This window comes from Petromyzon marinus, chromosome 16 (assembly GCF_048934315.1).
Source record: "Petromyzon marinus isolate PM22_M1 ecotype Great Lakes invasive population chromosome 16, UKy_Petmar_22M1.pri1.0, whole genome shotgun sequence".
In the NCBI taxonomy this organism is placed as follows: Eukaryota; Metazoa; Chordata; class Hyperoartia; order Petromyzontiformes; family Petromyzontidae; genus Petromyzon; species Petromyzon marinus.
The window spans coordinates 10,724,755-10,796,843 of NC_133682.1; the positions used below are offsets into that span (position 1 = coordinate 10,724,755).

At 45.0% G+C, this 72,089-nt stretch overlaps 2 protein-coding genes and 2 non-coding genes across 6 annotated transcripts in view; 1 reads left to right on the forward strand and 3 right to left on the reverse strand.

The window, feature by feature from the left end:
- Window positions 1-6,250, reverse strand: part of RPL21 (ribosomal protein L21) — a 17,952-nt gene extending 11,702 nt beyond the window's left edge. The window contains exons 1-3 of one of the 2 annotated variants that reach the window (XM_032955182.2): window positions 6,098-6,250; window positions 3,619-3,690; window positions 2,744-2,805 (exon numbers count right to left, since the gene is read on the reverse strand). In XM_032955182.2, coding sequence (XP_032811073.1) covers window positions 2,744-2,805; window positions 3,619-3,685 — 129 coding nt within the window. In that variant the 5' untranslated portion in view covers window positions 3,686-3,690; window positions 6,098-6,250. Of the gene's footprint in view, window positions 1-2,743; window positions 2,806-3,618; window positions 3,691-5,875; window positions 6,005-6,097 lie in introns of those variants that run through there. The other variant, XM_076067504.1, reaches the window with a different exon arrangement.
- Window positions 2,917-3,054, reverse strand: LOC116943061 (small nucleolar RNA SNORA26). The gene has a single exon (XR_004402876.1). It is a non-coding gene; the product is annotated as a small nucleolar RNA SNORA26 (small nucleolar RNA).
- Window positions 4,075-4,197, reverse strand: LOC116943062 (small nucleolar RNA SNORA26). Its single transcript, XR_004402877.1, has one exon. It is a non-coding gene; the product is annotated as a small nucleolar RNA SNORA26 (small nucleolar RNA).
- A 10,213-nt stretch (window positions 6,251-16,463) lies between the features above and the next one.
- Window positions 16,464-45,547, forward strand: LOC116942832 (ubiquitin carboxyl-terminal hydrolase 46). Of its 2 annotated transcripts, none has more exons than XM_032955180.2 (9): window positions 16,464-16,571; window positions 18,959-19,039; window positions 31,345-31,558; window positions 36,827-37,071; window positions 37,710-37,786; window positions 38,681-38,764; window positions 41,018-41,215; window positions 42,735-42,813; window positions 45,106-45,547. In XM_032955180.2, the coding sequence occupies exons 1-9, from the start codon at window positions 16,536-16,538 to the stop codon at window positions 45,205-45,207; spliced, it is 1,116 nt and encodes a 371-aa protein (XP_032811071.1). In that variant the 5' UTR covers window positions 16,464-16,535; the 3' UTR covers window positions 45,208-45,547. The 2 variants fall into 2 exon arrangements, with proteins under 2 accessions (XP_032811071.1, XP_075923620.1); XM_076067505.1 differs by lacking the exon at window positions 16,464-16,571 and adding an exon at window positions 16,588-16,839.
- The last annotated feature ends 26,542 nt before the right edge of the window (window positions 45,548-72,089 follow it).

Here is a 72,089-nt window from a genome sequence, read left to right on the forward strand (position 1 = left end):
GCATCATGTCGGAAACTGTTTAGACCACACTACCAAACTGGTCAGCGCAGGTTGGCAAAGGGTGGGCAGGACGGTTCAGATACCACTCGCCACTGACGTTAGCTGTGGCTGGGAATCGAATTCGAGTTTGCCGGATCCATAATGCACTCCGCTAACCACTGCGCCACCACTCAATTCCCAGTAGACTGTATCAGGGCAAATTTTATTTTTATAATTTTTTTATTCACTTTATTTTTAATTCCTGCAGTCACGAAAGTTTTAAGTCAAACTTGAATGCGAGGGAGTTTAGCGGATTGATGCGTCTGTGCTGTTTGTTTTCCAGTCACTATTTTAATGCCACTACCACGGCCAATGTTCCCACGAAGGTCAAGACCTTTACACGCCACCACCAATGTCAAGGAACCGCCGGTCAAAATTAACTGTTTTTGCTCACCCACACTGTGTTCAACTACCTGTTGTAGGACATCGACCCTACTTCCCTCACACTGGACTACTCTGGAACTACCTCCGATTGTTCTTTCACAAGTTAATATGACCATGCTCAATTCAAGAAACGTTGCGGGTCGTCTTCTTTACAACCAATTTGTACTCTCAGTTACTGGCCACTTGACATTCACGCTGTAGCGCCTCCTTTATGGAACTTCAACGAAATGGTACTTGGGAGGAATGGAGGACTGAGATGACTAACAATAAGTTTTCTGCTGGCAAGCCAAGTATATTAACCGAGGCACTTTTAACCCAATGTTAGCCATAAAGGACACGACCTGGGCTTGGCTGTTTTCACTCCAACGCTGTCCTCATGACAGCACGGTCCCTTCACCTGATGAAGGCCACTTGTGTTGTGGCAGAAACGTCGTGATTTTTGTTATTTAATTTTTTTACCTACATGACTTTACCGAAAAAAATCAAAGTGTATGGATCCTTGCAGTCACGAAAGCTTCAAATCTAGAATCCATGTAGACTTCTTTCCCCACCGTGAATGTCAGGCAACGGCAAAGTTAATTTCGCTCTATACTCGTGCACCATTGCCAATGCAGACTCATAACTTCATTTGTTATGTCTTCGTACGTTGGCCAAACCATGGGCACCTGGGTGGCGAGATGTTAACTACCTCACCTGGTTTACAGGTCATGAGTTCGATCCCAACCTTGACGCCTACTGTATATTTGGAATGCGCGTGTTCTCTACCCGTGGTTGCGTGGATTTTTGTCCGGGTCTTCCGGGTTTTCCCTCCACATTTAAAACACAAGTTTAGAGTACTTGGCTGCTATAAATTTCCACATAACCCACTACACGTTCAGCTATAGTTTGCGGCCAGGTCGATTTTGAAAAAAAGAGCTATATAGCTCAGCGGGGGCCTTACCTGGTAAAATAAAAGCAAACCAAATGCAACGTCAAACAAATGCATGTTGCACAGACGAACGGGAAAACCTCAATACCCTCACGGGAGCACTCAAACGTCCAGATCAGCCTCACTTTGCCACCACTCTTTATAATAACCTTTAAATAAAACCTTAATTTTGTAATAATAAAAAGATATCCCCTAAACATGTCCTCAGAACCAGCAGGAAAATACTCTTGAAAGCAATGTTGCGTGGCCGTTTGTGTATAAATGTTGGCAGACACTACTTTTAATTGGCTGAGTAATCCAGGACTAATTGATGTTTCCATATTAATCAGCGTTTCCTGGAAATTGTCCACAGTGCGATGCCTTTAATTGGCAAGTAAAATAAATTTCATCCAATAAAATGGAAAAAAATAGATTTCATCCAAGGCAATGGAACAAGAATTATAATAATCATACACCTGTGTCTCCTTGTAATGCTGACACAAAACTGAGTATTCCTTTGCTCTGGGTTATTATCTTACCCTTCTCTCTGGCTCTCAGCCTTTAAAGGGAATTAATCAGCTCACCAAACTAATTTTTTTTTGAGCGAACAAGCTGATTACCATTAAAAATTCACAGCCACTAGGCTATGCGGGAAAAACAATATTGGGTCCTGCCTGTCCGGCAAAATAACTAAACGCAAAGGATGTGTCGAGGAGCCACGGGCATTAGGGGATTATAGGCTGGCGAGTCAAGCTTCACATCCACTCTTTGTTGTCAAGCAAAATTACACCGCGTCATACAAGTCCAATGCCACAGTTGCTATAAAAGCCAACTGACGTGACACTAAATAAACGGTTTAAGAAATGTGCACCGATTTAAAAACTAAGCTTAAGGAATAATTTTTATTTGGGAAATCTGAAAACTCGAGCTTAGTCATCACCGGTTGTTCAATTGATGATTGTGGTACGTTACCATATATTATATACACAAGCAAGCAACATCTCCATAACATAGGATTTTTTTGGTTAGATCACGTACATATAAATGTGTCGTTAAACCCACCACCACCCGACACAGCCAATTCGTAAAATTTGTCACGTAAACAAAACGTGCCAAGTCGTTACTAGTCCAGCACACCGGTGTGTTGGAGAACAAATCCACAACATTTACAATCGGAGTACGACGTTTCGCCAGGAAATAACGAGCATCATCAGGTGACCAACCAGATTTGTGGAGAAATCCTCCTGTTTCGTTCCTTAAATAGCGGGATAGATGTGATGACGTCATCTCCTTTAAAATCCACATCAGCATATGCACTTAATATACATGCATCACCTCCATTACCACCAAACATCACAAAATAACAATGTTATGGTTTACACACTCCACAGCCAACGATGGGAGAAGCCTCACCTTGATGTCAACTATGTCCCCCTTCTTGTAGATTTTCATGTACGTTGAAAGTGGGATGGGGCCTGAAATTGTCAAAAAAGCACAACGTAAATTTACAAGCACAGCAAACATAACGGCCACCCCATACAGTGGTAGCAGACGAATAACCATCAAACATAGGGTTCACACACACAAGTTGTTTCCTCAGACAGGATCCAAAGGGAAGTTGAAAATCCTCTCCCACTCTGGGTTTTTAAAAGGACTTTGGCTGTTCCCTCCTTTGAAGCCACTCAGACACTTACAGACCGATAGGCAAGTTAATAAAGGAGGGACTGACCGTCATTAACCACAATGCACCAACACCACTGTAGTATATACAAATTTAACTTTCAATCGGCATCGTCAGACACACATGATAGATTACAACAATCTATATACAAATAGTGCATTACAATAACCAATTCCTTCCACACTCGTTTTTAACGGCACAGTAACATTTCAACGACATTTTATAATTGTGGTCGTAATAGCATAAAACTGCATGCAGCTGCTCAGCTGTCTAAACAAACATTAAATGTAAGTGGAGTTAACTGGTGTATTGTTTCATTAACCAGACCTGAATGCTTCACGACTCACATATAGAATGTGTCCGTCTACATTAGGGACCAACATTTCCCAGCAGCATTTGATAAGTGTAACTCTCAACAGGTTTATAAACATTGCTTTAGAGGGCCCATATGCTGATGGGACTAAAAACATTGATTTGTCATTAAAAAATACAACTGTCCATTTCATTATCTACAATCCTGCAGGACAACGCAGGATACATTAAGTACAAGTTTCCTGTATTGTGTGTAGGTGGGAAAAACTGCTAAACATTGGTTAAGGATGCGTACCATGCTTGCGGAAGGACCTGGCAAACATGTACCGGGTCCCCCGGCGCTTGCCATGTGTCTTGCCCATGTTTCCTGCAGAGAGAACACAAGCTTAGAATAATAAAACGACTGTAATTCACTGACACTCATTGAAGTGCAGGTGATAGTCTATGGCCTGCATGGGTGGAAGAGTTGTTATCACCTGAGCCTCAGCCAGATTCCCGACTTATGCACACTTTTCCTGCCTGGCGATTTTTGTATGTTCTCCCCCTGTTTAGCATGGGTTCCCTCTGGATTCTCCGGCTTCCTCCAACAACAACAATGTGACGATTGTCCAAATATACCAATTTGTTCATACGTGGAAAGTCGCACAGGGCCTGAAACAGTCAAATGTAAATCTGGCTTTAGGATCACAGCAAATAAAGCCCCATCCCTGCACTGGTGAGCAGAATGATTCAAACCCAGGGCTCGCACACAAGTTGTTTCCTCAGACAGGATCCAAAGGGAAGTTGTAAATCCTCTCCCACTCTGGGTTTTTAAAAGGACTTTGCTCTGCCCCATCCTTTGTAGCCACACAGACACTTAAAGACCGATAGGCAATTTAATAAAGGAGGGACTGATCGTCATTACCAACTCAGCAATGACCCCGCTTAAGTACAGTACAAAGTTACACTTTAATAAGATGAAATATCTGCAAATTACTCGATTGGGATTATGCATAACCACCCCTCCTGTGAAAATGTGCCAATACCCTCCTGAAAAAGTTGGCTAGGTTAAGCTTTCCTGGGTAATAAAGTATCATAATAGGGTCAAAACATAATAAGACACAGCACTACATAATTTCGGCGTAAAGTGTCTAAACGTCCATACAGTTTTTTTTGTTAGATCAAATGTCGTTAAAACCCGCCACGGCCAATTAGTAATGTGCGTTACGTAAATAAAACATGCCAATTAGTTACTAGTACAGCAGTGTAAATCCACACTTACACTTGAGTACTCGAATTGTAAATGTTATGGGTTTACTCTCTCAACACACCAGTGTGCTGACCTAGTAACTAATTGGCATGTTTTGTTAACGTGACAACCCTTACTAATTGGCCGTGTCGGGTGGTGGCGGGTTTAACGACACATTTTGTATTTACGCGATCCAACCCCAAAAAACGATATTATGGATATTGATCGCGAAAGCCTACGTGTTAAACTCTCCAAATGTGTACTAGCATTCATGTACTAGGCAGTCTGCAACCCAAAGAAAATGGTAGATGCTATCTCCTACCATTAGACGGAGCAGTGCGCAGACTTGCCGCATTAAACGATCTCGAACCGCTGAAGCCCAGGCCTATAACACTTTGTCATGGTCGTAATTAAATATATTGCTTTAAAAGTCTCCCCTCAAGCAAATGAGCGCTACGTGGCGCTCATTTCGGGCAGTGGACTCAAAGCCGGTGCTGCAAACTCCACATTCCTATGGCGGAGACCAAAAACTTTACAGGATGGCAAACGCCAATGAAACATTAAACGTGATCTATTCACATGTTAAAATAGTGCACGTAACTGCAGGTAATGCATTACAGACGTATTAAAATGTGGCTCGATGGTTAGAGAAACTAAAACCACGTGTAAGAACCATTGGAGTAAACTGCACATTCATAGTCGGGCCTAATAAAGGATAACGATCAGGAATACAAAAAAACCATGTATACTGCTAAGTCAACGTAACACGTTAATAAAATACACTCCGCATACGCATGTATTAATATAGTAAAATTTATATATATGATTAGGCCCATGTGTAAAATCCACTATGGCGGGAACCAGCCATATCTCCACAGAACTACCCAACGCTTGTTTTGTGATCAGTTTTAATTATACAACCAATATTGAGCAATGTAATCATTGGTAAAAAAATAGTAGCAATGTGAAGTATAAAATGGATGCTTTACCGAACTGATAACAGTTAAATTACCACGTTACAGAGCATTTCTATTTTATTAACGTGAGACTACAAACATGAGACTACAAATACACGTATAATTAAAACACCCGTTACGAATGATATTCAAGATTTATCAAGTTCACTTTCGCAATACTATACAGTGCCGACTATTCACTGCAACCACGTGAAAGCCCATTGACAACAGCAAGATGTACAAATACAGCTTTACAACGACTTTCACAACGAATTTTGCACCAATCACGGCCCAAAATTATGCGCATTAAATAAGCAGACAGAATTCGCCAGCAGATTGAATTAAGCCAATTAAACAATACACTTTACCGGACACCACACGGTGGCCACATGGCGCTAGGCTAGAACAGGCCGCGGTGTCTCCAACGGGCCCCAGACAAATCCCATTAAAACATTTACACCAAACAGCAAGCGCCTAGCCGCGTCAGCCCTCCATCGCGGGACTCCACGGAGCACAGACGTTCATTCCGAGAGGGAGCGGCAAAGGTTAACGCGAGTAAGGCGGCCGAAACGCGCGATTCAGACACGGACCTGCGTCGCCTCTCGCTCAGCCGCAAGATGGAGGCGAGGGGGAAGAGGGAGGGGGAAGGGCGCGCGATTGCATTCCCCACTGCGCACGAGCACCGCGCGCCCTGCGGATTGGTCAGAACCGCGCGCGTCACGGTGCCCGATACGGGCAGCTCATTGGTTTGGCGAGCTCGGGCTACTTATCCGTGTTGGGAATTATAATGCGTACGTCAGGGTGCTCACCCCTCCCCCACCACCACCTACCCACCCCTTCCGCTCCACGCCCCTCCCACGTGGCTCGAGTTCGACTAATCGTTGCGGAGCGAGCAAGACGAGTGACGCCACGTGAAGCCATCTCAAGCAAGAGGGGTAATCACGTGGAGGGAGAGACAGACAGAATTCAGTCTTAACTTTTTTTTTCGATGTGTACCGGAGGAATCCCGAAGAGCGATTAAAGAGCCCAGGTGTCTCCAGTAGGGTGCGGGTCAGAACGTTACAGCAGCAAATAATACAGAAACACAATCAGAATCTTCATTTCAGAATCTGTATTTAGTCTGGAGGAATCCGATGCGCTATAAAGCGCTTCATCACACATGACCAGTAGTGGCGTGTGAGAAAATTACAACGATCAAAATACAAAAAAGCACGATAGGAGTACATAGTATAGGAAAGGCAAGCGAATCACTGTACATATTAACAACGTTTTACTTTGAAATAAACAATTTTAGAAGACTGCACGTGTATCGACTTAACTCGCCCCTAATCAGTGCTGTCCATCCCTACGTAATATGGCTGCAGAGGGTTCAGTCTGCCCATGCAACCAAAGTATTGTTCGGTACATTTATTAGCCTAAAACAAACCGCAACGCATTCGTTAGTGTAAAAATATATTAATTCGACAACGTTTCGGGTAATGGCCCGTCTTCATAGCACATCCACGTAAAATAAGCACAGAAAACTGTGCACATGAAGGAGGTCCATTGCCTAAAACGTCGCCCCGTTTTTACTTTTTTATTTAAAGGCAGTTGTTTTGCCAAATGTACATTTTATAGTGCTTGTGTACTATTGCCAACGAAGCATCGCCATATACAGCAGTGCAGTACTTTAATTCAGTTAAAGTCAAATTCCAACCAGAGGAAGACTTATCCGTCTGGTGTTGATTGAAAAATAAATGCGTGCCGACTCTTGAGAAGTTAATAATGGTTGTCCTATGGATTAACTCGCCCAGTCATAGGAATGTGGAATTTCCATTACAAGCTCAGTGTTGAAACACGCTGCCCTACACTAATCTGAGCCAAAAACAAAACGTGCATTTTGCGGCACAACATTATTGAGTAATTATGAAGTCAGTGGTAAACATGTACGTTTCTAATTTCATGCACATGCTCCACACACGGAACAACAAGCGTGTATGCATTACATGAAACACAATTGTCAAACGTAGTTTTGATAATATACAATTGCTTAAGTGGAAAATGATTTTAAAAAATTTAGAACCTTGTTTAAATGCCTATACTTTTGATCTTCATCCACTGACGAAACTGAGGGCGTTAAATATGTCTATCGGTTTCCTTTATTAACGGAAATGTGTTATTAATGGAAGTTTTTAAAATACGTCATATATAATTAAAATATGTACGTGCCATTGTAACGTGCATATTATTAGAACAAGCTTGGGATTAAGAGTTGGTGAATCACAGATTGTTTCAAACTGAAATCCACTGGGCCGCAACATCGAGATACGGCGATAGAAGAGATCAATTATTTAATCGATCTATGCGGAGCTCTTGAGCGTTACCCTCATTGTGTAATATTGGGAGCTAACCAGGTAATCCAGTATCCTCCCACTAGCAACACTTTTTAACAAGATGATTTGGCTATTTCTACCAATGCAGGCTACAGCTTAGGGGCCGTCCATGAATGACGTCACGAGATTTTTGACCCCCCCCCCATCGTCACACGGCGTCACAAAGTCAGACCCGCCCCCCCTCAAATATGACGTCACAAAGCTCTGCCCCCCCAAATAAAACATGCTTCAAATCGCTTTAAACTATTGTCATTGTAGTGCGTATTTAATGTGCCGCTGCACTCTGATGTTGTAGGAGAAATCATTTATTCAAAAGTCTATTTAATTAAGTAGAACGTGTTTGTCTATAGTTATTTAAAGTTGCGCATTTTGATGTGACGTCACATTTCTCAAACCCCCCCTCCCCCCTCGTTACATATCGTCACAAATGTCTGAACCCCCCCCCCCCCCTCTAGGTGCGTGACGTCATTTATGGACGGCCACTTAAAAATTGCTTTTGAGAACCAATGAGGCCTTTCTGGATAAGCGTAAAACCACGTGTGTGTATTTCTCTGCTATGTTGAGAGTACCTGTATTCGATTTGTTCTCTCTATGAGAGGGCAGTTGTGATGCATTACAACACCTAACAAGTCCGCCCATAGCGGGAATTGGCAGTTATACGATTAATCTTTTATGGACATTCTTCACACTTACGCTATGGGTTTCTGAGTTACGCGCTTTAAATTGTAAAAATTTCAATGTTTTAAATCGAAAATTATTTTCAGTTTTTAAAATTCAAAGTTACAAAAATATATTTCGCAGGCTAACCAACTAAAATCTCAACCTGATGGCCGTGACTATGTCATGTCAGCGCACATTGTCACGGGCTGGGCGTAGCCACCTCGAATCTTAAGTAGAAGCAGCCCATGGAAGCGTTCAAGAATTCCTGTAGTTAATCCTTATTAAGTAATCTTTATAAATAACAATCATTTTCATCTTAATGATTATTTGTTATTAAACATTTTTTTACGTATTTTTGTAATGTTATTATTACTAAGCATTACATCTATACGTACGTATTTTGTACATCTGGGGCTAAAATAATGAAATGATACTAATTATTTTCTTCGGTAACACACCACCTCGTGACATCACACAGTGCGATTCGACTTACGCGCTGTATTTCAGGAAGCGCATGTCCTGCGAGAGGGACACCTGTGGTGAGCCCGCTGCCACCTGGTGACTTCTGAGTTGGATCTCCGGCCCAAGCTAACATCAGTGGTGAGCGAACCGGTCCTGGGCGCCCACCTTCCCTTCACCAGCCCGTAAAGACCAGCGTGGTGAAATACGGTCGCAAATAACTTTTATTCATATTCTTTAGGCTCGATATAACCCGAGGTTCCATTTGAATAAAAGGTCACTCAGTCTCAGCGGGGCTTTTACCTGGTTTTCTTTCTCGTTGGCCGTGTCATTATAGACGAAGTAAACATTTGAATCTCTCACAGAGCAGTAACTGCCTACGGAAGTGGATATCAATGGGCTACCTGAGAGCGCCTTTCATTTCACCTCTGGTCCACAGAGTAGGGGGAAGCACTTTCCAAATTTCTTTGCATATGAGTGATATTCGTTGCATGATAGTCAATCTAATATTTGTTATTCTTCTGTGATGGAGTTAAGCATAAATTAAGTGTAAATGTCATTATGTAGATTTTTTATGCAGTGATTTGTGACATGGCGAAGACAATGAATTACTATAGTGAAGAACCTAGTTAAATCCTCGATTCAAACCAATGGTCTGAGTGATGTTGTTTAAAAAGTGAATGTTTAATAGCTCTTGATTTGATGTGTCCTCTACTGTCAAACATAAATTACTTTTTATTGCCAATGCTAAAACCTGATTTATAAATTACTTTAATTAGTTAAACGAACGCAATATTCTTACCTTTAAGAAGATGATTCAATCTTGATTTGAAGTTTTCGTGACTGCAGGGATCCATACTCTTTGGTTCTTTCGGTAAAGTCACGTGGTAGGTATAAAATAAAATACATTAAATCACGACGTTTCGATTGCAACACAAGCAATCATCATCAGGTGGGAAAACCACGGCAATAATTTTTTTCTCTCCCACTTCAACATGATTCAGTATGTGTTGGATCATTGTGGATATATTACAGAAGCATTCGTGTCCACCCAACGTTTTAGCCCGTATTCTTGTACAGGGAAATTGAGTGCTCAGGTCCATACGGCGTAAAGCCGTTTCAACATTTGTCTATTTGTTGGTGTTTCTCCCTTGTGATGGGACTTTGTAGGATGATGAACGTTGAGATTTATAAGGGGCACGGGGTGACCAATAAGGTCTGAATTGGTCTGTGATAAGGTCGGGCACTGATCAGGGATAATCGACATTTTGTTGATAATTCAGGAAATGTATCAACAAGTTGAAGACATATCTTGTCCAACATCAAACGTATATATTTAAAATAATTATAAAGCACTAAGCGCAGTAATATCCCGATTTACGCCTTGACACGTTTATTGTTCCGTAGACGAAGCGGAATTAACGAATACACAAAGATGACACAAGGCGGCGGTAACGAGTATGGGTGACTTAACACGCTTCATTTGAAATTACAGATTACTATATTTACGCGATTAGTATGGAAATTATGTTTATTTTTGGCCCGGGTAAAACCAGTTGGGCAACAGATGTAAATTTTTAAGATGGGAACAACCGTCTCTTAATTTCCGTTGAAGAGCAACGGGTTCTGTACTGGTCCACATAAAACACCAAAAGGGCCGTCCATGAATGACGTCACGCGTTTTTTGACGATTTTTGACCCCCCCCCTCGTCACTCGACGTCACAAAAAGTCAGACCCCCCCCCTCCCCTCAAATATGACGTCACAAAAAGTCAGACCCCCCCCCTCAAATATGACGTCACAAAGCTCTGCCCCCCTCCCCCCCTCCAAAACCATATTTCCATTTTGGAAATAAAACATGCTTCAAATCGCTTTAAACTATTGTCATTGTAGTGCGTATTTAATGTGGCACTGCACTTTGATGTTGTAGGAGTGTTATTTAAAGTTGCGCATTTTGATGTGACGTCACATTTATCACCCCCCCCCCCCGTCACAAATGTCTGACCCTCCCCTCCTAGTTGCGTGACGTCATTTATGGACGGCCCCAAAGTATTATTCTACTCCAGATAGTAAAACCACTCTGGTCTGCGCTTCTTCAATGGAGGAGTAATAGCACAAAGTCTCTCTCTCTCCTGAAGCCCTCTCATTGGCAAGCAGACCTCGACATTGGCATTTAGCTACCACAAATTTCGCTGCTGGCATGTATTTATGTTGAACTTTTTTCGCATCGTATGTAGACAAGCGTGCTATTCGGAGGAGTGGGGAAAGGACATCATAGGCAAGAGCACAACAGTTCATCTGCTCAGTGCTACTGCCGAACCAAAGTGTTAATAAACGACTGCCGGTTTATATTATTGGTTCTTTCGGTAAAGTCACGTAAAAGGGAAACAATAAAATAATTTAAAAAATATATAAAACAATAAAATTCTCACAACGTTTCGACTGCAACACAAGCAATCATCATCAGGTGTGAAAACCACAACAAGAAAATTGTATTGTTTTTATATATTTTCTTATTATTATTTATTGTTTCCCTTCTACGTGACTTTACCGAAAGAACCAAGAATATGAATCCCTGCAGTCACGAAAGCTTTAAATCAAAATTTGACTGCCGGTTTATTAACCGGGATTTTAGTGCGGCTTGTCAGACTGTTGATGAGACTTGAACTTTGAACAATTTACATTCATTGCAGGCAGGGCTTTCTACCTTTGTAAAAAAATATAATGCTGCTGAAAAGCATTGAACAGAGTAACACAAAGTAACAATTGGCGTCGTTGTGGAGAATATAGGTAACAAAATATATAAGCAGACGATACGTATACTCCAGTAGTTCTCAAACTGGGGGTACGTGAGGTGATGTATACGCGTGTGAAATTATACCTTAAACGAGAGTCATTGTTGAGTATGAATCTGCCAATATAACATAACTACGATAAAATGTTAATCCATATGGTAGCCTAGAACGATATAAAAGACATATTCTTGGTTCTTTCAGTAAAGTCACGTAGAAGGGAAACAATGAAATATTAAAAATATAAAACAATAAAATTATCACGACGTTTCGACTGCAACACAAGCAGAATTTTATTGTTTTATATATTTTTTATATTATTTTATTGTTTCCCTTCTACGTGACTTTACCGAAAGAACCAAGAATATGAATCCCTGCAGTCACGAAAGCTTTAAATCAAACATAAAATACCTTTATAAACTCATTGATGGTAAACAATGTGGCTTACAAGTGCAGCCAGCGAGCGAACACATTACGTCCTGCATGTAGAGGCCTCCGTTGATTTTAGTTTTATTCGCCACTTGCAGTTACTAGCTTAGGTCATACTTCACAAAATGAACAATCGTTTAAAATATTGACGTTCATGAATGAATGACATTTATTCCTAAAAGGTTGAAACAAACTTCAACAAGAGGGTTATCAGTAGCCAAAAAGTGTTGACAACCACTGGTCTACTCCTTCACATACCTATATCTCCACAAAAGAAATACAATTAATTAAAAGTACGATTATATTCTTAGCTCTTTCGGTAAATTCACGTTGAAGGGAAACAATAAAATATATATAAAACAATAAAAATTCTCACGACGTTTCGACCATAACACAAACGGTCATCATCAGGTGTGAAAAACCAACACCTGATGATGACCGTTTGTGTTATGGTCGAAACGTCGTGAGAATTTTTATTGTTTTACATATATTTTATTATTTTATTGTTTCCCTTCAACGTGACTTTACTGAAAGAGCTAAGAATATGAATTACTGCAGTCACGAAAGCTTTAAATCAAAATTTAAAAGTACTATTCTTTGGTTCTTTCAGTAAAATCACGTAGATCGAAAAAAAATAAAGTGGATACAAATAACACGACGTTTCGATCGCAACACAAGCGGTCGTCATCAGGCAAAGGAGTCAGCCTCAAAAGGCAAACTTTATAAAAGTCTGGGGATGGGCGTAGCCCAAGTGTGTCAGCAACACCAGGAGCATGGGCGGGGCAGCAATGCCAATGCAGCAGCAATGCCAATGCAGCAGCAATGCCAATGCAGCAGCAATGGCAATGCAGCAGCAATGCCAATGCAGCAGCAATGCCAATGCAGCAGCAATGCCAATGCAGCAGCGATGCCAATGCAGCAGCGATGCCAATGCAGCAGCGATGGCAATGCAGCAGCGATGCCAATGCAGCAGCGATGCCAATGCAGCAGCGATGCCAATGCAGCAGCGATGCCAATGCAGCAGCAATGCCAATGCAGCAGCAATAACAATGTAGCAACAATGCAGCAGCAATGCCAATGCAGCAGCAATGCCAATGCAGCAGCAATGCCAATGCAGCAACTATGCCAATTCAGCAACAATTCCAATTCAGCAACAATAACAATGCAGCAGCAATGCCAATGCAGCAGCAATGCCAATACAGCAGCAATGCCATTGCAGCAGCAATGGCATTGCAGCAGCAATGGCATTGCAGCAACAATGCCAATGCAGCAACTATGCCAATGTAACAACAATGCCAATGTAGCAGCAATAACAATGCAGCAACTATGCCAATGTAGCAGCAATGCCAATGTAGCAACAATGCCAATGTAGCAGCAATGCCAATGCAGCAGCAATGCCAATGTAACAACAATGCCAATGTAGCAGCAATAACAATGCAGCAACTATGCCAATGTAGCAGCAATGCCAATGCAGCAGCAATGCCAATGTAACAACAATGCCAATGCAGCAGCAATGCCAATGTAGCAACAATGCCAATCCAGCAACAATGCCAATGTAGCAGCAATGCCAATGCAGCAGCAATGCCAATGTAGCAACAATGCCAATGTAGCAACAATGCCAATGCAGCAGCAATACCAATGTAGCAACAATGCAGCAACAATGCCAATGCAGCTGCAATGCAGCAGCAATGCCAATGTAGCAGCAATGCCAATGTAGCAACAACGCCAATGCAGCAACTATGCCAATGCAGCAGCAATGCCAATGCAGCAGCAATGTCAATGCAGCATCAATGCCAATGTAGCAACAATGCCAATGTAGCAACAATGCCAATGTTACAACAATGCCAATGCAGCAACAATACCAATGTAGTAACAATGCCAATGCAGCAACAATGCCAATGTAGCAACAATGCCAATGTAGCAACAATGCCAATGTAGTAACAATGCCAATGCAGCAGCAATGCCAATCCAGCAGCAATGCCAATGCAGCAACAATGTCAATGTAGTAACAATGCCAATGCAGCAGCAATGCCAATGTAGCAACAATGCCAATGCAGCAGCAATGCCAATGCAGCAACTATGCCAATGCAGCAACAATGCCAATGCAGAAACTATGCAAATGCAGCAGAAATGCCAATGCAGCAACTATGGCAATGCAGCAGCAATGCCAATGCAGCAGCAGCAATGCCAATGCAGCAAAGGGCTGCCAGGAAATCCCTGCACTCAGCTCCACACACCACACTGCTGACGGTGGAGGTTGATTGACAAGAAAACAAAGTCAAGTCATGACCCAAAGTGGTTGATGACATCTTTGCAATGATTGCTGAGTCTATAACCTTCCTCTCGGTTGAAATTGTCTCTGTGTCTGTATATATGGATGGCTTCATGAACGAATCTTTGTTGATAGCCAGTAGGCTTGCAAAGTACCATCGTCTTAGAGAAATCAACTTCGTGTGAGCCAGCCGCATTAAAATAATGATCAGCCACGGCAGAAGTATTGGTCCTACCGTGTTTAAATCTGGTTTATGTTCACGAACACGGTCCGAGACATGTCGCTTAGTTTCCCCAATGTAACTGCAGATACAGCTTAGTTTGTAGACGCCGGGATATTGCATGTCAGGAATCTTGTCCTTCACAGATGGGATCAGATCACGATTTTTACGTAGTGTTTAATCGGACCTGGATCTTGTGTTTATTCATGATTTTGGAAATAGTTTTGATTAACCCAGCTATGCATGGCAGGGTGATGGTTTCGATTGGATCTTCAGATGGCTCCTTCCTCACGGTTGGGGTGATGGCTTTGCGGATTGTGTAGTCAGAATATCCATTTGCCTTGAGAGCTTGGTGTACGTGTTTGGGTTCACTGGTCAGGTGTTCATGGTCGGAGATACATTGAGCTCTACAGTGTAGCGTTGTGATGAGGGAATTCTTCTGGGATGGATGGTGGTGGGAATCAGGTTTTCGGTAGGCGTCAGTATGGGTTACTATGCAGTGTACTTTAATTTCTTATGCTGTACTTTTATTTGGAGAGAAAGTAATTTTTTAACGTACTATGAAGAAGGGTTATTGCCCGAAACGTCGACTATTATATATAATTTAAAGTCCACGGTGTTAATGACGCCTGCGTTCAATTGGCTTGTCACGTTGTTACCAGTTTGTATCGCCTGCACTTAACCCAAACCCGTCAACCCCTTATCAGTGCCCTACCTTATTACAAACCAATTCAGACCTTATTGGTCACCCCGTGCCCTTATAAATCTCAAAGTTCATCCTACAAAGTCCCATCACAAAGGGAGAAACACAAACATATATTTTTTTGCCCGTATTATAACGGCTGTACGGCGTATGGACCTGAAAACTCAATTTCCCCTCTAGAATAATACGGAATAAACCGTATGGGTTGACAGGTATGGTATCGTGTAGTGTATAGTGTAGGGTATTGTAGTGTATAGTGGTGTGCATAATAGTTATATTGTAGTGTAGTGTATAATAGGGTATAGGGGTGTATAGTATTGTTTTGGTGTTTATAGTGCAAACCTGTCAACCCCTATTGAGTGCCCTACCTTATTACAGACCAATTCAGACCTTATTGGTCACAACGTGCCCCTTATAAATCTCAAAGTTCATCCTACAAAGTCCCATCACAAGGGGAGAAACACCAACATTATAGACAAACAAAATGTTAATTCTAGATTTGTTAGCTTTCGTGACTGCAAGGATTCATACTCTTTGGTTTTATTCGGTTAAAGTCACGTAGATAAAATAAAACAAAATAAAACAATTAAATCACGACGTTTCGGAGGCAAAAAAAACAAGCTTCCGTCTTCAGGTGGAAAAGTCAACGCAGAATATCTGTGTCAGGAGCGAAATGTTGTTGCCCGTATCGAAACGGCTGTACGCCGCATGTACCTGATAACTCAATTTACCTGTACAAGAATAAGGGGCTTAATAAAACTGTAAGGGTTGGCAGCTATGTGAAACCCAACCACTGGGTTAGATCGTGGAAACATAAATGTGTCGGTTGGCGGGTTTAAAGACACATTTGTATTTACGCGATCTAATCCGCGCCCCGCCTCGCCCCCCCCCCCCCCCAAAAAAAAATACCGATATAATGAATATTGGTCGAGAAAGCCTACGTGTTAAGCCAATACGTAACCCAAGTCTATGGCTCGAAAGTTGTCTTTTGAGCAGGCACCACCGTTGTGGAGCGCCGCGGCCACCTCGCGCCAGTTGGGGAGTGGGGGGCGTGGGCCCGGGCTGGGGTCCTTCGAAGTGGTGTTTTCGTCAAAGATGGCGGACGCGAACCCCGGGTGCTAAATGACCGTCAGGAACCTCGCCTCCATCTGTACAATGGTGAGCGCCGCTCCCTCCTCCGCACCTCAAAGCCCTCGTTCAACTCATCGCGAGTGCTCCGATGCTGCGGGCTCGCCGCTTGTTTGTACAGCGGGGTCTTTGCAAAGGAGACTGGAGTGGTGGGGGTGGACGGTGTCGCGATTAGGCCTCTGCGATGCCTGTCGTTTTTCCTGAATGTCGTGCCCGGGAGAGATGCCCGAGCCTGGCCTTGGTGGCCCCGGTCGCCGCCCTCTCTTGGAAGGAAGGCCGGGGAGGCGGCAGAATTATTGTGCGTGCGCATGTGTGAATGAGTGTGTTGCGTGCGCGTGATGCCGGTCCTGCAGCTACGCGTTTGGGTTTGGTGAAGGGGTCGCTGACTAGGATGTGGGAGTTGGGTGGTTACTTTCTGCGGAAGAAGCACTTTCTATGAATGTGGTGCCGGGCACCAGTTGAGTTTGCGTGTCTGTGCGTGATTGCGTGAGTGCGTCTGTATGTACGCGTGCGTGTTTTTTTTGTGTGCTTTTTGTGTGCACGTTTGTTTGTGCCCTGAGTTTGGGCGTGTGGTGCGCGGGTGCGCCTGTGCTGATGTCTATGTACGCGCATGATTTGTATGTCGTGCCTGTGGTTGTGTTTTTTTTACCGTGTACGTGTCTGTAATGCATTTCTCTCCTTATCTATGCCCGTTGCAACGTCTTTTTAATTGTGTGTTTACCGCATATGTATTTTGAGTTTGTGTGCGTGTGCGTTTGTGTCTATGCGTCCATCATCTCAGTCAACCAGTTATTATAGCACCTGGGTCTGTACCGTGACCTGCCAGCGAGCATTCGATACTTCACGTGTCTTTAAAGTGCACCTAGCCTGGCACAAGCGACGTGGTGACGTGACTGCCACTTCGTGGCGAATGGCGGCTGTTGTGTCTTTGTGCGTATGTGTTTTACCCTTCACGTGTGTCTTTTGTATCGCTGTGTGTATTATGTGTTTACGTGCGTTGATGTCTGGGTGTTTAAATGCGTGTTTCTGTGTGTGTGTGTCCCCGTCGCTGCGTGTACGAGCGTCTGTGCACATGAGAGTGTATGTCAATTAGTGTTGCTTCGTTACACCCTAGTAACCTCGCTTGTGTGATTGGACGCCCGAAGACCACCACACCGCCATGCAAATAGAGCAACGTGAGGTTAACAAGTCGGAGAGGATAGTAATCGTAACGCGACGTATCTATAGATAGGAATGACAAAAAAAGAGATGTCGGATAAACATTGAAGAGGTAAATACAGTAGAGGGGTAAAACCAGCGGCACCTACACCGACCATTATCTGTTACGTTATGGCTGTCACGTTAAAACGCCATTAAGTCCCAACGGGTCAAACATCCCAATGCAGGAATCCCATGAAAAGAGAGGGGCTTTGAGACTTGGCGAGGTTTCCCCGATAACAAGACAGAAAGTATTGACAGTAATTACATTTTTTTTTTAATTCCAGTCGCTTTATTTATACCGTTAACCCACACTTTTGTTAGCCGGAAGGACGCCGAACGTGGTTTACAGGGCACTGAAATCGAATTCGTGGTGAGATACTGTTCAGAAACCAATCGTGTAACATTTTACATTGCTTTGTAATTGGATGGGTAAGGGGGGGGGTCTGTGACACACACGAGCCACGTGTATCACTTTTGTTAGTCATGCGTTGTGAATAGCTGTAGAGTCCCGTCTAATACTGTAGTTAGGGCAGTGAAGCAAGGGTGTCAGTTTCGCTGCTCACTAATGAGCCCCGGCAATGCCCATTACCTTAAAGAAAAAGTATTGGAAGTGACATGTTCAGTCTCTTATTCATTCGACCCCCTCTTGACCCCTATAACAAGTGGAGCAGTTCACCGTGTTGTGTTCAGTTTATGTACCCAGAGGGATCATTGGCCGAGTTGACCGTGATTTCAACGTGACCCCTTATTCCTTCATTGAGTCCAAGTGTCATCCAGTCCACTGCTGACTGAAAAATCCCATTTGTGTACGTGTAAAGGTGTTCGTTCACACGTACTACGTATGTTACCCTGAAGTGTGTTGTAGTCTGTATATGTGTAACACGTGTTGACAAGTGTCTCTGTAAGTGTACTGTTTGTGTTTAAATTTAAAATACGTTTGCTCTGTCAAGTCAAAGTGTCTCCCAGATCCTATGAAGTGGGTGCTAATCTTCGTCATGAACCGTGGGACCACTCATAGGACGAACACTATTGGGCTCTCATAAAGTTTAACTCTTTTTTATTAAAGTGAATTGTAAAAAAAAATAACTAATTCAATAACGTGATAAGTGGGCATTGTGAATTATCGGTGTGAGAAGATGCAATGTAAAATGTGTGTATTGACCATGACCTGATGAAGCATGCAAATGCACTTTGAAATGTCTCCTCCTTTTCCTCAGGGCGCTAATGCCTCTGCTTTGGAGAAAGAGATTGGTCCTGAGCAGTTTCCTATCAATGAGCACTACTTCGGCCTGGTAAACGTGAGTACCATGTCCTCCTTTGGTGGGCGCGCGGAAAAAAAATGTTGTTGCTCTTGTATCGTGCTCTAACCCAAAAACGTTTATTATGAATAATATTGGTCGCGAAAGCCTACGTGTTAAACTTATCGTGCTACCTTTTCCGTTTTTCAAGTCGTGGTGCCTTTTCCTCTTTTGAGATGAGTGCTGTCAGCACCTATGTTTAGGAGTCCAATAGCTCCATAGCAAGGGGAGGAATGTAGCATCATTGATTTGTAAGCACTAAAAGCATTTTGTAGAGGTTATTATTGTGATAAAATAAGGACAACTAAATTAGTAAGGCCACTCAGGGTAGTTTTACGGCGTGTATTGACCATTATATTTGGGCATGGATTCAAAACTTGGAAAATGTATTTGTTGTGTAATGGCCCAACTGATTATGGTTGTGTATAGATTTCTGGAGAGCCCTGAAGTGCTTTGGAAAATAAGGAAAAGTTGGGCAGCATGGCATGGTGCCAGATTTGAGTAATTACAGATGCTGGAAGTCTTTGCTTTGTTTGCTTAACAAAACCGCATTCTCCTTTAAACAAAAGACAATGGCAGCATTATTCTTTGCACTGATGAAAAAATTCTACGCCTCCCTATTACATGGAGTTTTTTTGTTGGTAAGTAGTTTGCACGGTTTTTGCCAAATTTTGCAATACAGTGCACCCGCGAAACAACTTGGCCATATATACTGTCCTCCATATAATAGTTTTTTGGAGGATCCCTAAACATTTACAAAACTGGATTTTCCAAGCTCAAAAATTGAACAGCATACAAAGCAATGCTGACTTGTAACTGCCTTTTCAAGCTGCACAGAAACTTAATGTGCCAGGCAGGCCTAATTTAGCACCGTACAATTACTGCTGCATTGAATTATGTATTTCTAAATTGGCATGTGATTTTTGGTGGTTACAAAGGTGTATTCTTACCTGTTTTTATGGGTTTATTTATATTTTCATATATAGATAACATTGTAAGTATAATATGGACTAAATGGTGTTTACGAAAATATCAGGGTTTTGTTAAGATATTTTTCAGAGAAATTCCACCCTTGATTCAGCAAGGTAATTGGGGACGCATTTATCTGTTCAAATGAGCATGGGGCATTGCTTATCGCCAATGGCAGATTTGAGCCAATTGAGTAAATTCCACCTTCCTATGGCAGAGATCAGATTTTGCACAAGACATCCAACATCGCATTCCCATCAATTAATCACCACAAGGGGTAAGTCAACATCCGATTGGGATTCGAACAAACGCTTGTAACTTGAGTATTATGTCATGAGCACAATGTGACTTCAGTTTGTATACTATAATACTGAAATGAAGAGCGACGTTGAGACATTCGTAAGTGAATGTTTGGCAGCATCGTTGCCAAAAAATAATTTGCACATGTATGCCTGTGCGTAGTTGGGCTCTGGTAGAAGTAGACTCCAGAGCATGCGCGCACAACAAGTCTTGCCAAGCAATCTTTGTGATTAAAAATGAAACTCCCGTATGAAGATGAAATGCACACTGACTTTTTTTGAGAAACGTCACGTCAAGTCTTGCAGGCTTACTGCCCGGCATTTCGGCCTGCTGTGAGAAGCACTGACGCAGACATTTCTGCGGTCCATGGGCACCTTAGAGCCATGGTGCAGGAGCAGCCTGTAGGGCACTCGTCCATCAAGTTTGTTTCAAGCCACAGCTTCTGTGTTGCATGAAAAAGCAGTAGCTTTTTAACAACTTTCCTGGCGTGGCATTCGTGACCCCCCCAAATGCAAAAACAGGCTAAATAAAAACAGGGCAGGACTGCGATCCATTATGAAGGCTCTATAGACCTTACTCACTCGTGTAATACACATGCTGACATACTGTATGTGCAAAATGTTTTTTTTATAAAAATGCATTTGCATACCATTTTTATGTTATATTCTTTGGGTCTTTCGGTAAAGTGACATAGATAGGTTCAAAGAAAATAACAAAAAATAACAAACAAAAAACTACGACGTTTCGATCTCAACACAAGCATTCGTCATCAGGAAGAGGGGGTTAGCGTCTAAAGGTAAACTGTTTATAAAGGTTTGAAATGGGCGTAGCCAAAATGTCAGCAGCCAATGTTAATGTAAGTGGTGGGCAGCGATGGTGGTGGGTTTTCCCACCAATCAAAGGGCTGCCCAGTAAATAAATTAGCATGATAATGTAAGATCGTTGAGGCCTTCACGGCGGGGGCCCTGAGGTGGCTATGTTAATGTGAGATTATTATTTTCTTTGAACCTATCTACGTGACTTTACCGAAAGACCCAACGAATATGAATTCCTGCAGTCACGAAAGCTTTAAGTCAACATTTTTATGTTATTCGACTGGTTTCTTTTAACCAGATATAGCATTTTTATTTTTAACATCCTTGTGTTAGACTGTCATAGAAAAAAAAACTGCTCTTGCGACAGCTGTTTATTTCTCATAGAAACGTAATTGCAGCCTGTGTAAACTGTTCATGATTGGTCTTTTGTGTGGCTTGTGCATAATTTGCAGGGCACGTTGAACATAAACTGGATGCACAACTGCATATTAATGCACACAACTAAATGCTACAAAAAAAAATTACTGTGCATTTTGGTCCACTTAGTATCACGCTGCTACTCCTGTTGTTGATCACATCGGTGCATTATTTTAAATAAGCTTGCCGTTGATGTGAATGTAATCAAGGTGGTTACACACCAAAGAGGCATCTGCTGCTGCACAATGTAATTAGGTGTCGATATGAACTTAAGTGATGCGAGCATTTTTCAGGCGCATGTGTGCATATCACCGCTGAGTCCTCTACGGGATTGGCCCTATCATTCTGCTTACTTATTTTCCGTCGTGGATGATATGAAGACATTTCCATCTTTAACTCGGTGTGGAGTTCAAATTCACCTCGACTTGTTAGCATCACAGACGCACTTTAGAATTCACATCAGTAATCTCATATCCACACCCTTACCTATCCTGCAAATAATTATCATCACACGGCAATTAAAACAATACACCGTTTAGCTTTCAGAATCTTAACTTGCTAGATTGAGTGAATACCTCGATGTAATATTACAATGGCTTTTTTTTGGTGTTGTCATGGGCTGAGACATCAACTCCTCGACACGTGACAACCTGTGTTTCTGTGGTGGCTGGATTTGGACTCAGGATCTCAGTGGTGTCAGTTCAGTTTCATGACAAACCACAGGTCCTAAGCTGCTGCTGCTGCTGCTGCATAGTCCTTGTGGTGGCTGTAGCCAGATGTGGTGGATCTTCCTCATTTTGTTATTTTTCCAGTGGCCTTGGGAAGGGCAAATATTAGTTGTGCACCTTGCTAAAAATACAACAGCATCCTGTGGTGCGCTGTGTCCTCAATGCAGCAACAAGGGACACCTGTTGGTTGGTGGGCGGTTGAACAATCTAGTGGTCAGTGCGTTTGTTACTGAGCAAGCAAGCAAGCATCGAGTTGGCGGTTCGATTCCAGCGGCTACCTCGTAATATACCTAGTTTTCCACTTACAAAAGAGTCCTGTGAACTCTGAAGTGGACATTGATGACCCCTGTGACATTGATTGGCAAGAGTAGACTGTTGTGTGATAATGTAATAACCCAAATTCTTAAACTACCAGCAAAACAGAAATTGTAAAGTTGGAATTATGTATGGATTTTGTGGCCAGAGTCTTACAGACAGACTTCCATAAAAAAAAAACAGGAGGATTTCTCCACGAAATTCGGCTGCCACCCGATGTTGCTGGTTGCAATTACTGGCGAAACGTCGTACTCGAATTGTAAATGTTGTGGGTTTACTCTCCAACACACCGGTGTGTTTTACCAGTAGCGAATTGGTATGTTTTTTTCTTCTTTGGTTCTTTCGGTAAAGTCACGTAGAATGAGAATAAAATAATAAATTGATAAAATAAAATAACACAATAATATTCTCACGACGTTTCGGCCACAACACAAGCGGCCGCTTGTGTTGTGGCCGCTTGTGTTGTGGCCGAAACGTCGTGAGAATATTATTGTGTTATTTTATTTTATCAATTTATTATTTTATTGTCATTCTACGTGACTTTACCGAAAGAACCAAAGAAGATGAATCATTGCAGTCACGAAAGCTTTAAATCGAAATTGGTATGTTTTGTTTACGTGACAAACCTTGCTAATTGGGTGTGTCGGGTGGTGGCGGGTTTACGCTATCTAACCCAAAAAAACCTCTATTATGGAAAAGGAGGTGATTACTGTCAATGGGTACTTGTTGAACAATGCATATCTTTAATTTAAACATGCAACTGGCATTATGAATGTAAATTATAACCAGATGGAAAACTATTGAGGTGCAACCCGGTGTTTATATATAGGACACACACACACACACGAGCAGAAATACCACAAATGTGCCAACACGGCCATTGCGAGACGATACCAATTTCATAATCTAAAGTTCACCCCTTGTGGAAGGGGGAGTAGCCCGGTTAATATTTAATTCTTGTAAATATCAATGTCGAAAAATGTCATTGGCAGGGTAAGTGGGCAAACTGGTTGTGGAGGCATCGACTTAACATTTGTGTGCACTTTGAGTTACCTTCCAAAAATCTAATGCGGGCCATTTTAAATTGACTGAGCTTGTGTAAAGCGTTGGTTAGGATTATTTAGAAATCCATATGAGCACTAAACGTTCCACGGCAGTGTTTTGTGTAGTTTTGCCGTCGTATTTGCTGTGCATGGCGCAATAAACAGATCTCGGACGTTAATACTGTGTGGATTGTGCCAGAGCTGCAGGATATACAGTGAGGGAAAAAAAGTATTTGATCCCCTGCTGATTTTGTACGTTTGCCCACTGACAAATAAATTATCAGTCTGTAATTTTAATGGTAGGTTTATTTGAACAGTGAGAGACAGAATAACAAAAAGCAAAATCCAGAAAAACGCATGTCAAAAATGTTATAAATTGATTTGCATTTTAATGAGGCAAATAAGTATTTGACCCCTCTGCAAAACATGACTTAGTACTTGTTGGCAAAACCCTTGTTGGCAATCACAGAGGTCAGACGTTTCTTGTAGTTGGCCACCAGGTTTTGCACACATCTCAGGAGGGATTTTGTCCCACTCCTCTTTGCAGATCTTCTCCAAGTCATTAAGGTTTCGAGGCTGACGTTTGGCAACTCGAACCTTCAGCTCCCTCCACATATTTTCTATGGGATTTAGGTCTGGAGACTTGCTAGGCCACTCCAGGACCTTAATGTGCTTCTTCTTGAGCCACTCCTTTGTTGCCTTGGCCGTGTGTTTTGGGTCATTGTCATGCTGGAATACCCATCCACGACCCATTTTCAATGCCCTGGCTGAGGGAAGGAGGTTCTCACCCAAGATTTGACGGTACATTGCCCCGTCCATCGTCCCTTTGATGCGGTGAACTTGTCCTGTCCCCTTAGAAAAACACCCCCAAAGCATCATGTTTCCACCTCCATGTTTGACAGTGGGGATGGTGTTCTTGGGGTCATAGGCAGCATTCCTCCTCCTCCAAACACGGCGAGTTGAGTTGATGCCAAAGAGCTCCATTTTGGTCTCATCTGACCACAACACTTTCATCCAGTTGTCCTCTGAATAATTCAGATGTTTATTGGCAAACTTCAGACGGGCATGTATATGTGCTTTCTTGAGCAGGGGGAGCTTGTGGGCGCTGCAGGATTTCAGTCCTTCACGGCGTAGTGTTACCAATTGTTTTCTTGGTGACTATGGTCCCAGCTGCCTTGATCATTGACAAGATCCTCCCGTGTAGTTCTGGGCTGATTCCTCACCGTTCTCATGATCATTGCAACTCCACGAGGTGAGATCTTGCATGGAGCCCCAGGCCGAGGGAGATTGACAGTTATTTTGTGTTTCTTCCATTTGCGAATAATCGCACCAACTGTTGTCACCTTCTCACCAAGCTGCTTGTCAATGGTCTTGTAGCCCATTCCAGCCTTGTGTAGGTCTACAATCTTGTCCCTGACATCCTTGGAGAGCTCTTTGGTCTTGGCCATGGTGGAGAGTTTGGAATCTGATTGATTGATTGATTTTGTGGACAGGTGTCTTTTATACAGGTAACAAGCTGAGATTAGGAGCACTCCCTTTAAGAGTGTGCTCCTAATCTCAGCTCGTTACCTGTATAAAAGACACTTGGGAGCCATAAATCTTTCTGATTGAGAGGGGGTCAGATACTTATTTCCCTCATTAAAATGCAAATCAATTTATAACATTTTTGACATGCATTTTTCGGGATTGTGTTGTTGTTATTCTGTCTCTCACTGTTCAAATAAACCTACCATTAAAATTATAGACTGATCATTTCTTTGTCAGTGGGCAAACGTACAAAATCAGCAGGGGACCAAATACTTTTTTTCCCTCACTGTAGCACAAGGAAAGAAGTGACTGGCGGGTGTGCTCATTAAAAGCATTGCTTGTGCTGTTGATAGTGACACGGTAACATTCGTTGAACGCTTTAAATCTGATCCACATCGTGTTCTCAACATGTGATCGCTGCGATATAATTCATTATCATGATATGCTATATCAGTAGCTATGCGAGATTGAGCCTGATAGTGCTGCGACAGGTGACACGGTATGATGTTAAAGGCTGCTACAGTGCTTTGTGATGGGCATCAGAGGAGTGCTGCACAATCCATTGTTGATATATACTTCTATACCCCCACATATATGCTCTCCCACCTTTAAGCTGCATTGTCCAGTGTGGTGACATATGGTTAAATAACTACCACAGTCTGCGTGGTGTGGGAATGCCCTCGTGTGCTTTGGGATGAGTGTCTGGAGTAAATTAACTCGTAACCATTGTGGTCCACGCAGATGGGTGCACAAAACCAACTTGTTGCACTGCAATCCCCTGGCTGCTTTGCAGGCCAGTAGGTGTGGGCTAAGTGACAAATCGAAGTGCTCCGTCGACCTTTGCCCCCCTAAAGCTCCGGGTCACGGGCAGAGGCGTGCACCACCACGCCCAGCTTTTGCCTTCGAGGTTGTATTTGAATGTCGTTGACGCATTATGCCGTCTGGATATTGACGCGTTAAGTGACTTCTGCGGGGTTGGCGGTGGGGGGGGATATGCTCATTGTAATTGTATTGAATCCTGTGCAGCCTAAGCCCACCGACCTGCTCACACCGAAGGCAGCGCTCGTGTAAAAGTCTAATGCGCCTATGGGGCCTTCACGTTTACTCACGCAAGCTCTCCTCTCTCTCTCTCTCGCGGTCTCCCTATTTGCCGTGTGTCGTAACATGCACGACTTAATTGCATAACGCACATTGCACTGTTTTGCCAAAAAGACAATCGTGCCTACTGGAATTGGAATTATACTCGGAGCAATGAGGACGTTTTTTTGAGAATGGTTGGTGCGTCAAATGTAAATGTACACATGCACTCTCGAGCCGATTGCTCGTACATTTATAGACGCCTTTCTCATTGTCAACTATGTTGCCCATAATACGGGGTTTTTTTTTTGGGTTCGATCTCGTAAATATAAATGTGTCGTTAAAGCTGCCACCACCCGACATAGCCAAATTAGTAAGGTTTGTCACGTAAACAGAACATGCCAATTCGTTACAAATCCACAACATTTACAATCCGAGTACAAATCTGGCTGTCCATCTGATGATGCTGGTTGTAATTGCTGATGATATTGGTCGCGAAAGCCTACGTGTTAACCTTATAAATGGACTAATTCCTCACGGTCATTCCGCTTATGCTCTAACAGTGCACACATTACCCTCCCATCCGTCAGCAGTGACTGATCATTCCACTGCTGGATGAAAGTGTACATTGTTGTTGTCTTCCATGGCCTTGAGACGCTTCAATAAATATTGCTCCTGCAGTACATGAGCTAATCTAATTGCACCTCCTCTTTGGCGGATGTCCTCTTGGGCGTGTTCTCTCCTTTTATTGCCGTTCCATCACCAGTTTCCAGTGTTTGTTCGAACGACAAATAGACCAGTAAATCATAAATGGGTTCGGACTTTATCCATCTATGTTTGACTTTATGTTTCCAATCCTATATCTTCAAGATATCTTGTACTCTAGATGAGAATAGCCTCCGTGAGACTTTATCTCTTCGGTATGAATGGTTTAAATATATTTTTAAAATATTTTATTAAAGTCTTAGTTTTGTGAGACATACATCATTTTCCACTCATTTTTCATAGTTTATTTAGACTTACCATATATGCATATCGACTAACTCATTAATAAACTAAATATTAGTTCCGAGTGACTTTCATATCATGTTTGTATAACTTTCACTCTGATTTCCACATTAATTATTTTGCAGCATGGTAAACAACGCAGTGACTTTTTTTGGGACGAATACACGAAGACTTGCGCTCGGTTTTAATCTAGAAAACCACTCGCGATTAAGCTGGACTCAAGTGTAGTTAGTTGATGGGCTCAGCCAGATCAATAATGATTTGCACAACTATCGTAAAACACTTGGCATGTTAAAGCTATGCATGTGCCCTTTGGTGTTGATAAAGAGGCATAACTTACAACGTATTTCTGCATGAATTGTTTCTGAGGCTGTTGGTTGGTACACCGCTGGTTCCAAGAGTTTTAATTGAGAATGTCCGCATCTCATGAAATCGCACTAATAGCTCAATCGGCATACTGTTAGCGGACTGCACAAAGTATCATAGCCCTCGCTGTTAATCGCCGTCAACACATTATCAAGGAGGGGTTCTGTGCGCGTTCAAACTTGTGAACTTCGTACCCAGAGACACGAACAAGAAGCTCATCGCTTTGGAAGCTGGTCTCGTCATATCTTTTGAAGCTAAGCCGACTTGGCCCGATATAATGCTGAGAATGGGGTGACCTTTGTGCGGATGGTTCATGTTCCCCCCCCCCCACCACCCCCCCCCCCCATGTCTTTCACTCGTGCCCACATATAACCCTCGCTACCTCACGATTTCTGCCGGTTTTTAACCGGTCTTGCTAGTGCACGGGAAACGCATTTCAACCGAATGCACTGTGGGTCCCCCCCATCCCAGCCTTGGCCTCATTAGCCACCCCGCCGTCACTCAGCCCCCAGGGTTGTCGGTCGTTTGAATGGCCCTATTTCTGTGCACCAACACGTGCGATGCAGCCTGCCAATGAACGGCCCCATACGCACAATCTAAATGAGGTCAGCGACCCTATTTCCTGTATTTTCATCGACTAGACACTGTGCAGCTGCGGGGGTTGGACATCTTGGACATCTCGCACGCACAGAAATCTCTGGACTGTCCCCTAAGCCCCCCCCCGCCTCGGAGATTCTGATTACAGCCGTGCGCCACCTCGCCGTAAATTACCGTCTTACTAAAACCCCGGGGGCCTGGCTGTGTTGTCGCGCTTCGTGCGGTTCACAGCCCCCGAGGGTGAGTCGGTTGGGATAAAACTCAAAAAGCCGGCACGGATAGAGGTGGCCGCGTGGCTCTAAGGGGACTGATGCCAAGTCATAGACACCGAGCACGGTGCTGCTGAGAGCTTGGGTTCAAATCTGGGTCTCAAGCCACCTATTAATCCGGATTCTCTAGTGCAGCGAGTTTATTATGGTCTCGGGTTCAGTTAGCAGTGACTGCAAAAATCACTTTTGGTATTATAATAATAATACATATGAATGTAAGCTCATTTAATGAATTTGAAGGTTTTTTTTTTACAGGATTATAAATACAGTTTACTGCCTGGGAGTGCTAATGTGGGTTTGAGCAGAGTAATGTTGAGGTGGCCGGTTGGCTAAGGGGGCTAATTAATCCCGTGTCACAGCCATGGACTCTGGGTGTCTGCCTCCTCTTTTTAAACTGGGTTCCCGAAGAGAGCCAGTTGATATTCTTAGCCCGGCTTCACAACAAAAAAAACCCCACCAGATCACTGCTGGGGCATGAAACATTTTGGTGTAATGTACGTGTTTAAAAACACTCTTTTTAGGGTACTTAAAATGTGTTTTTCTCATTTGGGTCGAGAGTTCTAGCGATGTGACTTCACAGGTCCACTAGTTCTGCACGCTACAGTCTGTTATCCCATAACGTGTTAATTGTATTCTTAGCTCTTTCGGTAAAGTCACGTTAAAGGGAAACAATAAAATAAATATTGTTTTATATATTTTATTGTTTTATATATTTTATTGTTTCCCTTTAATGTGACTTTACCGAAAGAGCTAAGAATGTGAATTACTGCAGTCACGAAAGCGTTAAATCAAAACGTGTTAATTATGTCCGCAAAGAACGCCGCATCATGTGAAATTTGCGGTTGTAATATAAATGATATAAAAAAAAAATAGAGCGAAGTATAGTCCGCGACAACGCGTGAGTTGCATATGCACCCTGAACCGAAGACTGAGGCACGTGGGTAGCATCTAGAAGCATCGAGCAGCATCCCGCCTTGTGTGATTCTATGCCGAGGCAGCCGTACGACCGCTCGCTCCTAATCGCGCCGCGACCGTGGTTGCGTTCACTCAGATTGCGTTATATTCAATTCGTATCCACGTTATAGCTAAGAAAATGCGTTCCCTAATGCATGAATTGCGTTAAATGCAAATTCACGTTATAACAACGCGCCTTATAGGAGAACAGACTCTCCCGTTAATGGATCTTTCCGGAGGCCGCGCGTTGACTCGATTTAACGGCCGCAACGCTTGCTGCGGGACTCCTAAAATTGAAGTTCATCTCGTGGCACTGCGCCGGTATGAACATTGTAATGTGTACACCAAAACATGGACCGTCGATGGGTGTTACGCTCTTGAGAATAGCTGCAATTGGCAAATCTGCGACCCGCAAACTCAAGGCATATGGAAAAAGTATCGTTTGGTTCACTGTTCATAATACCCTACATTAACCCAAGCATCAAACAGGATGTATATTTGTTTTATGTAACGTTTTATTAATATTTTCTATACTATTACATATATAAACTTGAACAGTACATTTATATAATGAAAAAAATATATCGTGTGCAGTGCTGTACTGTGGTTAAGGACATATACGTACAGTTGATATTATGCAGTTTAAAAAAGAAAAAAACAACACATACTTTTATTTACGATGAATGATGATGATGATGGTGGTGTGTATTCTTCTGCAGCAGCATCATCATCGCAAGCAGTGCAGTGAGAGTACACTACTTCTTTATGCTGTAGACAGCCATCTCGTGGTTAACCGCAAATGGTCGAGCCACAGGGGCGTCATCCACAAACTGTAACTTAATGAATTTGGCGTGAATGGTCAAGTCCGCGGTGGGAAAACCCGCAGTGTCCGCAGTTTTTGAGTGTATTTGGAAATATTAAACAAACAATGTCTGCACTGGATAGGTCGACAAACTTGCCGTACGCCCGCGCTTTATGTATGCTGTGTTATGTTGAACTTCTTTCGCACTTTACGTAGCCAACCGTGCTAATCGGAGGTGCGCTGATGGGTTCCTCGCATACAATGATGTCTGCGCGATCCACGGCCATGATTAAAGAGTGTGGTCGCCAGCTTGGCCACCTGGCTGATGGTACACGCACAGCTCTCAGTCTTTCCACTGCTGAACGAGGGCCTCCCCCACACCGTAAGGGTCATTGGGGTTATTTCAGAATCAAAATATTTATTCATACCGGAGGAATCCGATGCGCTATAAAGGTCTTTTTCACAGATGTCCAGTGGGGGCGGGTGAGAACGTTGCAACAACACACAATACACAAACACGATAGTAGTGCAAAGTACTAAAAGGTAAACAAATCAACCAAACACATACAAATAAAACTAAACCATCCCAATCCTGTCAGGCAAAGCCAACTGAGGTATTAACTTCTTTTTCAGAAGCGACCTGGCTACAAATGATAGCTCAACAGAGCGGCCCATCATTTGGGTATTTATAGCACCAAAATAATACTAATTTGGACCCATATGTAACCACAATCCATTAAATTTAGATTTAAAGCTTTCGTGACTGCAAGGATTCATCTTCTTTGGTTCTTTCGGTAAAGCCACGCAGAATGAGAACAAAACAATATATAACACAATATTATCATTCTGCGTGACTTTACCGAAAGAACCAAAGAACACAATCCATTATCCTGTCTCAACCCCGGCTCGGCTTTCGCAAAGCCTTCAGTTTGAGCGCGTCGCTCGCGCGTCCAAGCACTCTCCGTGGCTCGTTTCCTTCTTTGGCTTCTGAGATCCTGACGAGACGGGGTGCATTCTTGGGTGACTTTGCCGTAGGTGGCCACCCGGCTTGGCAGCTCTCCGGGCTAATTGCGCTCGCTCTTATTCCGCTCGTCTCACTCCCCGTCGTCTCTCCGCAGTTCGGCAACACGTGCTACTGCAACTCGGTCCTGCAGGCGTTATACTTCTGCAAGCCGTTCCGGGAGAAGGTGCTCGACTACAAGGTGCAGCCCAAGAAGAAGGAGAACCTCCTGACGTGCCTCGCCGACCTCTTTCACAGCATCGCGACGCAGAAGAAGAAAGTGGGCGTCATCCCGCCAAAGAAATTCATTTCCCGCCTGCGCAAGGAGAACGGTGCGTTTGGGGCGCGGGTCGCCTTGCGAGATGATCCACGAACGTTAAGAATCGGAAGGGTCTCCGTCTGGCACCCTGTGAATTGGCCGGCTGTAACCCGTACACTTTTTGGTAAGCCTGTGCTTAGTGCCTTTAAAGTAACGCAGTTTATTAATCGCGTAGTTTTGTTGACGACTTTATTTGAATTGCCCAGTGTTTCGGTACCTTCTTTTTAGATGCGGTCGCATTTAGAGGGGTTGTAAATCCACGTTGCATTGTATAAATAGTATAAAGTATTACCCATGCTGTTCTGAACGTGTCCCTCTTTGGAAAGGGCTCTTGCCTGTATTGCAAGGCGATTGCCACACTCTTCTGATTAAGTCTATACGAGTCCAGAGTGTTCCGTCATAAACATGCTGCTGGAAATTATTAGTCCAAGAGACCTATTGGTTATTTGTCTATTGTTGATTTTTTTTTAATTAAACTGTGCAAGTATTCAAACATGAATACTGTTAAATTGGATAATAATAATAATAATAAAACAACCAAGCCCATTCCCTTCCCGTCCCTCCCCTGCCCTTTCGTGATCCCTCGGTCCTTGCCCGCCCCAGCCATCTAAATCACTTGTCACCGCTTTTTAAACTACGTAAACCGTTCCTGAGCTGAGGCTTTGTTTAAATATAAAATGAGGTAAGTCGTGAGAAATATTAATGATTGGAAATCGTGATGAATGGACAAGAACCCATTGAGGTGCCTTGTTTCTGGCAAAAGGAGACTTGCGATGTGTTGCAAAGTAAACTGCAAGTGGTGCTGCGTTTGGCTTCATCACGGCTTGCTTGACACGGTTGCGTATGGGCAGGGCAATCTAATGAAACGAGCCCGAGACCAATTTTCCTTCACCGCGTGCCTGTTGACAGAGCCCTGATCAATATATCTCATTGGCGGCTACCTCTCGCGTCGGCACCTTGGAGAGTCACAAGGCCAGGCCCTTAAATTAAAAGAGTCCCAGACCTGTTGCTGCTTCGCTATTGAACATGCGTTTTGAGATATTCTTTATCAACGGTTGGTTTACAAAGAGGCCCTGGTGACTCAGAAGGGCGATTTGAGGGCTGTCTGAACACTTCAGTCGACACCTCTGAGATTCTGGGTTCCAATCGAGTTTTCAACCATCAGTTATTAAACCAGGTTCTAATAAGTGAGTGTCAGAATCGGAGTATGTGACTTTAACAATCACCAAAGACCAATATCCCCCATATAGCCTTAATAGACTGTTGGGGCAAGTGCTGTTTGTGAGCACCTATGAAGGCCGGCACTGTCTGAGGGGGTGTGTGGCCAGCACCTCACCTGACCACCTTTGTCTCCCTAGTGGCAATGTTTACACACCGAACCAGGTACTCATTTGAGGCCGGGTCGACCTTGGGGAGGCCCAGGACCGGTTCAAATAATCGTCACTGATGTAGGCTGTGAGTGGGAATGGAAGTCGTGTTGCTACATTACCGCTCCCCGTCACTGCACATGTATACACACACACACATCTCAATTGATCCAATAGTGTGGGGTTTGGTGTTAATGTCCAATTCCCATAGTTCCAGACTGAGGCACTTTCGATTCTTAACATTCATGGAGACCGCTGATTGAATTTAAGAACCCTCTTTACATAAACGTGAGACATGCACATACGCACGCAGGCACATAAGATCTGCGTGTCCGTGTGCTCGTCATTATTTCTATTCCACTGCTGTTTTACATTCACTGCCCATTATTCTCATTCCTTTTCTGCCCTCCGTACTCCATTTTTTTCACGGATTGTGTTGTAAGGTACTTAAGATGCTTTGGCATTTAAGCTCCACATCAATGCAAATCCTTGTTCTTAATGCCCGAGACTATGTCAAGAGCAACATCTCTCCAGGATACCACCGAGGATGAACATATGTTAATCGGAGGTGACTGGATGGCTTGAAGGGATAATGCCTGTGTCAGAGCACTGAGCCGCAGGTGCTGAGATCCTCTGTTCAGATGTGGATATCAGACACCATGTATAAACCAGGTTCTCAAGTGCAGCCAGTCGGAAGGTTTCGGTCCAGTCGCCAGTGACTATAGAAATGAACGTTTGTATTAAATTCACTTTTCACCGAGCTTGAAACCTTCCGGCTATGATGATGATGAAACAATTTTTGGTGCGATGATCACGGGGGACACTCATTGCAGGGTATAGAATGATGGACGAGCCCCGTGAACACGTATGTGAGAGGCCTGTTGGATTGACACCGGAATTTTTGTGTGACCATCGCCTTCCGTGGGCCGCTCTCTGACACATCGTGATGCACTGCTCGATCTTTGTGATGCAGATGGACATTTCCTCCTTTCATGGCATCACTCCGGCAAGCACAAAATGATCAGTGAATCATCTTTCCATTACGTTTTTTTTTTCTTCTTTTCACGGAAGGACCGTCCATCCGCATGCTTTCCTGCTCCAGTTGGTAGTTTTGTCTGCAGCAGATTTTGCTATGCTAGCGCTCTTTCAGTTTCTTCTACACACCGATAAAATCGTACCCTGTACCAGTTGATGAATGTACATATGCAGTACACGTTGACAAATGTACATTCCACTGTTATTTGGCCATAATTTACCGTGCTGGTTTCGTGTGGGATATGAAGAAAGGTAACCGACGCAGGAACATAGAAGTGCAGTATAACAACGAGTGTTGCTGCGCTACCTTCTGCTGACCACCACAGAGCCCCACAGGCTTTCACTATCCAGGCTTTAACCTGCTTAGTATCTAAGGTCTGACAAGATTGGGTGCAATCCAGGTTATTAGCTGACAGATCCTGCACAATATTTCTACCAAGAGGACTCCAAGAATGGCATTCGACAATACATGACATGATTCATATAGATTAGTCTTGTCCTTTGGTTCTCTCGGTAAAGTCACGTAGAAATAGAAAGTAATAAATTACATAATATCATACGACGTTTCGATTGCAAAGCAGGCGATCATCATCAGGTACAAATGAAAGAGAAACAAACCTAGTGAACTTAGAAATATAATGCAACACAGAGCAGAAAGTCGGTTGACACAGCAGTCAACACCCTACCTGGTTGATTACGTCCAAGAGACACAGAACCGAAGACACATACACAGACACACAAGCGGAAAGAGTTAACACAGAGACACAGAGAGAGAGACACACGCACGGGCACACAGAGAAACAACGTCTCTGTGTCGAGGCCTTAAATAGCTAGAGAGGGGGTACAGAGAGAGAGGGGGGGTTAGAAGAATTAGCATGTCAATGGGAGATTCCACAATGAGAGATCCATCGCCAACGCTGAGGGGAGACAGAGACGGAGGCAACACTAAATCAAACTAACTTAGTAAAATTTGTAAATGTAATGTAATGCGACACAGAGTCGGTCAACACACAATCAACACATGGCCTGGTCGATTACGCCACTCCAAAGATTGCTCAATTAGAAGTTAAGTGTGAAATTTGGGAGAGAGACAAGGCACAGACATGGAGACACAAAGACAGACACACAAGCAGAGAGAGACAACAACGAGACACAGAGAAATTTGGGAGAGAGACAAGGCACAGACATGGAGACACAAAGACAGACACACAAGCAGAGAGAGACAACAACGAGACACAGAGAAATTTGGGAGAGAGACAAGGCACAGACATGGAGACACAAAGACAGACACACAAGCAGAGAGAGACAGCAACGAGACACAGAGAAATTTGGGAGAGACAAGGCACAGACACGGAGACACAAAGACAGACACACAAGCAGAGAGAGAACAACGAGACAGAGAGAGACAACAAACTTACATACTCCCCGTAGAGGTGGTTCAAACTTGATTTGAAGCTTTCGTGACTGCAGGAATTATTCTTTGGTTCTTTCGGTAAAGTCACGTAGAAATAGAAAATAATAAATTGCGTAATATCATGCGACGTTTCGATTGCAAAGCAAGCAATCGTTCTCTTTCATTTGTACCTGATGATGATTGCTTGCTTTGCAATCGAAACGTCGCATGATATCATGTAATTTATTATTTTCTATTTCTACGTGACTTCACCGAAAGAACCAAAGAATAATTCCTGCAGTCAAGAAAGCGTCAAATCAAGTTTTTGAGTCTTGTCCTCGTAAAGGCTCATCGGTGAACCATGAGCGGGAGAGTAATATTTAAAAAACGGTGTTTTTTTATATCTCAGAGCCATATTAAGTCTATAACCACATTTGATGTGGCGAGTTTTCCGTACAATCATTGGTGACCGGGGCTGAAACCATCAACTCCTCTTCCAGGCAATCCTCAGTTTACGCCCCTTTTTGCGGTAAACCATTGTGGAATAACGGCGCCCTTTGTTTTTCGACCTTTTATTGACACACAGGCGAGGCGGCAGTTTTCGGAACGACGTCGTCCGCAACGCGACGTACGAACACGCTGGTCCGACACCGCAACCCCAGTGGCGTTGCCAGCGGCCAGTGCGGCACGATAACTAGTGTGAGCTGTAGTGCAAGGCATCTCGTTGCGTGTACTCCAGCACTCTTCCCTTTGCCTCGTGTGTCTCGTGTACATGTATTTTATTGATATAGGCTAGGATAATATAGTCAATTTTGTCTGCGAGTGAAATCCCCTAACCCCTAACCCCCCCCCCCCCTCCTCCTCCTTTACCATTATTTCTTATGGGAAAATAGTTTTTGACATACGTGATTTTGAGATATTCACGCTTTTTTCCAGGAACGCATCTATCGTGCATGTCAAGAAGTGCCTACAATGCAACGAATTCTAAATTAAACTGAAGAGACAGGAACGTATGTATGTGTATTCTTAGCTCTTTCGGTAAAGTCACGTTGAAGGGAAACAATCATATAATAAAATAGATATAAAACAATATATTTTATTATTTAATTGTTTCCCTTCAACGTGACTTTACCGAAAGAGCTAAGAATATTATTTTATATATATTTTATTATATTATTGTTTCCCTTCAACGTAAATTTACCGAAAGAGCTAAGGATATGAATTACTGCAGTCACGAAAGCTTTAAATCAAAACGTATGCATGTGTGTTGAGCCTCTTGCGCACCCGTACGGAGCCAACCGTGCTAATCGGAGGAACGCGGTTTGAATAACAGGTGGCTCAACCCTAGATTCGAACCCCCAGTATCTCAGCGGTGCCAGCTCAGCGCTCTGAACCCTTGAGCCTCTACCTCTGCTTCTTAGCCCCGTTAATCGTGTGCATGTGCGTCTTCCCGCGATCGCTCTCCCACCCCCGGGGCTGCAAACAGAACTCTTCGACAACTACATGCAACAGGATGCTCACGAGTTCCTCAACTACCTTCTCAACACCATCGCCGACATCCTGCAGGAGGAGAAGAAGCAGGAGCGGCAGAACGGCAAGCTCAAGAACGGCGTCGCCGCCGCCGCCGCCGCCGCCGACGGTGATGACAGCACCAAGACGGAGCCCACGTGGGTGCACGACATCTTCCAGGGCACGCTCACCAACGAGACGCGCTGCCTCAACTGCGAGACGGTGCGTGGGTGTGCAGGGGTGCGCAGGGGTGCGCGTGTGCACAGGGGTGCGCGCTCGCTCACGCTGGAGGCTGGGAAAGGTTCACGTTGCGGGAAGGAGCTGCGTGGAATACAGAGGCGTTCGCTAGTGAATGCACAGTAGGCATGGAACAATTCACACACCTGTTAATTTGATAAATTGTAAAAAATATATGTAATTATGGTTTGAGATTTTTTTGTTATTAACATTACCGTACGGTTTCTCTTTAATTTGCATTAATTGTAAATAGCTCGTAATATTTAATTTATTTCCTCTGCTTATGACTGGGCTGCCTGTTGCTCTAAAAACTATGCTCACTGTTTCTGTACAGCGTCTTGGAATGCAGGCATGTTTAGACACTATGAAAATACTAATTGTAAGTGTAATAATGGTGGCGCACTGACCTGTTTCCAGAAAATCTGAATTTTAGAAAATGAAACTTGAGTTTCATAGCTGCATTAGCTGGTTAACATACTGCGTTTATCATGGAATGATATTGTTTTTACAACTCTGAAAACGTTGTGCCCAGTTGGTTATTGGATTGAGCCATCCTTTAAGTGCTGGATTGCGGGAACGCGAGTGATTTTACATGTCTAGGCCACCCTGTGTTTGCTTTACAGGTGAGCAGTAAAGATGAAGACTTTCTGGATCTGTCAGTAGATGTTGAACAAAACACATCCATCACACACTGTCTAAGGTAACTTGCCCACTTTGCTTTACCACCTTTCCATTTAAAATCTCTGAGATATGAAGACTTTAAGCTGGTGGCATTGGTCTGGCACTGCAAATGAATACACACTCCATGTTGAGCTAGCAAAAGTATATTGGGAATTTCCCACGGTGCTTACTGGCCTATATATATATTTCAGACGATTGCTCGTTTTTGTATCCCAGCAATATTAATAAGTTGAAGTTATTGCTGATGAGATGGATGTTTTCACTGATCTTGGCCGGAAACTTTTTCCATTGCATCCTTATGGTGCTGCCATCAAACTGCAAAGTAAATTATGACCTTCTCTGACACGAGACCCGAGTCTTCCCCATCTAAGATGGTACTATCGTGACGCTGCAGTTTTGTCAGACGTGTAATTTGATCATAGTGGTGATGACGGAGAGTTTGAGGATGACGAGAGTACTGGTTTGTGTTGCTGAGGATGGGGGGGGGTTATGATGATGATGATGGTGGTGGTGGTAGTGATGGTGTGGTTGTGCTCCTATAGTCATAGTAAAGCAAACATTATTTTCATAGAAAATTAAGCCGCTTTGATAAAAAAAAAACTCGATGACCCACAAATATAATTGAAATAATCCATGCCAGCATCATTGGTACATTTAAAAATCCACTTTATTTTAGTATCATCTATCTACAATTTTCCTCACAATGACCTACTTAATAATTCACCTTTTTCATCCACTCAGTCTGCCTAATGTCAGCAAAATGCTACTTTCTGGACAAGCAGATTTGACCGGTTATTTTTTTTTCCGGTACAGTACTCCCTTTGATCGGGGAAATGCATTCCCTGTTTATTCAAAGTGCACGACGGAACGCTTTCGCTGACGGATTGTTTATTTATTATTTCCCCCGCCCCAGAGGCTTCAGTAACACCGAGACACTCTGCAGCGAATATAAATACTACTGCGAACAATGCTGCAGTAAGCAAGAAGCGCAGAAAAGGTGAGGCGCCCCAACCTGACACCCACACGCCCCTCCTCGCGTTTGGACCTTGTCGGGTGTTGCGTTTCGCTTGCTTTGCCTTCGCCCACAAGCGGCTGTGCAGTTGATATGAAATGAAATGGTTCCGCTGGTCAGTGTTTGAACAGGCCTGGTTTGCGTGTGGTCAGTGTTTAATCGGCGCCGACGAACGTCGTCCGTTCTGCCTTCCCGCTTGACCCTTCGGTGGAGTGCTTGATTGATTTAATGTTAATTGTTAACGCGTAACGTTATCGTACGCATGATGTTGAACTTCTTACGTGCTAATCGGAGGTGCGGGGGGGGAAGTACAACAAACTAAACGCACTCGTAAGCGTAGCACGCAGGCTTAGATGAGTCGTGGTGCCCACATGCCTGTAGTTCAATGTGAAGCAGGCGAGGGTTTGTGGGATCACGTGGATTTGTGAGACTCCTCCCCCACCCACACTCGCAAGGATCTGAGGTGGCCCAGGAGATTCGTATCTCCCCCTATATCTGTTGACCTTTGAGTGCTTATACCCTGGCACGTGTGGGGATTTTCCGGGTACTCTTCTTTCCTCCCACATTCATGAACACTCAACAGGAAGTGGCCAATCCAAAATTATCGACGCAAGACCCTCCTGAAGAGGCTCAATATTCAGTATATTCTGGATGAGAAAATTTTACATTATTATTATCCCTGTAAACATGTGTGTTGTTTGTAAAAAAAAACACAACAGCAAGAAAATGTGGCTTTTTATTGATGTTGTGATAGTCTAGAATACTAAATATCAGTTTTGTTTAATGGGTTACAGAGGTTGGCTTTGTATGAACTATGTTACAGCACATTCCATTAGCCAGGGGCTTCATCCTCGTAATAATAAAATATAATTTGATCATGAATAATGAACATTCATTGACTAAGGCTTTTCTCGCAGCTCGCGAAATAATACTCGCAGAATCCTCCGTGTAACAAGAGTGAATGCATAAGGTCGTTTTAATAATTTTTGTATTCAGGCAACTGCTGATGGCTTCGCAAGCGTCTTTTCTGCTTGCCTCATTGAATTGGTCACGAGTTGCAAATGATTCTTGATTGATTTCACACACTTGTTTCCTTCTCCAACATTTTTTGCATCCCTCATCATATACAATGGGCACATTTTGTAATCAAACACTTGACTGCTTGAAAAAAATCAGCAAATTATACCTTCGAAACCACGTGTCTGAACCATCCCTAATAATGGGACCCTACTGCATCAGATAATACATGGGTAACTATATTGTGTTGTGCAGAACTCATTTTTAAGTTGGTCCTGGTTTTCCAGTTCATTAACTGGCACCCTGCAAGGCAATGTGGAATTGCCACCAATGGCTCATTGTTGCCAGGAGGTGAATATTGCCTCATTCTTATTAAATTGGTGACACTTTGACCATCATGACTTGTAATGTCCTCTGTTTGGATACATTTTGCCATTGTTCGTTCATCTTTCATACAAGCTAACGGCTGCCATAGGTATCCGCAAGCATCAAGTCCTGCAGTCTTTTGTGTTCTGTAGCATCGTATCTGGGCTGTATCTCATTTGGTCGAGCAGCAGAAATCTTAATCGCAAGACCACGAGTTCAAATCCTGACCAGGGTTGACTCGTACTCATTATCATCATCATCACCCATCCCATAGTCTCTAAAGTGAGTACCACCTGGCGAGGCTGCACCAGATGGGATATCTAATGTGTAATCTTCCCCAGCAATTGTCTTGTGTGTAGGCCAAGCCCCAGCCACTGTAATGTTGACGTCTCACCCCTGGATCGGGGTTGGCAGAGGGAAATGGGTGTCATTCACTTGGTCATATAATACAATTGTACGATCCAATTTGTATTTTATAACGTCAAGACGCTGAACAGAAACAGTGGGCATGTATATTTTATAGAGAGAGGCGGTCAGCCATAGGTCTTGAGCTGAGCCTGGACTTGAATCGGGGCGGAGAGTTGACAGCATTGATGGCTGGGTAAAGGCGTTCTCGGTTATGGGACAATAGTAAAGAATGGGGGACCAATGAGCAATGGGGATGACTGGGGACTTCGAAAGCTTTGGTTGCTGGAACGCAGAGCGCGTGACTGGGAGTCCAGCGATATGAGAGGGCTAGAAGAGTTTGGGGAGGGGACTGCTGTGAGATGAGAGGTAGGCAGAGGAGAGTGCACGGAGAACACTGAAGACACTGGAATGCGCGTTGACTTTCGACCGCGGCGTTTGCGACGGCAGGATGCGTGTGAAGAAGCTGCCCATGATCTTGGCCCTGCACCTCAAGCGCTTCAAGTACATGGAGCAGCTGCACCGGTACACGAAGCTCTCGTACCGCGTGGTGTTTCCGCTCGAGCTGAGGCTATTCAACACGTCCGGCGATGCCACCAACCCCGACCGCATGTACGACCTGGTAGCGGTGGTCGTCCACTGTGGCAGGTGAGAGCTGTGGCCAGGCAGCACCGGAGACAAAAGCGCGGAGTGTTGATGAGTGGCCGCACCGGCCCGAACCCATTTAACAATGGGGGACACCCAGGAGTCTGCCCTGCTGATGAGACCCGGTGAAGTTAAAACCGGTCCATTGGTTGACTTGTTTAAGCAAACGCTTCTGGAATATATTGACCTAGAAGGCGCAGTTGGCAATGCAATAATGTTTGCAAGTTGAACTTCTTTCGCACCGGACACAGCCAACCGTGCTTATCGGAGGTGCGGGGGAAGGACGAGAGAATGCCATTGAGTGAAATGCGACGCCTGCATTTTTCTGTCGTAATACCCTGAAAGTGCCTCACCTAATCAGATTTCGAAAGCTTGGCCCTGCACCTCAAGCGCTGCGGGTGGAGCCTGATTAGTTGGGAGACTCCCAGGTATCGTGGGCTATGGCTGGGAGCTGGCCAGGAGATCTCGGCAGTGGATTCTTGAAGTGCTTTTGAGCATTATCGCCCTGATGATATGCATTGGCTCTCTCTTGGTGCTCCAGCTTCCTCCCACATGCAAAATGCTCATGAATTTAAGTAACCTTATTATTCAGCTGGTTCTGTACGAAATAGGTGGATCACTCGGAAGGGCTAATGCTATAATAATGGCTGTTTTAAATTCCATAATTTGAATATTTGCAGGTTGTGCAGTAATGTTTCACTTGTGTGTTGTCACGGGTTATTGAACATTAATTAAATCTGATTGTTGGTAAAAATGTGCAAATATTTTTTTGCCACAATGGGCCAAATACCCAAAGCAATGTGTTCAGACCACTTTGTCAATATTTCAATCGGTGACATTTAAATGTATACAATTTCCCCTCGTTATTCACGAACTTGCTTTCCGCGATTTTGGCTATCCACAAATCGCATCTAGAACTCTACAGGACTGCAGAGAGAGAGAGAAATAAAGTGATGAGAGTTGGTGATGAGGTAAAGTCACTTCTTAGGCCAATATCATCCACGAAATTTGATATTCACGAGCATCTCTGCAACGCGCCCCTAGCGATTAACTCGGGAATGCTGTGTTTGAGCACAAGTGGCGTCGTAATTACTGTGCTGCAGTCACGGATACTTGTCTACGATTGGTGGCCATGCACGGCGGTCGGTGACAATTGAAATCAAATTCTTGCTTATACCGTGGCCTACGTCAACTTAGCCGCCTTTGAGTATCTTATTGAGACTGTGAAAATCTACAATTGGGGGGACACAGATACTCGCAGTGTGGCGGAGCCTGCCCCCAGCATCACTGTGTACCTTGTCAGCCTTATTTGGTCCTGACAACTTTTTCTGCCCCAAGTACGTACGGCCAAATAGGGGGATGTGTTTCGGGTATTAACTGCTGGATGGGTGAGTGCAAAGGAAACGCATGGCTTGAAAAGGGTGCACGTATTTCGCCAATTGTGTCGGCTTGTTATTTATTTATGAGGAAGGAAACGCAGATGTAATTGCATATTTGATCTCGTTGGATGTTGTATTTGTAGCGGCCCCAATCGGGGCCATTACATCACAATAGTGAAGAGCCATGGCTTCTGGTTGCTGTTTGACGATGATATAGTAGAGGTAAGTCCTTTCACTCTATTAGTGATGACTATTAGTTTATAATAGTGATGTTTACTTGATTTTTTGCGAAAAAATGTTTTACCATTATAAATAGCAACATAAAATATCTTCTTTGGTTCTTTCGGTAAAGTCACGTCCCTTCACCTGATGAAGGCCGCTTGTGTTGCTTGTGTTGTGGCCGAAACGTCGTGAGAATACTATTGTGTTATTTTATTTTTTTCAATTTATTATTTTATTCTCATTCTACGTGACTTTACCGAAAGAACCAAAGAAGATGAATCCTTGCAGTCACGAAAGCTTTAAATCGAAACATAAAATATATTATTTTCTTTGCTATTTTTTAACTCTGCAACAGAACACACTTTCAGTTATAAAGCATCCCCATTTACCATCTCATCTTTTTTGGTTTTCAATACAAACCTTGCAATAATTTTGGTTGCACACATCGGATGGAATTTCCTTTTCATTGGCAGTGGCTCTGCCAAGCCCCACGCATATCATTGGCACGGACATTCTCTTCCTCGCATACTGAACAGTTTTATTTTCTTCCTTCCTGTTGTATTTCCTCTGTACGTATCCTAGGTTTCCATTTCAAAGAATAAAAATCAGTTAGCAATTTCCCCCCGCACCCCCCACATCTTTAACGGTGGCAGCGCTCGTCGCCATTGGCAACCGCGAGCTGTTGGTGCAAATTCCACATTCCTATTGGTGGGGGATATTCTCTCCATGGGCCAAAGGGGTGGAGAGCCTATGGCGCACGGCATGTGGCCTGTTACCGAAACAGCCCGAAGACAATATTTATCCATCGCTCCAAGCATCATGGCCGGACTAATTGGTTGCGACTTAGAGAGGGTATTATTTTCGACCCGGGAAACGACGTTTCTATTTCAGTTCGCTCCGTCACTTTTGCCGCTCCCGATGGCCTTCCAATTCGCACAAATGGGATGCTTGCAAAGCACATTAGTGCGGCAAAGGTGAGAGCCCTAATGATTTCACGGTGGGCAGTGCTCAGGTGTGGTTAATGCGCGTGCCCAACAAAACCATTTGCAAGCCCTGCCCGGCCCTCGGTAGGAAAAATGTTCCCCCCACCTCGTCATTAGGACAACAATTGTTGATTTCCCACAAAGCAGTGTTCATTTTATCGACCCCCCCCCCCCAGAGGGTTAATGGATTGAGTTGGCCCCCCAAACAAAAATTGACCCTTTACATTGAGACCTCCTTTGCCAGTAACAAGATATAGTAATAGGCTTTACCCTTTTAACTGGCACAAAAAACTGACACCTTTATTCAAGGCATCATGTCTGCAATAACCACAACACAAGCAGTCAAAATGCAAACAAAAAGACAACTCTGATAATAATATGCACTGTCCTTGAATTTGATTGGTCCACACCCGAGACGGCTTTCTTTAGAGCCTAGTCTCCACTGGTGTTGGACCAGAAGACGCCAAAAGGCGTACAACTCAAAAACAGCACACTATCAGAGTATTGAGGGCTCGGGGTGAGCATTTACATTATGAGACCTCCTTTGCCAGTAACACGATATAGTAATAGGTTTTACCCTTTTAACTGGCACAAAAAACTGACAACCTTTATTCAAGGCATCATGTCTGCAATAACCACAACACAAGCAGTCAAAATGCAAACAAAAAGACAACTCTGATAATACTATGCACTGTCCTTGAATTTGATTGATAAAAATAATGTATGCTGATTTAATTTTTAACACTCTCGCAAAGACGGCCCACTTGAAGGAACCTCCGTAGTCTTAGGGGATTCGACTGTGGAAATAAATATACGGTAGAATAAAACGCGTGTGTGAAAATGGATGTGCACGCTGGTCCACAATCTACAGCCACATGGCGGCATGCAAACTTGTAGTTGAAAAATATATAAAACGGCAGATTTGAAATAGTTTTTGCCAAATTTTGCCAACAATTAAAAGAGTACAGCTGTGGGCATTGGTTGTTGGCAAGCTGTTTGTCGAGTACCCCTAGCAATTACCCGAGAGGATTTATAGTTTATTGTGCAAACTCGCGATGCGTCGTCGCAAAGGATGAGACGGGTGGACATTTCCCCGTGCTTGACACGGAATAACTACTGGACCTTTGGCTTGCGTAACAATAACAGTGTGGCTTCTTTTAGCGCACGCAGAGGGGGGTGGGGGGGGGGGCACTCTTGAGACTGTAAATCCGAACTTGGATGATAATCTCAACACTTGGTTTAAACTCATTTTGCTTGCCTGTTTGTGTGCTCCCTTGTCCCCCGCGCGGCGTGGAACGCGCACCTGCAGAAAATCGACCCGCAGGCCATCGAAGAGTTTTATGGGCTCACAACGGACGTGTCGAAAAACTCAGAATCGGGATACATCCTCTTTTACCAGTCGAGGGAATGAGGATTTGGGGAGTCGGGGTGTGGGAGATTGCGGCTATCCGTCAGCCGTTGACACTCTCGAGATGACAGGATGCCTAACAACATCAACACAAACCCGCTGTGTCCACGCACGTGCTCTTTGGCACTGACGGCGTTCGCGCTTGCTGCGGTCTCCCTCCCCTCCGCCGCCGCCCCTCCGGGTTCAACGCCGGGTCGCGCACAGGCGGCACAAGCAAGCTGTCCACTTCGACTCGGATAACTTTTATAACCCCGCTCATCTCCAGCAGCAGCAGCAGCAACAACAACAACAACAACACCACGATGGGTTAATTTGTTTTCTGGGAGGGGGCGGGAAGGGTGGGTGGGGGGGGCGACGTGGGGTTGGGGTGGTGGTGCCCTCTTACTCCGAGACCCTGGCAGGTACTTGACTCTGTTTGCGTCTCTGTATATACAAAAAGATTGAAAAATTAAACAAACAAAAAAAGTGTAAAAAAGAAAGCTCTTTTGGCCGGAGGTCAGATTTACCAACTCGGAATTGCGACGGTGGGTGTCCTCTGAGCGTTCAAGTGTCTTCTTCACAGCGTTTATTGTCTTAATTGTTTGCCCGTTTTTATTACATTTTTGCATCCAGTTCCTGGTTAGCGTTTCGTTTTGTGCTTTCTCTGCCGATGCAATCAGCAAGGCTTTCTTTGATGGGAATAATTTACAGCACGAAACCTTGATATTGATGTAATCTTTAAACTGACATTGGCTTTCGGTAAGTCCTTCCACCGCTGCGTCCCGATATGAACTTCCTTTTAAAAGAAACGTAAACAAAACATGTTTAGGATAGTTGTTTTGGTTGATTTAGTAATTAAATTAATGTGCAATAGAACATCATTGTTATAAATCTGGATTTAACATCCCCTTGCAATAATAGTATCCTATTTACGCGGAAAAAGTTCACCAAGCCTTTTTTTATTTGGAGGGTCGTGCATGAGGATATCCGGCCAGTTGGTTATTTAAGTGTTGCTTTCTAGGGGAAATCGGAGTGCCGGAAGAACGCTCAGACTTGCAAGGGAATAATACTCAAAAGGCCTGCACAGGCATGTCAGCAACCTACTTGCTGTACTGCAATCTCCTGGCCACCTCGCAGCCCAGCCAGGAGGATTGGGAGTCTTGCAGACTCGTGGTGATCTGTGCGTGATCCACCAACCCCCCTCCCCCCCTCCCTGCCCCCCGTCTCCGAAGTGCTGATTGCAGCAAGATCGCTTGCACATGTCTGTAATGTTTACTGCTCAGGTGGGTGCGTGATTATCCAGGTGCGTAAGGTGCGCGCGGTATAAATCGGACGAGGCGGACCTCAAGCCAACTGCTGTGATCTCCCCCGCCCCCCTTCGCTAGCTGGTATTCCACCACTGTGCACACGAGGGCAAGGTCAAAGTGTGATGAGAACGCGATACTGCAACTAAAGTTGATGCACCAATGCAATGTTGGGCTTATTTTGAAGCCTTGACCTGTAATTACTGTATAGCATAAGTGCATTTGTGCAAAGGTAACTACTGTACCGATACAAATGAAGTTGTATTGCGCGTAGCTCTGTGCGCAGTGTTGCACTCTTGACATTTGTTTGACCTTCCTCCGTTTGTGTAAGATGTCGCGAAAGGCTCTCCATAACCACATTTATTGGTGTTTTATTATTGGTTAAATCTGAAATCTGTTTTAAAAAAGGTGTCTAATGTCGGCACAACAATTTCCCTTTATCCCAATTTTAGAATGAAGTTCCTGCGTGTAATTCAACCGTTGCTCTGTCCCACGGAGAGTGTCAGTTTTGCTCAAAGCCAGTGGTTCTTAACCTTTACTCTGGCATTGCACCGCCTAGTTTCTCAATCGTTTAAAATGTATCATCTTTAAACATAGTTTTGATGAAACAAAGTACAGTAAAACCTTGGATTGTGAGTAACTTGGCCTGCGAGTGTTTTGCAAGCCGAGCAAAAAATTTAAATGAATATTAATTTGATAAACGAGCGAGGTTCTTGCAATACGAGTAGTAGTACGTATATACGCTTTGTACTGCCGAGCGTCACGTGATCACAACTGATATACGAGTGCTTTGATATACGAGTGCTTTGGATTACAAACACGTTTCCGGAACGAATTATGCTCGCAATCCAAGGTTTTACTGTACATAGTTTTGATGAAGCAAAGCAGTTGTACTTACGTGCCCATTCTTAATTTGCGTTTTCGATGATTTACCTGGCCATGTCTCGCACTCCCAGAACGGGCATCTCGCACCCCCAGGTTAAGTAACCACTGCTCTAACCAGTCGTGTCCAATCGTTCATCCTTGCCTTTGTTATTGCAGCAGGGTTGCCACCACATTGTGCTAAGGTCTAAACAAACGTGTGTATGGGTGTATCTACCAATCAGAGTTGGAACAAGCAAATTAGCTGATTACTAATAACGATTGCAAATTGTGTTGTTGACAACTGATGGATGGCATTGGCGAGTAATAAGCTGCCACTGTGAGTATTTAACAGAGCTCCTACTCCTGGTGTAGTCTCATTAGTTACCGGGATAATGCTACGATTAAAGAGAAACTGGCCAGCGACGTTTCTTGCGATGCATTTCGAGAAACGGGCGTTGTATCGCCGGCGGTCACTGTAAATGCCGCGTGTCTTTGGGTCCACTGTCAGTGTAAAATATTCTCAACCACACAAGCTCCATCATGCAAGGTTACTTAATTTATTTTGGTCAAATTATGTATGAATCACAACCTATAATTGCAGCTCTTAATGCGTGTGTGTGTGTGTATGTGTGGCGGCAAAGCAAAAAAAAACCGAAGCAGCTGGTGCTTTCTTTGGAAGTGGAAAATGTGCTATGCGCTTTGGTTCTTTCGGTAAAGTCACGGAGGCATGAAAATTTGTTTAAAATCACGACGTTCCGGGCGCAACACAGGCGCCCGTCGTCATGACGGCGGAACGCTCGCGGTCGCGAAAACTTCTAATCTGGAACATGTGCCGTTGAATGTGCGGGCCGGGGTTGTTCATCTTCCCTTTGTGCGTTTGTGTTTTTCGACTTGGCGTTGATGGCCTTTTCAGATATTGTGCGCGCGTTCACGTCTCGTCTTCCCTCGTCTCAGACATGACCCCCTCATTTCCGGTCTTGGCCGTACAAAAAAAAATAATGATAATGTACGTATACAATTGTTTGTTTAATTTTTTTTAATACACATATTTTTTTTTTAAAAAAAAGCTCATTAATCAAATCGTGTCTACGGAAAAGGCGGTGATGTGCTTCACGAAGGGGGATGCGCGGTGCGTATGTCGTCGCGTGCAAGGGAAGCCGATGGAAATGCATTTCGCAGCGTAAACCTCTATGGGGCTTGTCACTGCCAGAAAGGTGTATGCGGGAGTATCGTTCACTTGCAGATCCACCTTGATTTTGGGCATCGAAACTTTGCAATCGGAATCTTTCTTTATCCTTGAGGAAATCCGATGAAGCTGTGAAGCTCTTGTTCACAGGCGTCCAGTCGGGGCGAGTTAGAAAGTTACAACAATGCACACTACAATAAAACGATAGGAGTGCAAAGTATAAGAAAGGTAAGCAAATCACGATGAATAAACAAATTTTTATTTTGCCAAGTAAAGCCCACTGAGCTATTTGTTATTTTCCAGAAGCCCAATGAAGTGGCTTATGCGGAAATGTATAGCAGCCAAATAATCTTCACATTTGTCACATGGCCAGAACGTTGCGTTATTTATTTTCAACATCTGACAGTGAAGTTAATTTTATTTTTGAACCATCGCTCAATTCGACTACAAGGCCGTGTTGATGTGGAGGTAGTTAAAGGCAAAAAAATGACACTTTGGCATACAGCGGGCTAACCTAATGGGGATCGGAGCAGGATGCGTTGAGCCGACGGAGCCGTGTCGCTCATGACGTATGGGTAACACGGACCTTTGTCGTGCTGCTGCTGCTCGTGGAATGCAAATGGCCCATTCCTGGACCAGTACAACCCAGCTCCCAGCGTTCATGGAAATGTAGCATAAACCTCTGACCAAAATATTTCGGTGGAATTTGCTTAAAAAATAATAAGTTTGGCATGCTGTTGAATTTCACATCGCACTCACTGGAGCCCCCCAACCCGCGCTCGGAGGGACATCGTGGGTATTTTTAAACCTCGTCTCATTACCCCGTTTCAGGTGAATCTGCACGTGATCAGAGTGTGGACTCTGATACGTACAAAAATCATCAGCTTATGGGGGAACAGAAGCTTTTGAATGTTCTAAATTTCCCTGCCAGTTTTTTTTTCTGTTTAAACCACCTAACCTAGCGTTCTGAACATCTGCCCCCCCCCCCCCCCCGTGCCAAAACGTGATATTGATTTGTTGCGACGGGTAGAGAGTGGGCGTGTCTCTGTCTCGGCGGTTCGACTTTGTCCGAGCTGGCGTGGCCACAAACGCACGCTTGGACCGCGTCGCATACACCGGTGACGCCACTCTCTTTACTCGCTCTGACATTTCGGCATTTACTCTTTGCAGAGGTTTCACAGCGACTGCACGAAATGTTGAGGTATCCGTACGTGTGTGTGTGTGTGTACCGGTTCTGCTCATGCCCATATACTGGAGCATACGAAGTGAATTCACATTGGTATTCCAGTAATTGCCTGCTGGCAGTATGGTGTTATACGTCATTGTTATTATCATTGTATTTTTAGTGTTTGTTTAAAATTATAATCTAAATAAGTCAAATGTATATATGTTTGATATTCTTTGTAAATGAATGGACACATGAGGACGTATTAAAGAGGCGGCAGGCTCGGCAAAATGTTTAACCACGTTACCGGCACAGGCTGGCTGAGAATAAACGCGCCAAGTGCCGTACATCATCACCACGTTGTGAAAAGAAAAAAAAAAGACGTCGTCTGTGGCGCGTCTCCCGTGAAATGCTTTCGATCGAAGAGTTACAGCGGTCGGCAAAAACGTGCATCTTCCAGAATAAAAGCGGCCATTACCTCAATTGCGAGCCTCCACATATGCAAAATTGTCAAACAAGGAAAAAATGATGGGAAAGGAATGAGCGTGCAAAATTGAGCGATTGATTAATTCATGTAAACAAAAAAAACAAGCTTCCCTTGTTCCCTTTCACAATAGTGCGAAGTTCGCCGCGGGTGCAGGGCGGTGCCCACAAGTGCTGCCCCGTTGGGTTCGTACATCGGAGGTGTTTCGGGAGGGAGAGGCGCTCTTCGAGTGCCACGTTAAAGTCGAGGGTGTCATTCTGCACTCCACTGTTGCGGCAGCGAATCCGAATCCTCTGGGTCACGTGCATGGGAAGAAAAAGAGAGAGAGAGAGGGCTTTTTGGTGTTCAGCTTGGGAGTGGTCGGGGAAGATGGGGGGATGCGGGAAATGCAATCGCGGGCGAGGGGAAGACAATAATGTTCGTAGGAACACTTGGCAAACGAAAGTGTGTCAACTGTGGAGCAGTTTTCAACTCTTGCGAGAATAGGGTTCTTATTTATTTGTTGTCGTTTTTTTTCTTTGATTTAATTTTTTATGGGGGGGGGGAGGTTTTTTGTTTTGGCTCTGCCAGTTCAATCCCGAATTTCGCGTTTCGGCGTCAGATGACTTTATGACGAAAGTGGTGGCAAACGTTTTGTGTTTTTTTTGGGATGGGTAACGCCAGAACCTGTTGCCCTCTGATGGTGCACATTCTCCACATCATGGAGCGGTGATGCCAGTTTGCCTTAGTGGGCTTGTTCATGGGGCATGCCAAATGGTTTGTCGAGTTTTCGGGCAGCGTCAGAAGGCAAGTAAGGGCGCCGAGTGGATCCCCTTCCCCGTGGCTCTCGAGAAAAGTTGACATCGTCTGGGCCAAGGCGAGAACCGTTCATAGTTGTGAAGCAGCAGACAGACTCGCAGTTCACGCGCGAGTGTGGCGCGCTGTGTACACAATCCTAGGCACGTCGCAAACAACGAAAAGACCAGCGTTGTCTGGCTCAATTTCGTGATGCAATAATTTGCAGTTATTTGTATAATTATGTAGACACGTATGAATGGATCCTTAATCCCGACCAGTGTTTATTTAACATGATTTTTCGAATAATAGGGGGGCCAGTGTGCATGTAAATTTTTCACCGACGTTTTTGCGTCTTTAAAAAGCCAATCGGTTGTTTTTTTTCCTCTCTCTACAAACTCTGCAAATTGGAATTGACATCTTACTCGCAGCTTTCCCTACGTTCATTCAACTTCAGCGTACATTTGGTTCGATTGGACCTGACTTCAGGCAAGACGATATCATTGTGTGCAAATGCACACTGATGAATACGTATGATTGTGTAATGCATGCGACGCCAAATCGTGCCCCTATTTTCTCATCACGATTTGTATTGTTGAATTGCTGTTAACGTGACACACAGAGAGAGAGGGGGTGGGGGGGGGGAGGTTTGCTTTCATTTGTCAGAGACTGCCATGAGAATCAATCATGCACGGGCTTGCGCTGGACTGGCATTGTGAGACAATGCGAAATCCCTACGCAGTCCATTACGATTGCATCGCGATCCGTTTCTGCTGTACGCAGCAGCCTGATAATGTTGAAGATACATTCTTGGTGTCTGCGTGGGACTCGTGGGGGTTTTTTGCGATTTTTGGAGTGGTGGGCGTGCGGCGGGGCGGGGGGAGGGCGTTATAGTTGCAAAACACTGCTAATAAATTGCAAATAATAAAAATGTTAAACTTCACTCACGGATGATGACACAGGTATTGTGAAGAAAAAGTTTTTTTTTAGATATGAAGAACCATTTTGCGTATGATACAATGTATGGTTATTTTTTATTTTTGTTGTACTTTTAAAATGAACAGAACACCCAGTTTGCTATTGTGTAGGGATACAGAGCATAGCTAAACACACCTGTGTGTTCGGTCATCATTAACTGCAGTTCAGGCTGACAATCCAGGAAATTATATACGTACGATTGCATCTTATAAAGACGATTCTCTCTCTCCATTCCAGTTTATATTTGTAAAGATTTACAAAACTGACCCTTTTTTTCTCCTCATTTTATTTATTTGGAATAATTTGCAGTTTGACCCCCCCCCCCCCCCCCAAGGCATAACATTGTAGTTTCGGAAATGCTATTTGTTAGCAAACTGGTCGTATGTAATAACGGCGAGGGTTTTAATGCAAGTGCTCCGAATGGGGGGGGGGGGGGGGGGGTGGGGGGCACGTTTTACAGTAGTTGCAGGGTTTGTTGGATGGAAGTTCTCCGAAGTGTGTTTTGCAAACGGCTCGGTGCGGGGGAGTCGCCTGAACCAATTGTGAGTCCTTTAAAATGTGGCTGCCTAGTTAAAAAAAAAGAATTACAGAAGTTATTCTCGGAGCAGCCACCATTGGGATGAAGATAAATGGCAATGATTAACCTGTGCACACCCTTCATGCGATTACTGATAATTGAACCCCAAAAGTCTGTAATTGATCACCATAAACAAATATATTTGGGGGGGGCAAAAAATAAAAAAATATATATTTTACATCGTTTGTGTCATGTTTTGAAAGGGTGGTCAAAAAATGGTGTAATCATCCGCTTAGCAAACGAAAAGTCATTATCATGTGTACATGTGTAACGGTTATAACACGAAATATCATGAAACGGACTTCCCGATACATCGATGACATGAGTTGGTATAATGCAATGTTACTTCAGCATTCGGTTGGATTTGTATAAAACAAAAAAAAACAAAAAAGGTAATGAGGTATGAGTCATCTTTATGGCCTGTTTTGGGGGATTGCCATCCGGAAGGGGGAAAATATACAATGATTGTAAATTGTAAAATGCACTTTTAAAATAAAAAAAGTCTACAAAGTAAGTTTTTGGATCATTTGTAATTTACGGCACTTTGTTATTTCATTGTTGAAGGCCACGCCATGTGTTTTGTCATAAGCTTGTTTGGCTCCTTCATGATGGTCGATGTTGCTTTGTTGAGGGTGGGGTGCCTGGGACGAGTTCCGATATCACTTGCTTTGGCCGGGAATGGAACTCTGCTCACTGGGTCCGTAGTGCACTGCGTTCATCACTGCAACAGTGCAGCGCCCTCTCAATGCAGGGCGAGGTTAGTTTGACAAAAAGTGTCTTGATTTCTGCCGTGTAATTTTAATGTATGTGCACCACAACTTTCAGAATTACATCTAAAACCAGTATATAAAAAAACCCTGCAAAATATGGAAATGGGGATCATGTAATGATACATGTGTGCGTATGTTGACAGTATTTGTGTCCAAGATACAATTCAAGCTCATTCACAATCATCGGCCACCTGCACCGTTCAATGTAGTTATTTCTTACCAGCTTAACATTTTATTTGTAGTTTTAGTTACTAACTTTAGCCATTGGGCTGAACACAGCTTTCCGCAAAATATAGCTTTTGTCAAGAATTTACAAGTACAGTACAGTGTACAAGTTATATACAATGTTGGTCAGTAACGCGAGAAAGTATTTGAATTCTGTGCAAGTAAATCTTTCCAGTTCTGGGGTGGAGGAGGCTCATTGGGCCAGTTTTGTAACAATCCACCTCGTGTCCTCGACTCGACAATCGCCAGTTTGCTGCAAAAATTAAGCCAGGCCCCTGGTACGCCTTGGCCTCTGCTGTTTAGAATCAACATGCCTCTTAAGAACATTTGGCTGCTGCCAATTTCCACACGATAAACCACTTCGTTGAGGTATCATTTGTGGCCCGAGCCGCTTCTGAAAATGAAACTAATAGCTCAGTGGGCCTTACCTGGTAAAATAAAATTAAAAAAAACACGATTTCGTGTTGCTGGTAACTCCGCGGGACTCTCATGAGTTCAGGTGTCCTGCCATATCTCTGGGCTTCATCGTGAGCGAGACGGGGTCAGGAGGTCGGTGGGCTGATCACGAAACCAGTGACAATAAGCAGCCATAGTCTTGGTTCTTTCCGTCAAGCCACGTAAACGAAGACCGTAGATGAACCGCTTGTGTTGCGATCGAAACGTGGTTTTTCTTGCTTTTTTAATTTTGTTTTTAATTGTATTTTCTATCTACGTGACTTTACCGACAGAACCAAGAATATGAATTCCCGCATATTCTTGTGGTTCTTTCGGTAAAGTCACGTAAATGGAAGAAAAAAATGCAATAAAAATTTCAAATAAAATAAATTTAAAATATTTAGAATTGATCATTTTTTTTCTTTGTTGTTTTCTATTTGCGTGACTTTACCGAAAGAACAAAGAATATGAATTCCTGCAGTCACGAAAGTTTCAAGTCAAAATTAATTCCTGCAGTGACGGAAGTTTTAAGAAGTAAAAAAAAAATAAGTGGCCAGTGTCCAATGCACGCCTCTACACCCTCGGTTTCTCTTCTTGTGCCACCAACAATCCACGCGCTGCACTGAACGCTCCAGGTGAGCCACAGGTGACGAGCAGGCTGCGATTTCAGTGGCATGGACGAGGTTGAGGCAATGGGTCCTGGCGCAAGTGAGGAATAAATTAACCGTGGCATGTCCCAATTCACCCCCCCCCCCGATCTTTATACATAATAGAGGGTTTTTTTGGGTTGGATCGCGTAAATATATAAAACGTGTCGTTAAAACCCGCCACCACCCGACACAGCCAACTAGTAAGGGTTGTGACGTTTATAGAACGTGGCCAATTCGCCAACAGGAAAAGCACACAATTAGCTTGGTCAGGCGACAGCCAGATTTGTGGAGAAGTCTTACTGTTTCGTTCCTTATATAGAGGCGTAGATGTGGTGACCACCCTTCTGCGCTCTTGCATAATGTGGTGGGGGGGGGGGGAGATTACTGAGGCAACGTACATGATGCATGTACATTACGCGAGCCCTTTGAACTTGTCCTTCCTGTCTATTGTGTTGATTAAAATAGCCCTAAAATAGCCCCCTTTGTAGACATTTAAACAATGTGTTATGTTGATGATTCGCTTCCACGCAGCACTAAGGCGGTAGCTATCGGTTGAAGTTATTTCTAGCCTGGTGGTGTCTACGGCCCTTCAGACCTGGCAGTCCATGGTACAGTTGCACACTTTATGTACCACTCTGTGATGTCGATTGTAACTAAAAATCTCAACTGCCTAAACACGCTCATAATGAGAGGTTTTTGTTTTTTGGGTTACATCGCGTAAATACATAAATGTGTCGTTAAACCCGCCACCACCCGACACAGCCAATGAGTAAGGTTTGTTACGTAAACAGAACGTGCCAATTCGTTACATTTACATTGTAAATGTTGAGGGTTTGCTCTCCAACACACCGGGTTGCTGTACTAGTAACAAATTGGCTAGTTCTATTTACGTAACAAAGCTAATTGTTTGTGTCGGGTGGTGGCGGATTTAATGACATATTTACGCGATCGCGCCCAAAAAAAACTTACGGATGACATCGGTCGCGAAAGCCTACGTGTTAAACCTAAACACGCTGTGTTTTTTTCTGGTTTGCGAGATGTTAACTACCTCGCCTGGTGTACAGGAGCTCGTGGGTTCGATCTCGACCCTAACGCCTGCTGCTGTATATTTGGAGTTTGCGTGTCTCTCTCTCGCATCATCATCACGGTGGCTAGGAGATGTTAACTACCTCGCCTGGTCTACAGGAGCTCGTGGGTTCGATCTCGACCCTAACGCCTGCTGCTGTATATTTGGAGTTTGTGTATTTCTTTCATCATCATCATCACGGTGGCTATGCGATGTTAACTACCTCGCCTGGTGTACAGGAGCTCGTGGGTTCGATCTCGACCCTAACGCCTGCTGCTGTATATTTGGAGTTTGCGTCTCTCTCTCTCTCATCATCATCATCACGGTGGCTATGCGATGTTAACTACCTCGCCTGGTCTACAGGAGCTCGTGGGTTCGATCCCGACCCTGACCCTCGACACGGCCTGCTGCTGCTCTACATTTGGAGTCTGCGTGTTCCCCCCGTGGTTGCAACACGACGGAACGGGGGGGGGGGGGGGGCGGAGCGGGGGGGGGACTTGTTGCGCAATCTTCTTTTGTAAATAAACCGATCGTGGCTCGCGTGTGGCACCGGGGGGGGGTGGGCACAGCGACCGAGGCCACGTGACACGGCGCCTCGAGATTGCCGCAGCAGCAGTCGCGCGGTGTCCCCTCTCTCGTGGCCACTGCCGGCGATGCGGGCTCTACCGACACGCACGTTGGGCGGCGTACGGAGCCAGCCTTGGGGGGGGGAGGGGGAGGGCGTACATACATGACGTCACGCACCTGGGGTGGGTGGGGGTCAGACATTTGTGACGATGTGTGACGAGTGGGGGGGGGTTTGAGAAATGTGACGTCACATCAAAATGCGCAACTTTAAATAAAGAGAGACAACACGTTCTACTTAATTAAATAGACTTTTTAAATAAATGTTTTCTCCTGCGCCACATTAAATACGCACTACAATAATAATGATACTAGGTTAAAGCGATTTGAAGCATGTGTGTGGGGTTTTTTTTTGGGGGGGGGGCAGAGCTTTGTGACGTCATATTTTAGGGGGGGGGGTCTGACTTTTTGTGACGCCGTGTGACGAGGGTGGGGGGGTCAGAAATTGTCCAAAATCGCGTGACGTCATTTATGAACGGCCCCTTGCTACGTATGTTGAACTTCTTTCGCACCGTACGTGTCTCTGTGTATCTCCATATTTCTCAGTGTGTATCCGTGTCTCTCTGTGTATCTCCGTATGTCTGTGTGTGTCTCCGCGTCCCTCTGTATGTATCAGCATCTCTCTGTGTATCTGTGTCTCACTGTGTCTCCGTGTCTCTGTGTATCTCCGTGTCTCCCCGTGTGTCTCCGTGTCTCCCCGTGTGTCTCCGTGTCTGTGGTGTCTCCGTGCCTGTGTGCGTCTCCGTGTCTGTGTGTGTCTCCGTGTCTGTGTGTGTCTCCGTGTGTGTCTCCGTGTGTGTGTCTCCGTGCCTGTGTGTGTCTCCGTGTCTCACCGTGTATCTCCGTGTCTCCCCGTGTGTGTCTCCGTGTCTCCCCGTGTGTCTCCGTGTCTGTGTGTGTGTCTCCGTGTGTGTGTCTCCGTGCCTGTGTGTGTCTCCGTGTCTCACCGTGTATCTCCGTGTCTCCCCGTGTGTGTCTCCGTGTCTCCCCGTGTGTCTCCGTGTCTGTGTGTCTCCATGTCTGTGGTGTCTCCGTGCCTGTGTGTGTCTCCGTGTGTGTGTCTCTATGTCTAAGTGTGTGTCTCCGTGTCTGTGTGTGTCTCTATGTCTGTGTGTCTCTATGTCTGTGTGTCTCCGTGTCTGTGTTGTCTCTATGTCTGTGTGTGTGTCTCCGTGTCTGTGTGTGTCTCCGTGCCTGTGTGTGTCTCCGTGTGTGTGTCTCTATGTCTGAGTGTGTGTCTCCGTGTCTGTGTGTGTGCCTCTATGTCTGTGTGTCTCCGTATCTGCGTGTTGTCTCTATGTCTTTGTGTCTCCGTGTCTGTGTGTTGTCTCTATGTCTGAGTGTGTGTCTCCGTGTCTATGTGTGTTGTCTCTATGTCTGTGTGTGTGTCTCTATGTCTGTGTGTCTCTATGTCTGTGTGTCTCCGTGTCTGTGTGTTGTCTCTATGTCTGAGTGTGCGTCTCCGTGTCTGTGTGTGTGTCTATGTCTGTCTGTGTGTCTCCGTGTCTGTGTGCCCAAATGCGTATGTGTGACCGATGGAGTGGAGAGGATCTGGGGGTAGTGGATACGGGAGAGCGGAGCGTGGAATTCCGACTGTTCCCGCAGCACTGCATTCATGGAATTCGTTTCCACGTGAAGTATGTTGTTGTTCTTGTTGTTGTTTACGTTGTGTTGACCTGAACATCGTCACACTATGGATGGCGATGCACTTCAATACGATCCCTGTCCTGCTACAGTATTGCATTTGGCCAAGGGACTTCACAATGACCACCTTACATTAGTTTGCTTTAACACAGGCCCTTCCGTTAACGTTAAAGTATAACAAACACAGTTTAAATATTAAACATTTTTGCGAAATGGAAAGTTAGGATTTTTCGAAGTCGCCCCATATCCCCCCCCCCCCACCAAAAAAAATTAAAAGTACACTTAACGCAGACAATAACAAATTTACGGTCTAATTTTTTTCGCGTTTATTTACAATGCTGTGCGGCGCTCTGAATTCGATGCGCGCGGTTTAGGCGATTCCCGTGGCGTTATTAATCATCAAAGTAGCGTTTTCTTTAACAACAACAACACCAACAACATTCACATTCACTCAAATAAAAATGTACCCCCTCTGGAGACGTGCTGGGGGTTTGGAGGAAGCTGCCAATGTGTTTCTGTTCACGCGCAGGTCGTGGCCCTGTGCTATTGAACGGGCAGGAGCTTCGTGCACATTTCCTATTTAAGCTTCTGTTCATCCCTTCGGCCCCCCCCCCCCTCTCTCTCTCTGCCTCCCGTCTTTCCTCCCTCCTTACCTCTTGGTGGACTTGTATATGCATTTCTACTGACCGTGTACCTCGTATTTTTCATTCTATCTATGCTGGTATGTGCAATCCACCAAAGGTTGAACACGAAATTTAACACTCTTCTGAAATTCGTGGTCCGCCAGGAAGTGTCTAACTGTGTTGTCGGCCTGACTGGATGTGGCTTCACATAATGTTTTTTTCAGGTTTGTTGAATTCTCGTCTCTCCATCTTCTTGTGTCGTATTTACCTCCGTGATTTGTTCTTGACACCTGATGAAGATCGCTTGCGTTGTGATCGAAACGTCGTGATTGTTTTTTTTTTGTTTTAATACAATTTTATTGTATTTCTACATAAGTGACTTTACCGAAAAAAACAATGGGTAATTTTATGCAGTCGCGAAAGCTTTAATACTTTATCATCGGATTTCTCCACGAGAAAATGCCGATTCCGAGTCTGAAAATGAAGGTGAAGCGAGTTCGTACCGTGTCGCCACTCCTACCACCACCCCCCCCACCTCCGCTCCCTTTCTCAGAATTATAACAAGACGTTCAAAAAAAAACATTAAAAAAATATTTAACACGGCAAAGAAACCGTTGGGCACGCACAGCCACGAGGTTCGTGAGCGGTAGCGAATTCGCCGGATTCTTACCAGACGCTCCGGACAATAAGACGCACCCCAAACAAGCGGTGGTGCCTCGTCTCGCGCGCGCGCACACAAAGTCAAAGATTCCCCCGTGTAGCCTTAACAGACTGTTGGGGCAAGTGCCGTTAGCGGGCACCTGTGAAGGCCCGAACGGGGGTGGGTGGGTGGCCAGCACCACGCCCGACCGCCTTTGTCTTCCCAGTGACGATGTTTTTACACACCGCACCGGGTACTAATTTGAGGCTGAGTCGACCTAGGCGAGGGCCCAGGACCGGTGCAGATAATCGTCACTGGGTGTTGGCCGTGGGCGGGAATCGAACCAGGGTTGCCAGGGTCGTAGTGCAGTGCGCTAACCGCCACGCTACCGCTCTCCACGCACACAACAACCGCCGTTCGCCACTAAGTAGCGGTGACGTCAACACGACGCTTGTGCCAGGCTATGTGCACGTTGAGGCCACGTGAAGTGTCGAAAGTCCGCTGGCAGGAGGTCACGGGGCAGACCCAGGTACCTGACTGAGATGACTGGCTGATGCACCACCTGTGCCCCCTACTGTGCCAACCTGCTGTGCTTTAGCCACCCGGCGCTCCTCTCGTTGTTGTGAGCGTCGCTCCTCCGCCCTCCGTTGTTGTTGGAGGGCGACTGCCTCCAACTGCCCAGTAGCGTCCTTCACGAGCCTCTTCCACAGAGGCCGGCTTGCAACTTTCATCAGCTAGCTGAGACCATGCCACTATGGGTTTGAATGGGGTCCTAGGTGTACACCGACCACCGGAGTGGAAGAATGGCAGGCACATCTCACAGATGACAAGTCGATGGTCAGTGGGCAGATCAGCTCCACGGTAGGTCCTGGTGTCAAGGACATTGGCCCGCATCCGCTGGTCCGTCACTATGTAGTCCAGCAGATGTTCGCGCTTGGACCCGGCATGCATCCATGATGTTGTGTGGATGCGCCGATGCCGGAACAGCGTGTTGGTAATTACAAGCCCATGGGCTGCATAAAAATCTAGCAGCCTCCTGCCGTTGTTATTGAGCTGATCTGGCCCATGCCTTCCAATCACTCCAGACCAGGTGCCAGCATCATGACCAACTCGGGCATTGAAGTCACCCAACATGATCACTCTATCCCGAGGGGCCACTTTAGCCAGCACCTGTGACAGGAGGTCGTAGAAGGCATCTGACTCATCGGCCTTGCCTGCATCCCTCCACGGATGTTCGACTTCGGTGGGGGCATAAGTAACCACGACCACCACTCCTCGCCTCCGGTTGACGGGACGGCGAGCCCAAAGTAGTATGGGGCTTACAGCTTCCCACACCTCACCACCACGCTCCCACACCCCCTTCGTTCTTTTGCTCAGAGGAAGAGCCACTACCTGTTGTTTGGCAGTCTCCTGCCCCAAGTAGAGGACTGTCCACCCCTCATGGTTGCAGGAGCCAGAGCCGGTCCACCGGACCTCCTGAATGCCACAGAGATCCAGGAGGTTCCGGTCCAGCTCCCGACAGAGGAGTGGCAGCCTGTCCTCCGCAGTGAGCGTTCGAATATTCCACGTGGCCATCCGTAGTGGTTTTTTGTTGTTTCTGGAGGAGCCCCGAGGGTAAAGATTCAATCTCCTGGCTGCGCCAAATGGGGTTTGGTCATGACACGTCATAGACGCCTGTCCCCCCCGGAGCCTCCGGCACAAGCTTAATATTTTTTTTAAATGGTAGTTTGGTGGTAGTTAATTGAAGGTGGAGGGGTCACCAGCCTCTCGCACCCGTCCAGAGCCCCCATTTGGCCGCTGTGGTGGTTGCAAAGGCCATGAAGGGAAAGGTCAATCTAGATTGGCCCTCCCCCCACGGCACTGCCCACCAAAGCGTTGCCGTCCGGCACCACGAGGAGGTAGGGGGTTGTTTTTGCACACACGCATATACACACACACGCACACACCTACCGGATTATAAGACGCACCTCCAACCTTAACTTTAAAATACAGGTAGACAAACTGCATTGTTTAATCCGGAGAATACGGTATGTGTGCGATTAAACAGAGGTAAGTTGGTCTCTGCGCATAAATGACAGCGAATACGTTTGTATATTGCGATCCGTCAGCCGTCACCATTCTAGGACTAATGTTTTACCGGCAGGCAAACATCTTCCACTGGCTTCGGACTCATCAGCAGTCTGGCCAGTTCAACAAACGGCTGCCGGCTTTTAAACTGCACTAACGCCTTAGTAGGTGGGGGTTTGTATACTATTATTAATTCATGATGTAGACGTTATTCATTAAAACTCCGTCCAAGTTCCGAGTGTGACCCCCGGTTTGTTGTGAATGCAATGGTTGCGGAATGAACTCTGCGGCAAGCATCTGGTGTATTCAGCTGCACGGCCAACCGATTGGAGCCAAGATGTGAAAGAAGTTGAATGTGCTCCCCCGATCTCTGGCATTTTCCACACTAGGAGCGTCTCTCTCTCTATCTCTGTGTCTCTCTCTCTATCTGCGTGTGTGTGTCTCTCTCTCTCTGTCTCTCTCTCTGTGTCTCTCTTTATCTGCGTGTGTCTCTCTCTCTGTGTGTCTCTCTCTGTGTCTATCTGCGTGTGTCTCTCTCTGTGTCTCTGTCTCTCTCTGTGTGTCTCTCTCTCTGTGTCTCTCTCTCTGTATGTCTCTCTCTATCTGCGTGTGTCTCTCTGTGTGTGTCTCTCTCTCTCTCTCTGTGTCTCTCTCTCTGTGTCTCTGTCTCTCTGTGTTTCTCTCTCTGTGTCTCTCTCTGTGTGTCTCTCTCTGTGTGTCTGTGTCTCTCTGTGTGTCTGTGTCTCTCTGTGTGTCTCTCTGTGTGTGTCTCCATCTCTGTCTCTCTCTGTGTCTCTCTCTGTCTCTCTCTGTGTGTGTCTCTCTCTGTGTGTGTGTCTCTCTCTATGTCTCTCTCTGTGTGTGTCTCCCTCTCTGTGTGTCTTTCTCTGTGTGTCTGTGTCTCTCTGTGTGTGTATCTCTCTCTATGTCTCTCTCTGTGTGTGTCTCCCTCTCTGTGTGTCTTTCTCTGTGTGTCTATGTCTCTCTGTGTGTGTATCTCTCTCTATGTCTCTCTCTGTGTGTCTCCCTCTCTGTGTGTCTCCCTCTGTGTGTCTTTCTCTGTGTGTCTTTCTCTGTGTGTCTGTGTCTCTCTGTGTGTGTCTCTCTCTCTGTGTCTCTGTGTGTATATTTCTCTCTCTCTCTATGTCTCTCTCTGTGTCTCCCTCTCTGTGTGTGTCTCGCTCTCTGTGTGTCTTTCTCTGTGTGTCTGTGTCTCTCTCTCTGTCTGTGTCTCTCTGTGTGTGTATATCTCTCTCTATGTCTCTCTCTGTGTGTGTCTCCCTCTCTGTGTGTGTCTCTCTGTGTGTGTATCTCTCTATGTGTGTCTCCCTCTCTGTGTGTCTCTCTCTCTGTGTCTCTGTCTGCGAAGAGGAATTCTCCGTCCGATGCTGCGTGAGTTCCGGTTGCCTTGGGCCGACAGCACGGGAAGAAGACGTTTAACAATTCTGTCGTTAAAGGAGACAGTAAATAGATATCCTTACGGAATAATCTGAGCCTTTAATATAAAATACGGTGGGGTTTTGTGTTGTTGTTGCTGTTAAAGGCTAGTTCACTCAAAAGTAAACATTGTCAGTCCAGCAAAAGCAACACTCCGTGTCTGTATGGTTGCTCAAGCTAGAGACAAAAAGCTCTTTATGCGAGGCAATGTTAGGTCAGCTGCTCTGTCTAGTATCAATTGCCCAGAGCCTCGCGGTGTTGTATGGAGAGCGCTGTGGTCGCCTGCCAGTGTGTTGTGTTTGAGGCCACGTTGATTGCCATCTCAACCATGAAGGCTGTCAGAATGGGGCGACGCGCCTGCTCAACAGTCAAACCCTCACGCGCCCGATCTGATCCTGTTGCCACTCGTCAAATGCCCCTCTGGTGCGGGAAATGAATCAAATGAGCGCACAAAAGCCGCTGCATTAACATCCGCTCGTGCGTCCTCTGCTCGCTGGATGGTTCTTGGATCAGGTTTTCCCTTCATCGAACAAAGGCGGCGGCCGCCGCCGCCGCATCATCGCGCGGCGCTTTCAGGCGCGCTTCTCTGCGGCCGTCTGGAACGCTCTCCCTTCCGATACTAGGAGGCCACCGGAGCTGTCCAACTTTTAAATCTCAATTGAAAACTCATTTCTCTAGAACTTCTGTCTGTGTTTAAGTTTGTTGTCCTTCCCCCGCACCTCGCACGACGCGAAAGAAGTTCAACACGCATTCATGCTTCCCCACCTCGGGCCGTCCATTCAACTTTGTTTTTTAAACATCTTTTGCCTTTTCCCCAAGATTCTACAAGAACTTCCTTCAGTTCTCCTTCCCCTCTGACATTACTCTCACTCCAGATATTTCCCTCCCCCCCACCACCACCACCCCTCCTCCTCCTCTCTGAATTGTTCCAATTAGACTTCTTTCCCTTAAGGATGTCAATTACTTTGTGATGTTGTGCACCGGTGGGGGGGGGGAGGGGGGGGGGTGGAAGGACATTGAATGCCAGTGACTCGGCCAAATGTGTCTGGAATTGTGCCTGCAGTCGTTTTATTTGTCCGGTAAATAACCTGACCTCGACGCAAGCGTGCCGCGTGATGCCGGACAAACGTGTGTCCCGCGTGTAAGAGATGAAAGTTTTCAGCAAGTCAAACTTGATCGTATTGCATTCATACTTTATTGTGGCCCATTGACTCTTGCGGGGCAATACTGTTGGCCACAAAATCTAATAACGGTGGTTGTGTAGCTTTTATCTTTTAGAATTCTCTGAGATTTTTTTGTTTAATAAAAAAAAACTCTGCTTTTCGGCATCGGACGAGTGAAGCAATGACTTCAGGCCAAACAAAAAAAAGACTCCGTCTGACAGCCACGTGTGCGGCTGTGGAATAATTCATGAGTGACTCCGCATGCCTTCATCTGTTATTCCTCAATGGTCTATCTTGCATTATCACTCGGCTACGCTCTCTTGAGCTGTACACAACGCAAGTAAAGTGATTTCTCTGTGCACATGTGTCCAAAAAGCCCTGACAGATGAATTGACCAAACTGGCTATGAAATAAAATTGTATTCAACGTGATTATCTTTTGGAGTGACTCATGAATGAATGAATGAGCTGGGTGATGCAGTGGTGCATTGCTTGAAGCACAAACCTAGCTGTGAATAAACTCGGCTGATCATTTTTAAGCTCAATAAAAAAAAGACAAGGACCACTTTGTTGCTAATCACCAGCAGTTGAAGAATTCAAAGACAAGCCCCTGTCATTGAAATGTGGATTTTTTTTGTAGCTTTTACCATCTGCTCACGGCCACCCACAGAGATGGGCACTGCCCCACTTCTCGTCTGAGCAAGGAAACGCTCGTGCCTGATTTGATTGTGACGCACGGGACCGTGATGTAATCAAGCTCTCGGCGACGCTGCCTCAGTGTTTCAAAACTGGCAACGTTAAGTCCCTGAGCCACCCAGCAAACCCCTCCGCGGGGGGGGGGGCACCGATTTCAAGGGCCAATATTTGGTTTCCCTCCGGTGACCTCTGACCTGGAAAGGTGTGTGCGCGCGCGATACATCCTGGCGTAGTCCTTCCGCCGAGATGAATACGGGCCACTGTTTTTGTGGCGACGTCACACCAACCTCGAGCCAAAACCACCGGCATCCACCGAGGCGTGTTTGCTCTGGCTCCACTGGGAGCCTCCCTTTCATTTTTGGGGGGCACAACCACGGGTCGGAGGGCATGTGTCACAATGCACCTCTGTGGCCTCCCCCACCTGCTGTGAGCTGGGCAGGCGACTTCAAAAGAAAACGCGAGTTGCTCGATCGACTGCCCGTTGATAGCGATCGCCCTCCTGTTAAAGCAGAGCAAAAGTGGCGGACTTCACCGACATGGCGGGTGGTTGGGTGGAGAATGAACACAAACTAAACTATGAAACTAATATATTTTTTATTTTTTTCCAGGTAAGGCCCACCGAGCTATACGTTCGTATGTATGTTGAATTTCTTTCGCGCCGTACGTAGCCAACCGCGCCACGTAGTTGGAGGTGCGGGGGAAGGACAACAAACTAAACACAAAAAGCAGTTCTAAAGCGAATGAGTTTCAATGTAGAATTGAAAGTGCATATCTTCAGTGGCTTCCCAATATCGGAAGGAAGATCGTTCCAGACGGCCGCAGAAGCGCATCTGCAAGCACGTGATGCGGTGACCACCGTCTTTGTTCGTTGGTTAGCCACAAGCCGCTGCTGCGAGGATGATCGGATTTCGCGTGATGATTTATGCCCATTGACGAGATCAGCGAGGTATTGTGGTTCATTTGTGGTAAGCAATGTGTGTGTGTGTTTATAGAGCTATTTTCAGAAACGACCTGGCCACAAATGCTTGCGAAACGAAGTGGCTTATCACGTGGAAATGTATGTCAACCAAATTCTCCAAACACACGTTTCTAAATGTGGAGAGAAAAACTAGAGGACACGGAGAAAAATCCACGCGACCACAGAGAGAGAAAACAAAAATACAGCAGCAGCAGGCGTCAGGGTCGGGATCGAACCCACGACCTCCTGCATACCAGGCGAGGTAGTTAACATCTCCCAGCCACCGTGATGATGATGAGAGACACGCAGACTCCAAATATACAGCAGCAGGCGTCAGGGTCGGGATTGAACCCACGACCTCCTGCATACCAGGCGAGGTAGTTAACATCTCCCAGCCACCGTGATGATGATGAGAGACACGCAGACTCCAAATATACAGCAGCAGGCGTCAGGGTCGGGATTGAACCCACGACCTCCTGCATACCAGGCGAGGGAGTTAACATCTCATAGCCACCGTGATGATGATGAGAGAGAGACACGCAAACTCCAAATATACAGCAGCAGGCGTCAGAGTCGGGATGGAACCCACGACCTCCTGTACACCAGGCGAGGTAGTAAACATCTCTTAGCCACCGTGATGATGATGATGAGAGAGAGACACGCAAACTCCAAATATACAGCAGGCGTCAGGGTCGGGATCGAACCCACGACCTCTTGCACACCAGGCGAGGTAGTTAACATCTCATAGCCACCGTGATAATGAGAGAGAGACACGCAAACTCCAAATATACAGCAGGCGTCAGAGTCGGCATCGAACCCACGACCTCTTGCACACCAGGCGAGGTAGTTAACATCTCATAGCCACCGTGTCGAGGAAGTGTCCCCGCAGGTTATATATATGTTCAGTTTCGCGACACTCAATATACGCTGAACTTAACTAATGCTTCTCCGCCTGGGTGGCACTGTGATTAGACCATGCGGGTCTCAACCGCGAGGCTGGGAGTTCACATCCCAGTCGGGGGGTCAAATCAGCCCAACGTCTCAAAACTGAGTTCCACTCTGTGGGAAGTTACCAGTGGCCATCCTATGCCGAGACTGGCGCCTGCCGCTGGAGCTGTGGACTTTTAATTTCGTAGCTCGATCCAATGGTGAGAGATATTCAGCCACACATTTTAGCTCGTGTGCGTGTGCTTGGGCGAATGCTTTGCATCACAGAACTTTGGTGGATGGTGGCGGCTTAGGGAAGCCTTCATCCAGCAGTGGATTGATCATGGCTGGTGATGATGATGATGGCTCAGTACAGCAAACAGATGTGAATGCCATTGGATGCTTGCTCGCGCAAGGAGATGCTTTGATTTTGGAATGGGCCGGCGCAGAGTGCTGACATTAAAATAAAGCAAATATACTATTTGGTTATTTTTGTGTAAAGTCACGTAGGTAGAAAAATAATAGATCACGTGACGTTTCGATCGCAACGCGAGCTCTTCGTCATCAGGTGGGACAATCACAGCACAAAAAACAAAAACCGCCTACTTCAGCAGTTTTTTTCTTGCTGTCCCACCTGATGACGAATGCTCGCGTTGCGATCGAAACGTCATCGTGATCTCTTTATGTGTCTACCTACGGGACTTGACCGAAAGATGGATTCCTGCAGTTACGAAAGCTTCAAATCAAAATTAAAGCCTGTATATTCGTACAACGGCCTACTTCTGGTTGGGATCCGATTACGTGACGGTACAACGAGACATCCTCACAGCCAAGATATGACACACACACACACAAGGCAATATATGGCACACACACACAAGAAATGACACACACACACACACACAAGGCAATATATGGCACACACACACAAGATATGACACACACACAAGATATGACACACACACAAGATATGACACACACACACACACAAGATATGACACACACACAAGATATGACACACACACACACACAAGATATGACACACACCCAAGATATGACACACACCCAAGATATGACACACACACACAAGATATGACACACACCCAAGATATGACACACACAAGGCGAGATATGGCACACACACACACAAGATATGGCACACACACACACCCAAGATATGAGACACACACACAAGATATGGCACACACACACAAGATATGGCACACACACACAAGATATGGCACACACACAAGATATGGCACACACACACACACCCAAGATATGAGACACACACACAAGATATGGCACACACACACACAAGATATTACACACACACATACACACAAGATATGGCACACACACACAAGATATGACACACACACACAAGATATGGCACACACAAGGTATGACACACACACAAGGTATGACACACACACAAGGTATGACACACACACACACAAGGTATGACACACACACACACAAGGTATGCCACACACACACAAGGTATGACACACACACACACAAGGTATGACACACACACAAGGTATGACACACACACACAAGATATGACACACACACAAGGTATGACACACACACACACAAGATATGACACACACACACAAGATATGACACACACACAAGATATGACACACACACACATACACACGGCAAGAAAAGCGATTTCATGAGTGACCAGCCAGCCCACCGCACGCGCTGTGCAGCGTGGCCGTGACCTCGATGGGGGTCAGCCACTTCTTGACAAATCTCACCAATTGCGCTCCAAAAAAAGTGATACGTCAAAAAAAGAAATGATCGCTCCAAGTGTCCGTCCAGCTCTCTGCCCACCGAGACTCACTCTGGCTAATGCTTTCCACGTGCCGCGTTGGGCACAACGCTGTGGATTCAGCTCTCACTTGCACTGCCCGGCAATGTTTTCCCGGGGGCAGGAGAGGGGGCACGACTGAAATTTGAACTGTGACCCCTCCTCCCCACCTCCGTAATGCATAAAGGTGGCACGTGTTCTCCACACACGCAGCTCTGCTTTTTCTCGCACTGAAAATCCCTCCTCAGCTCCCCCTGCCAGCTCTCATTCTGTCGACACCGCCAGTCAACTGCCCGACAGGAGGTCGCTCCTTCTCTTCTGCTGACCCCCGCGGTCTGGAACTTCCTTCCCCTGGACGTCAACGCCGCTGACTCCATCCCCCCCCCCCCCCCCGGTTCGGAACGGGCACGGACTCCCAACGAACACCTGATCAGCAACCTCACCACCACCACCACACTGCCCAGCTTCCACAACACAACATGTAGCTAGCTAGCAACCTCAGCAAAGATGACCGTTTTGAATTATATAAATTTAAAAAGAGGGATGATATTGTAGTTCTCTCAGCTGACAAGGGCAATGCTACTGTCATCATGGATAAAATAGAATACAACAACAAAATTAAAGAATTACTCGACGATGGTAGTTATACAAAAATAAAAAGAGATCCCACCAACAGCCTCGTCACACAAACCAACAAAATAATTTCTGATTCAACCGCATTAATTGATCAATCTAAACAGTTTTCGTTGAAACCTTCTGCTGCCGGGCCACCAAGATTATACGGCTTACCAAAAATACATAAAGTAGATACACCCCTTCGTCCCATCGTCTCTACTATCAACTCCCCCACCTACAAACTGGCTCGTTTTTTGTCTGAAATCCTGCGTCCTTTCACTGGTAAAACCACCTCTGCGGTACAAAATTCTGCTCACCTGGTATCGTCAATCAAGGGTATTTCCCTGTCCCCAGACGACCTGCTTGTCAGTTTTGATGTAGTTTCCTTATTCACCAAGGTTCCTGTACCTGACACCATTGCAATCATTGAAGACTTGGTTCATCAAGGACTAAACACTGAGGTACCCCCCCTGGTGAGACACTGTTTAACCAATACATACTTCACTTGGAATGGAACTTTCTACAAACAAACTGAGGGCACCCCAATGGGCTCCCCCCTATCTCCGGTTATAGCTAACATTTTCATGGAGAAATTTGAGACTGACGCCATCCAGACTGCCACTCTGCGCCCAACCTTATGGAAGAGGTACGTGGATGACACTTTTGTCATCTGGCCACATGGCCGGCCTGCTCTTGACCAATTCTTCGACCACATCAATTCCATACACCCTGCCATCAGATTTACCATGGAAGTCGAAATAGATGGCAAGCTACCTTTTTTGGATGTCCTAATTAAAAAGAGACCTGATGGTTCAATGAGCCACTCTGTCTACAGGAAAGCTACCCATACGGATGCTTATCTGAAACCGGATTCCCACCACCATCCATCACAGAAGAATTCTCTCATCAAGACTCTGTATCATAGAGCCCAATGCATATCCGACCAGAAACACATAGGCAGTGAACTCAAGCACGTACACCAAGCTCTTAAGGCTAATGGTTACTCCGACTATACAATCCGCAAAGCTATCACTCAAACCATGAAGAAGGACCCTCTTGAGGAGCCTTTCAAAACCATCACTTTACCCTACATTTCGGGGATCACAAAAAAGATCTCCAAAATCTTGAATAAACACAAGATCCAGGTCCGTTTCAACACATTACATAAAATCTGTGATCTGGTTCCGTCTGTAAAAGATGTGATTCCGGACATACAATACCCTGGTGTCTACAAACTAAGTTTCCTCTATGGTAGTAGTTACATTGGAGAAACCAAACGCCATGTCTCGGACCGCATTCGTGAACACAAAGCAGACCTTAAACACGGTAGGACCAACACCTCGGCCGTAGCAGATCATTGTTATAATTCAGTAGGCTCACATGCCATTGACTTTTCCAAGACAGAGGTTCTTTGTAAGCCATCTGGCTACCATGAGAGATTCGTTCATGAGGCTATCCACATATACAAGCACAGAGACAATTTCAACCGAGAAGATGTTTTCTGGCTTAGCAATCATTGGAAAGATTTGATAAACCATTTCAGGTCTTAATTGATTGTTCACGCTTACAGTGGCTTTCAGACAGCATACATAAAAAAAATCGTCTCCCCCCTCCTCTTTTCAGAACATAGATGGACTAGTCCGTCTAAATAAACTGCCAAATCGCTGCGCGTGGCGCTAACGTTTTTTTAAATATATAAATAAATACTCCGTTTAAAAATAAATAAATTTATGCAAACCGACACACCTGAAGACGACCGTTTGTGTTATGGTCGAAACGTCGTGAGAATTTTTTATTGTTTTATATATATTTTATTATTTTGTTGTTTCCCTTCAACGTGACTTTACCGAAAGAACTAAGAATATGAACACGTAGCTCATCAACGAACCCACCAACACCACCACACTACCCAGCTTCCACACCACCCAACTCATCAGCGAACCCACCACCACCACCACACTGCCCGAATTCCACAACACGTAGCTCATCAGCAAACCTACCACCAACACACTGCCTAGCTTCCACAACACGTAGCTCATCAGCAAACCCACCACCACCACACTGCCCGGATTCCACAACACGCAGCACATCAGCGAACCTACCACCACCACCACACTGCCCAGCTTTCACAACACAGAGCTCATCAGCGAACCCACCACCACCACCACACTGCCCGGCTTCCACAACACACAGCTCATCAGCAAACCCACAACCACCACCACCTTGCCCGGATTCCACAACACACAGCTCATCAGCGAACCCACCACCACCACCACGCTGCCCGGCTTCCACAACACGTAGCTCATCAGCGAACCCATTCACCATCTCCACCACACTTATCAGCAGCCAAAGAACCGCAAGGGGGAAGCCACTGCCTACTGTGCAAAGTAAAGTACACTGTGTACTGTGTAAAGTAAAGTACACTGTGTACTGTGTAAAGTAAAGTACACTGTGTACTGTGTAAAGTAAAGTACACTGTGTACTGTGTAAAGTAGAGTACACTGCCTACTGTGTAAAGTAAAGTACACTGTGTACTGTGTAAAGTAGAGTACACTGCCTACTGTGTAAAGTAAAGTACACTGTGTACTGTGTAAAGTAGAGTACACTGCCTACTGTGTAAAGTAAAGTACACTGTGTACTGTGTAAAGTAAAGTACACTGCCTACTGTGTAAAGTAAAGTACACTGCGTACTGTGTAAAGTAAAGTACACTGCGTACTGTGTAAAGTAAAGTACACTGTGTACTGTGTAAAGTAAAGTACACTGTGTACTGTGTAAAGTAAAGTACACTGTGTACTGTGTAAAGTAAAGTAAACTGTGTACTGTGTAAAGTAAAGTACACTGTGTACTGTGTAAAGTAAAGTACACTGTGTACTGTGTAAAGTAAAGTACACTGTGTACTGTGTAAAGTAAAGTACACTGTGTACTGTGTAAAGTAAAGTACACTGTGTAAAGTAAAGTACACTGCCTACTGTGTAAAGTAAAGTACACTGTGTACTGTGTAAAGTTTAATACACTGCGTACTGTGTAAAGTAAAGTACACTGCCTACTGTGTAAAGTAAAGTACACTGTGTACTGTGTAAAGTAAAGTACACTGTGTACCGTGTAAAGTAAAGTACACTGTGTACTGTGTAAAGTAAAGTACACTGCGTACTGTGTAAAGTAAAGTACACTGTGTACTGTGTAAAGTAAAGTGCACTGTGTACTGTGTAAAG

Coding starts and splice junctions, on each gene's coding strand:
- LOC116942832 (XM_076067505.1), top strand. CDS start 16,726: ATGCCTGTCGTTTTTCCTGAATGTCGTGCCCGGGAGAGATGCCCGAGC. Junction 19,040..31,344: donor ACTACTTCGGCCTGGTAAAC/GTGAGTACCATG, acceptor GTCTCTCCGCAG/TTCGGCAACACGTGCTACTG. Junction 37,787..38,680: donor TCCATCACACACTGTCTAAG/GTAACTTGCCCA, acceptor CCCCCGCCCCAG/AGGCTTCAGTAACACCGAGA.